Below are 71,331 nucleotides of genomic sequence, written 5' to 3'. Positions count from 1 at the left end.
TGTTCTTCGTTGTCTTAGTGACCTCTAGTGTACAAGACTATATGCTGCAATGTGTTTCTCCTCAAGGACCAAAAGACTTTTCTATGCTTCTGCCCAACAGCTGGAGACCTTTCCCAGGTTCAGTGTTGGAAATGGCAATTGCAAGGAACTGTTCTCACTGTTTGCCTCTCCTTGTGAGGAGAAAAGGCAAACACAGAAAGAACAACCTCCAGCAATATAATAGGGACTGAGTGTTGCTGCATTGATTATTGACATTGTTTGTTAGGTTTGGTTGTTTATTCATGTGCAAAGGAGGCTGGTGCATTAGGGCAAATGGACCACTGCCCCACCAAGCTCAGTCTGCCCTCACCCAGCCCCCACCTCTCTGCCTTCTTAATTACAACCAGTCCAGGGGGGCATGCCCAGCATCAGTGGGCAGCCAGGTCAAACTCTGGCCAAGGAGCCCTGAGGGGCCCTCCTTAGGCTGGGAGGGTGGAGCTTCCACGCCAGCATTAGGTCACGGGGCCCAGCAACTCGATGCTGCTAAGGGCCCAGTCATGCCTGTTGTCAGCCCTGAGGGGGACACTGGCTGTCAGCCTTGGTCTCAGTGTTGCCTTTGTAGAATTCAGCAGGAAGGAACACGGGAACAAAACTAGAAATGGTTAGCTCCATCATTGGTTCGAGCTCAACATGCCGTTGGCTCTGGCTCCACCTACTGTTGGCCTCTCTGCCTTCCGCCCCACCAGTCCCGATGGCCACCAGCCAGCACTGTCCATGTGTGTGATGAACTCAGCTGATTGTTATGGGAGACTGTTGTATTTATATCTCGCTGTGCACTCCACTCTGAGTGTATTATTTGCAGAAAAGGGATATGTAAATAAGCCTGACTTGATTTGGCCTCACCATCAGGCCAAAGGTCCAGCCAAATTCCTCTAGCCCCTCACAATAGACTATTATTATTCCTCAACATCTGGTTATTAGCAATACACTACTTCTGAATATAGAGGCTCCATTTAGCCATTGTATATTATTGTTATTGTTGTTGTTGTTATTTAATGCTCAAACACGCTTCTAAAACAACATCATCCATAGACAAGTGAGAATTATCAGCAGGCTCAGAGGAATTTTGATGAATTTTGACTTTTTGCTTTAAAATGGGCTACTTCAGGAGGAAGGGTGGGATAGTAGTAGTAGTAGTAGTAGTAGTATTCAGAAAGCAACCTTAGAAAGAGATTTATATTTTTAAAAGTGGCCTAGATGTCTATTGAATAAGTAAATAATCCTCCAAAGTTTGCAAAAGTACAAAAAAAACTTTAGGGAAAAAATTGAGTACTAAACATGCTGAGTGCCCACAGAATGCTGACTGCCTGTTGGTCAAGGAGCAGGAAAACCACTCCACACTGCAACATTTTGTTACAGATCCTAATTGTTATGGCTAACTGTCATTGATAGATGCTGTCCTCCAAGAATTTATGTAATCCTTCCTTAAAGCCATCTAAACTTGCAGGCATCAATCCTTTCTTGTGCCAATGAAGCCCATAAGTTGATTACACATTGTGCAAAGAAACCACACTTGCTTGCTACATGCCACTGTAAGTTGGCAGGAAGGCTTGGCTGGACAGGGTAGAGAGCTAGGGCTGGCTCTACCATTAGGCATGGGGAACTTTTGGCCCTCCAGATGTTGTTGAACTCCAATTCCTATCATCCCTGACCATTGGCCTTGCTGAATGGGGTTGGTGAATGCTGGAATCCCACAACATCTGGAGAGGCATGTTTCCCCATCCTTGCCTTAGGCAGAGCGAGGCAGCTGCCTCAGGAGGCAAATGCTGTGGAGTGGCCCTCAGGTGCAGTAAAGATGCTGTCCCATTGGCAGACAATTCAAACCCCCTTTGCTGGATTTTTTTTATTACATGAAGATGTTCCTCCACCCAGACCTTCCAGCCGTCTGCGCAGTGACACCAACATCACTCCAGTGGCATAGAGCTCCCCCTTTTACCTGCCAAATGTCTTTGGCAGCCAGCAATAAACCCTAAAAGGGGTTTTTCCAAAGGGTGTGGCTGAGTTGGTCCAGGTTCTCATGTATCCTGATGGCCTAGAGCTTGAGATGGGTCTGTTTAATGCACGAGTTCCAGGCTAGCACAGCAAACTGCCTGTCCCTTCACAGAGTTACAGATCCCAGAATTCTCTGGGATGAGGGATTGACTGTTAAACCACTCTGGGAATTGTAGCTCTGTGAAGAGAATAGGGATCTCCCAACAACTCACAGCACCCGTAACAAACTACAGTTCCCAGGATTCTTTGGAGGAAGCCATGATTGTTTAAAGCACTATAATACTGCATTAAATGTATAGTGTGGATTAAAGGTGCCAGGTTCAATTCCTGGCATCATTCCCATTTTTTTCCTGATGTTCAGGATGCAGGTGCCATTACTTATGCAGCCAAAGCAGTTACTCCCACTCACCTGACAGAGGTATCGGAAGGCTTGGGGGAACCCTACGGTTTGGAGAAATGCAAAAAAAAAAAAATTAGGACAACAACCTGACTGTGCCTGGTAGCAGCAGAATCCAGCCTGACTGGGTGGTGTTGTGTTTTGTTTTGTTTTAGAGGGATGGGAGGGGGAATAGAATAGAGTATCTTGGGACAGAGCATGGCTGGCTTGCTGGAATCTTGGCCATCAGGGTATTTTCTTGCTGGCCCCATTTGCCTCTGCCTACAAAAGGATCTCAGGTAAGAAGGCTTGGAAAGGAACCCAAGAGCCTGCTGATCATCAAAGTAGAGGTATGCTATGTTGGGTATCCCTGGAGAAGACAACATGGAGCTAGATGACTCAATGGTCTGACTCAACTGATGGCCATTGGCCTTGACTGCATTGAAAGTCTTTCCCAACCCTACCCGTAGATGCCAGGGATTGAATTTGGGACCTTCTGTAATGAAAGCAGGTGCTCTACCCACTGAGATACAGATTCATTTAACTTAGTGTGGAGAACCTGTGACTCTCCAGATGTGGCTGGACTACAACTCCCATCATCCCTGGCCATTGACCATGCTGTATTAGGTTGATGGGAGTTGGAATCCAACAAAATCTGGGAGGTTCCCCTTCACTGTTTTTAAAATGGAGATCCCAAATTGAAGAGGGCCACTCCAGACTGTTCAGAAGATTGAAGCTACAGAATCTATTTTAAACAAAACCATCACAGGCTTTCCTTCTGACCAAACTTCCACAATGATCAATAGCCCGAACGGACGCTAATCCTATTACAGCAAAGAGGAACGAAAGCCGGTGATGAGAAAATGATTAGACCATCCAGTTCAATCAGCTAATCTGTTTGTCTTCCTCAACCCTGCCCTTGATTATGTTTCTGAAACAAGGTTCCAACGGAGCCGGCAAAGGCAAAGCCACGTATCTCCCACAGCTCCTTGTAATGAAGACTCTTTCTGTGCGCGGGATCACATCCGTCTTGCTGTGAAATATTTCAGAGGACTCGAGCGAGGGGAAGCAATTCCCTTGGCAGAAGATCAAACTAATTTTAAAGTGTGGGGAATGAAATGCATAGAGAGCATCCAGAGTGGAAGAGCAACTAATCCCTGGCATGTGGAGAGAGTCTCACCAAGAAATCAGCAATGTTGCCACATTCCACACTTGCGCATCAGTCCAGTATGTCTGCAATCTTGCTTTGCGCTCACATATCAGCAAAAAACACCCATGGTGATGATGGTGGGACAAAGAAGGGCTCCCAGAGAGGGCTTCTGGAGTTATTTACCTATTTGAAAGAAAGTGTATTCTGCCTTTGGAGAAGCTCTGCAACTCAGTTATATTAATTGTAAAGATATTTGTTGTAAAGCAATCGATTAAAAATTGCAGAATGAGCACGAGGATCCACAAAGTGCAACAGTCAGGGGACACTATGGCCCCAACATTAGTGGGGCAGTGAATCTGCTTTCAGCACATTTGATAGCTCTTTGAAAGTTCAGACTAAAACACAGAGTGGATTCACTGCCCCACTGATGTTGGAGTCACCAGCCTCCACTGGAGAGGTCTGGCACGCCACATTTGAAGTAAGGAAAGTAATACACATCACCTTCTAAAGGCCTGGTTTGCACATGCAGTAGCCAGTTTACTAGCCAGAGTTATATTAAAACAGCTACGTTGGCTGCCGTTTCATTTCTAAGCCCAGTTCAAGGTGCTCACATTAGTGTTTAAAGCCCTAAACGACTTAGGCCCCAAATATCTGAAAGACCGCCTCCTTCCCTACAGACCCTTTTGGGTGTTAAGACTGGGCAACAATTGTCCCAAGTCAAAGGTAACCTAACTGCAGTGCAGGGCCGGATTATCCATTAGGCTTAGTAGGCTGAAGCCTAGGGGCCCGGAGCTCTTGGGGGCCCATGGGGCACTGGCCTGAGGGCCCCTGGAGCTACAGGGGGCCGTTTGCTCTCCTTCTGTGATCCGCGGAAGCATCAGCAGACCGCACGCGCATTGCCATCAACAAAGATGGTGGCAGAGGCTTCAGCTCCTTAGGGAAACCTCGGCCACCATCTTGATTGATGGCAAACCTGCACGCTCCGCAAAAAACAACGGAAAGGTAGGTGAAGCGTGGGTATAGGGGGCCCCAAACACCAATCAGCCTAGGGGCCCTCCTCAGCTTAATCCGGCCCTGCTGCAGTGCTGAAGAGGAAGCCTGCACAAGGGTTGACCAAACAAATCAAACAGCAGAGCAGTGTATAGCGGCCCACCAGGACACCAACACATCACACCTGGCTTTGCTGACTTTCTGAGACTGCCAAAAAAAAAAAAAGTAGGGAGGTGTGACCAAGACCCACATGTTGTGCTGAGCTACACAATGAATGCAAGAGAATATTGGAAGGCCAGACGTATTGAGAGCCAGTGTGGCATTCTAGTTAAAGTGTCAGACTAGGACCAGGGAGATTGGAGAAGGACCATCGTTCAGTGGCAGAGCATCCGCTTTGCATTCAGAAGGTCCCAGGTTCAGCTCCCAGCATCTCCAAGTAGGACTGGGAATATTCCCTGTCCGGAACCCTGGAGAGCCACTGCCAAACCACACTAAGCTAGATAGACCGATGGTCTGACTCCATATAAGGAGCTTCCTGTGTCCCTATGATTGAGATTGAAATCTCTGCTCAGCCATGAAGCTCACTAAGTGACCTTCGCCCACTTTTTCAGTCTAACCTACGTCACAGGAGTGTTGTGACTACTAGCCGTGATGGCTACATTCCACCTTCACTGTCAGAGACAGCATGCCTCTGAATGCCGGTTTGTTGGAATCACAAGTGGGAAAGTGCTGTTGCAGTCGGTTCCTGCATTTAGGCTTCCCATGGGCATCTGGTTGGCCACTGCGAGAGCAGGAGTATGGGCTACATGGACCATTGGCCTGAGCCAGCAGGGCTCTTCAAACGTTCTTGCTGTTCTCCTGAGCTTTTCAAAAGCATACTGCCTCTGACCAGAGAGGCAGAACATAGCCATTGCAGGTAGTAACCTGACAGCTTTATCCTCCCTGAATTAGTCTAATCCTCTTCCAGAGCTTGGAAATGTTACTTTTTTGAACTACAACTCCCATCAGCCCAATCCAGTGGCCATGCTGGCTGGGGCTAATGGGAGTTATAGTTTTAAAAAGTAACTTTTCCAAGCTCTGTCCTCTTCTCGAGCCATCATCCAAGTTGGTGGCCAGCACTGGGAGGCATCGCTTTGGAGAGACGACGGGATTAAAACATAATAAATAAATGTTGGAAAGTAGCTTTTATGGAGAAGACAGTGGTTGAATAATGGAGACCGTTCACCGAAATGTGCTCCAAGTCATTTCCACAGGGTTTTATCGAAGAATGTCCCCCACGGATGGTACGCTGCCCATTGTCTTTTCCTAGATTGTATATTTATCCATTTCATATTCTTTCGCTGCCGTGTCTCTCTCCTGTAAGGCGAGAAGGACAGCCCGCAGAGATCAAAATAAACCTTGCGGGCAGCATGATTAAATACTCCCATTTTAATTAGCCAATTTGCTGGGGAGAAAAAGCGCTGTCCAGAATTGGCCGCTGCTCCCGCAGCTGAGACCATCAAGAGGAAAAGTGTCTTTTGCTCAGTTAGAGGATGCAGAGAAGAGATTGCCCTGCTTGACAGTGGTTGAAGAAAAAGCACCATCATAACGAGGGCAGCATCAGAGGCAAGCCCAGAGGGCAAAGCAGCCAAATATGAAACAAGATGAAGAGGAAAGAAAGAAAGACCCTGACTCTTTTCAAAGGGCTCATAGCAAGCTTTGTTTCAAACTGGGCTTTGCTCTCAGGGACGGGTGAGAGAGAGACCACACTATAAGGCCGAGGCCTTATTAAAGACCTTTCCGAGGTTCATCCTGTGGGGAAGGGAGGGAGATCTCAGTCTGGAAGGCTACGGTGGGCAAATTTAGCTCAGCTTGCAAGACAGCTGGTATAGCACAGTGGGGAGGAGAGCCTGGCTGGGAGTCCAGAGTCTGTGAGTTCAAATCCCTGCTCGTGTCTCCTGGGTGTCAAGGGCCAGCTAAAGATCACCCCCACAATGGCTCAGGGGTTACGTGCCCTGCAACCTGTGCAGCCGTGGGCAAGCTGCATAGTCCCAAGGAGCCCAGTTGCCCCCCAGCTGGCAGTTGTAGACAAGGAAAGGGCTGGCTTGTGCAGCCGTGGCAAACTGAGCAGGCCCTTGCCAGCTGGGGAGGACTAGCCTTAGAGGGAGGTAATGGGAAACCCCCTCTAAACACCACTTACCATGAACACCCTATTCATAGGGTCACCATAAGTCGGGATCGACTTGAAGGTAGTCCATTTCCATTTCATTTTGCCTTGTGCAGACTCTCCCAACTCAAGGCTGAGTGAACCAGTCTTGAGAATCAGAAGGTGCATTTGCTGGGCAAACTCTTGGGGAAGATACTTTTAATCAGACCCTTGGCCCATCTAGCTCAGCACTGCTGAGACTGTGTGGCAGTTTTGGGCAGGAATCTCTCCCAGCCCTATCTGGAGATGTCGAAGATTGAACTTGGAACCTTCTGCATGCAAAGCAGATCCTCCACCACTGAGCTATGGTCCTTCCTGTAGCTCAGCGGTAGAGCATATGCTTTGCATGCAGAAGGCACCAGGTTCCTGGCATCTCTAGGTAGGTCTGAAAAAGATCCCTCTTTCAACCCTTGGAGTGCTGTGCAGGCCAGGGATGAGGAACTTGAGGTCCTCCAGATGATGCTGGCCATGATCATTGGCCATGCTAGCTGAGGCTAATGGGAGTTGAAGTCCAACAACATCTAGACGGCCAAACTTGTTCTCCATCACTGGTGTGGACAAAACCAAGCTAGATGGACCAGCGGCCTGACTTGGTACAAGGCAGCCTCCTATGTATCACTGAAGAGAGGTGGGGAACCTGTGGCCTTCCAGATGTTGTTGGACTCCAACTTCAACCATCCTGGGCAGCGGTCAAGGATGATGGGAGTTGTAGTCCAACAATATCTGGTTTCCCATTCCTGCACTACAGGGGTCTTGCTGGATCAGCTGTAATTCAGTATAAAGTAAGCAGTTGTTTCCTGCCATTACCCATAAGAAATCACAGAAAGAATAGCATGAACACTTCAGGAGTATAACCAGTTGTGGGTTCCTGAGCAGAAACAGATGGGTGGAATGCTCTTCTTGAAGGGATGATGGGATGGCCACAAATTTTCTCAGTAAGCAGTCATGGCTTCCCCACAAGAATCCTGAGAACTGTAGCTTGGGAAGGATGCTGAGACTGTTAGGAAAGCTCTATTCTTCTCCAATAGCTACAATTCCCGAGTTCCCTGGGAAGAGGAATTGATTGTTAAACCAGTCTGATCAGGCAGGAACATATAGGACCAGGTGGCCCCTCAACTAAATGGTCCCAACTTTCTTGGGGTTTTATTATACACCAGACACAGCACCTTACACTGGCCCAGTAGCATACTGGTAGCCAGTGCAATTCTCTCGGTGAAGGTGTCACATGTTATCAGTAACCTGTACCTATCAGCAGATGAGTTGCTACAGTTTGCACTAGCTACAGCTTCCAGGACAATCTTAAGGGCAGTCCCACATAGAGCACATTGCAGCAATCCAATCTCAAGGTTACTAATGCCTGGACCACTATGGCAAAGCTATCCCAGCCCAGGGATGGCAGCAGTTATCATACCAGTCTAAGCTGGTAAAAGGTGTCCCTCCCCTTGAAGACACCTGAGCCTCGAGGAGCACCCCAAACTATGTACCTGCTCCTTCAGAGGAAGTACAACCCTGACACAAAAGAGACAATTGGCCTGTCTTCTGGACACAGGAACCACTTGCCCATAAAGCCCCCATCTTGCCAGCATTCAAACTCAGTTTATTGGCCCTCATCCAGCCCATGAACAAGTCATTTGGAAACACCTTCAACATTAGGAAGAACATTCTAATGATGTGAGCTGTGTGATGTGGAAGAGACCGCTTCAGAAGGTTGGGGATTCTTCTTTGTTAGAGGTTATGAAGCAGAGGCTGGATGGCCAGCCACCAGGGATCCTGGTTGTAGATTTCTTGCATTGGCAGGGGGTTGGACTAGATAACCTTTGAAATCCCTTCCAACCCTATGATTCCAAGTATAGAATTGCACTCTTGGTCTGATCCAGCAGAATTCTCCTTATGTCCTTTAACAAAGTGCAATTTGAAAAAGTAGATGCGTGGATGCTGTTCACCCATGGAATCCCAGTTTGACTAAATCTCAACTCAGGCCCTCCCCCTCCCTACATTTCAACTGCTTTGTGAATTTGCACCGCAAGTCCCATGAACAAACCCTACTAATTCAAAATGTTCTCTGTTCATTCCACATGGAAAGAAATTGCAGCTGCATTTTCATGTAAGTCGTGCCAGTGTGAACAGCAGGCATATAATAAAGCTCTCAGTGCAGCTTGCAAGCTGTAAAATGTCCCAGAACTCTAAAGCTGCATTATTTTCTGCCTCTTCCAAGATCCCTCTGTTAGAGAAACATTTTTTTATTTTTTAAAACATGTCTGTCCAAAGGGGGAATTCAGTCTTGGACATGTTACATCTTTTACACAGGAAAGAATGGAATCGCTGCTGTAATTCAGGAGAACAGGATTGGAGCTCATCTCGTTTGCACGCTGGTTTTATTAACTGAAGCCTGTTTGTTGACTCTGCTTTTTTCCCTGTGCTTCCTGCTTATCTCAAGAGTCTCCCGCGTAGCTGTAACTTGCCAGACAGGTAGCAAATAGTGCTGATGCAGATATATGCCTTGTGTTCCAGCTGTTGCAAAGCCATCATGTAGGAGAGGGTCAGCAGTGGCATCTCATTTATTTTATGGCATTTGCTTTGCATTTCTCTCTCCCTCCTGCCCTCTCCAAGCCGTCTGTTTTTATTGCTCTCACTGTGCTGTCTTGTTTTGTTATTGCAGACCATCTTGACCATGGTGTTCTATGCGCAAAGGCAGACCTGGAATGCTGCCATGCTCTAATTCTTCTCTTCCTAACCACACTTTTTAATTATTCCTTCCTAGGAAAACAAAATAAGAAGTCCAAATTAATGAACATGCTATAGCAGTGGTGCTCCAGAAATCAAGATCCCTGTGCTCCTGGTAAAGTGGCTATGGACACATCCCAAAATGTGAAAAACCAAACAAAGAGTTGTATCCAATTCTAGTGTACTCAGAGAAGACCCATTGAAATGAATGGACCTAAGTTAGTTTAGCATTGGATACGACACAAAATATGCATAGGAGTGTGCATTGGATCTGTGTGGAGGTAGAAAAATGAGCTGAATCAGTGTGAAGTGGGGGGTCTCTCTCCTCCAGAGTCAAAGCATGATGTCAGTAAGTACATTTATGCCAAGTCAGACCAGGACCCCCACAAAGCCTTGTGTCACTCTGTTTCTGTGCTGTATTTCCTATATATTTCTATATTTCTGTCTGTGAAAGAAATTTTATTTATTTATTTATTTGTTTGTTTGTTTGTTTCATTTTTAAACCGCCCATAGCGAGTGGCTCTCTGGGCGGTGTACAAAAGATTAAAATACAGAATATCACAATAAAATCAACCTACCAACAGTAAACATAAACAGCAAACAAAAAAAGATTTAAAATTATAACATTAAACGCTTAAAATGCCTGGGAGCATAGCCAGGTCTTAACCTGGCGCCGAAAAGATAGAAGCGTCGGCGCCAGGCGTACTTCTTCGGGGAGGCTGTTCCACAGTTCGGGGGCCACTACAGAAAAGGCCCTAGATCGAGTAACTGTCCTCCGGGCTTCCTGATGGGTTGGTACCCGGAGGAGGGCCTTAGATGCTGAGCGAAGTGACCGGGTCGGTTCATAGCGGGAGAGGCATTCCACAAGATACTGCGGTCTCACGCCGTGTAAGGCTTTATAGGTCAAAACCAGCACCTTGAATCTGGCTCGGAAACAAATGGGTAGCCAGTGCAAACGGGCCAGAACAGGTGTTATATGCGCTGACCGGCTGGTCCTCGTCAGCAGTCTGGCTGCTGCGTTTTGCACTAGCTGAAGCTTCCGAACTGTCTTCAAGGGCAGCCCTACGTAGAGCGCATTACAGTAATCCAACCTAGAAGTTACCAGAGCATGAACAACTGAGGCGAGGTCATCCCTGTCCAGATAGGGGCGTAGCTGGGCTACCAACCGAAGGTGGTAGAACGCATTCCTTGCCACCGAGGCCACTTGCGCCTCAAGAGACAAGGAAGGATCGAAAAGAACCCCAAGACTACGAACCTGTTCCTTCAAGGGGAGTGTAACCCCATCTAAAACAGGGTAAACATCCACCATCTGGGCAGGGAAGGCATTCACCAACAATGTCTCAGTCTTGTCTGGATTGAGTCTCAGTTTATTAGCTCTCATCCAGTCGATTATCACGGTCAGGCAGTGATTCAGCACATCCACAGACTCACCTGTAGAAGATGAAAAGGAGAAATAGAGCTGCGTGTCATCAGCGTACTGGTGGCAACGCACTCCAAAACTCCTGATGACGGCACCCAGAGGCTGCATGTAGATGTTAAAAAGCATGGGGGACAAAACCGACCCCTGAGGGACTCCACAATGGAGAGCCCAAGGTGTCGAGCAATGTTCCCCAAGTACTACCTTCTGGCGACGATCCGCCAAGTAGGAGCAGAACCACTGCCAAGCAGTGCCTCCAACTCCCAACTCTGCGAGTCTCCCCAGAAGGATACCATGGTCGATGGTATCAAACGCCGCTGAGAGATCAAGGAGAATCAACAGAGTCACACTCCCTCTGTCCCTCTCCCGACAGAGGTCATCATACAGGGTGACCAAGGCTGTTTCAGTGCCAAAACCAGGCCTAAAACCGGATTGAAACGGATCCAGATAATCGGTCTCATCCAAGAGCACCTGGAGTTGACCGGCGACCACCCGCTCCAGAACCTTGCCCAAAAAGGGGACATTCGCCACCGGTCTATAATTGTTCAAGTTATCTGGGTCTAAGGAAGGTTTCTTTAAAAGAGGTCTCACTACTGCCTCCTTGAGACTACTAGGGACTACTCCCTCACTCAAGGAGGCATTTATCACTTCCTTGGCCCAGCCGGTGGTACTAGTCCTGCTAGCCTTCACTAGCCAAGATGGACAAGGATCTAGAGCAGACGTGGTCGCCCGCACCAATCCAAGCACCTTGTTCACTTCCTCAAGCTGCACCAGCTGAAACTCATCCAATAATGAAAGACAAGACCGTGTTCTGGACACTTCAATGGATTCATATGTCATAACATTGGAGTCTAGGTCCCTACGGATGCATGCGATTTTATTTTGGAAGTGCCCTGCGATGTCGTTACAGCGAGCTTCAGATGTTTCAATGGTATCTCGAGGACCAGAATGTAAGAGTCCTCGTACAACCCTAAAAAGCTCTGCAGAGCGGCAGAGAGATGTCCTGATAGAGGCAGCGAAGTGGGACTGCTTCGCCGCCCTTACCGCTTTTATATACGACTTAGTGGAGGCACTTACCAAACCATAACTGCATCCGTCTGGAGTTCGTCTCCATCTGCACTCCAGCCTCCTTCTCTCTTGCTTCATCACTCTCAGCATTGGGGTATACCACGGAGCTGTATGAGGCTATCCAAAATGTTGCCTGCAGAGTACTGAAGAGCTTTGGATTGTTTTTCATTACTCTACATCCATGGGCTTTGCAAGAAGTGAGGCTGCCCCAAATGTTGCCTGTGGAGCACTGAAGAGCTTGGAATTGTTTTTCATTCAGGCATAGCAATGGAGGATTCTTTTGAAAAAAAGGTAAAAGCTTCATTTATGTGTGTTTTTTTTAAAAAAAAATCCTATCCTGCTCTGCTTTAACACCCCCCTGCAGAACACATGCCTCTTCAGAACTCTGCAGGCAGATTTTAGAGAGCCTCAGATTATACTGCCTGCAGGAGACCTGTAAAGGCCTGTCAGAGGACACAACCACCAGAAAGGAAGGCCAGTGAGAAGCGCCAAAGATTTTTAAAATGTACAAACAAGAATGCACACCACTTGGCCACCTCTTGGGTTGCATTCAGAAATGGTGTTTGTCGCATTATTTGTCCTGATTATAATGCTCGCACTTCTGTCCCAATTTTGAACGTTCCCGTCACACTGCAGTGCCTGTTGCATTATGGAACTGTGTTTTTTTCACCAGTATACCAACATGTTATTGCTAAATGTCATTCACACCAGTGGGCATGGTGTGACACAACAGCGGATGTCATTGGACATGTCCCTCACTTTATATACATGCATGCTTCTGTATGCCAGAATACCATCCCCAATTCGTTATGTGAGTGGCGGTGGCGTGATCCCAAGAAAACCGCAGGAAAAATAAAATGCCAAAAACCTGGAAGCAACACAGAAATGAGCACTAAACTTCCACTTGATTCTGATAGATTTCCAGAAGTGGCTTTTATGTCATGTGAAAGATCACATAAAATGTGAAAATGAACAGGTAAGGAAATATCAGGAAAATCGAATACAGTGCTGTCCAAATGTAGCCTTAATTATTTTAAAGTATAAAAGAGGGACAAGCCCCCGTTGTACCCATAAGGGATTATGGCGGAAAGTAAATCCCTGTTACTTCCTTCAGAAGAAGCTTCTGCACCTATTTAGCTGCAATATGTCAGGCTTAATTCACTCTGGAGGGATTTCTGTTTCTATAAATTCCATCCACTTTGGCCAAAGGGGAAAAAATTATTACAGTTTTTGATTCCCTGTTATAGTGAATTGGTGAGCACAGAGGTTCATTTTATACAGAGCAGCTCAGCACCCAAAACACAGGTCAAAGCAGCAAATGACTCAGAAACAGACTGAAATTTTTAAAAATACAGAGATAAAAGAAGAATCTTGGGGCCGCTCCCTTTTTTTTGTAAGGGGAGGACTTTGTGTAGTTCTTTTTTTCACTAGTTGGCTTTGGTATCTCACTCTGACTTTGAGATTCCTCCTGCAAAAGTCTGCTGCATAAACTACCAGGGGGAATTAGCAGAAATCAGCACAGTTGCCCTGCAGCTTGTGGCAAACATAGGAGACCTGAAATCAAGCTAGAGCCAACAGCACTAGACATGGAGGTAGACATGGGTTCAAATCCACACATGAAATTCACTGGGTGACCCAGGATCAGATAATATCTCTTAGCCTAACGCAATCAATCAGATTTTTATTGATTGTAGCCAATGGCTATTACAATATAAATCACACACAAAAAAAGACAAGAGTAAGTTGAACAAACACATTTTCTGAACTGCAAATTATTAAAACTTAACATTGTAAATTTCCCCAAATTATTTAGTTTTTTAAAAATCCCTTGGCAATCAATACTGTTGTAGGTCAAAAAAGCAGACTGCTAACTTTCTCTCTGCTTAGCACATATAAAGCTACCCTACATACATCTTACACAGCTGGTATAGCAAAGTGGGAAGGAGAGCCTAGCTGGAAGTCCAGAGCCTGTGAGTTCAAATCCGCGCTCGTGTCTCCTGGGGGTCAAGGGCCAGCTAAAGATCACCCCCACAGTTAGTGGCTCAGGAGTTACGTGCCCCGCCACCTGTGCAGCCGTGGGCAAGCTGCATAGGCCCAAGCAGCCCAGTTGCCCCCCAGCTGGCAGTTGCGGACAAGGAAGGGGCTGGCTTGTGCAGCTGTGGCAAGCTGAGCAGGCCCTAGCCAGCTGGGGAGGACTAGCCTCAGAGGGAGGCAATGGTAAACCCCCTCTGAATTCCGCTTACCATGAACACCTATTCATAGGGTCGCCATAAGTCGGGATTGACTTGAAGGCAGTCCATTGCATTGTACATAGATCTTATCCTAACTCACCTCACAGTATGGGTTATGAGGATAAAATGAGACACACCCTGGCTTCACTCCTTTAGATGGAGAGCTGGTTCATTAGCTGGGAAGTTTGCAGCAGAAAGAGCTATGGCACCTAGAAAAAAGGCAACTCTCTGTACAAAGAAGGACAATGCAGCAGCAACCTCTGAACAGTCTCTACCCCAAAGCACTCTGTCAAAAGGCTGGAAATGCAGACAAGCTATTTAGAGGGTTACTCTGGCTCTGTGGAGGAAACAGGAGATAGAACAGTGATGACACTGCATGTACTTGAATTATACCATTTCTTTTATTGTAAGTTGCCATGAGACTTTCTGTATAAGGTGATAAATAAGGGAGTGATAATATCTGCCACAGATGGAAGAAGAGAGGTCTCCAGGCCATGCGGAGTATCCTGCAGTAGCTAAACATTTGACAGAGTTGGATTAGAATCAGTAGTGGGATTTTGCATTTGCCTCCCATTGTTTCCTGCCAACACCAGCATATCCAGGAACCATCTATTTAATGAGCGTGACCACAGTTCAGTGGCTGCCCATTAGCTACCAGGCCAAGTTCAAGGTTCTGGTTTGGATGTACAAAGCCTTATGCAGCTTAGGACCAGGATACCTGAAAGATCATCTTACGCCTTATAAATCCAGTCGATCACTGCACTCTGCAGATGAGGACCTCTTGCAAATACCATTTTATCAGGAGGTCCATTCTGCACAACTCAGGAAGTGGACTTTTAGTGTTGTGGCACTGACACTTTGGAATTCCTTCCCCTTGAATATTAGACAAGTATTATCTCTGTTACCTTTTTGGCACGTACTGAAGACCTTCCTCTTTCAACAAGCCTTTTAAGTAGAGACTGTGACATTCCTGAGTCCCCAGGATTACCATCTCCTGATTCCCAAACGCTTGGTTCAGGAAATCCCCAGGAAGTCCACCTCAGCCTGGGTCAGATATGTCCTCTGAACCACAAGCTTTAGCCCAACCACCTTTTCCCCAAAAGGTGACCACTGGTGTAATCAGTCTGTAAAATTGATATAGGTATAGGCACAGAATAGGACCTTAGTATGGTAGCACTCTTGACCAAGCTGACATGTGGGATTGTGAATCAAACACATAAACTTTATTATATACAAGATGTTAAATGTGATAGTAAATGAATAAGTTGTTATTGTCCCTATCCTCCCTAACTGTCCTACCTCACTAATCCCAATGAAATTCTACCCCCAAACCCCAGCCCTTCTAAACTGATGTTCTCTTCTTGATCCCTAATCCTATCCAACTCTGTCAAACCCCGTTTTTCTCTTTAAAACTCCCCTCAGAATTCTCACTCACACTCCCTCCCACCTGTCAGTCATACCTCATCCGCACCTCCTAACATTCTATTAACACTTTCTCATCTGAACACAATTTCAAAAGTTTTAAACATATAAATAATTCTGATTTCATCACAGAGATCTTATTCCAGTCTGCGTCTGTGTTGGAATTGCTTAAGATATTTTAAAAGCTGTTTTTTAAAAATATGTTTTAATATGTGTTTCAGTCTTTTGTTGTTAAGATGTCTTAGAGTGCTTCTAGGGCTTCTTTTGGGAGGAAAGGTGGGATACAAATTTTAATAACTAACAATAAATAGATTGAATCCCATCTGCATATCCAGGGACCATCTATTTCAGACAGGATGCATTAAGGGGCAGGTCTCAGTGGTCGATTGAGACCCACCTGCATAATCTTAAGGTAGGCTGCATTAAGGGGCAAGACCACAGCTCAGCAGTAGATCGACTCCCAGACTCAAAGTTTGGCATATCCACGTGAAAAGAGCAAGGAGTAGGTGAACAAAAATATCTCTCCTTGGACCCTGGGGAGCTGCTGTCAGAGCAGGCAACTTCCTACATTCTCCCGAAAGCCCCTTTCTATACATTGAAAACGATAGCAGCTTCCATCTAACCAGTAAATCCCACACCCATTGGGAATTGCTGGTGTCGCTTATGAAGCAGGTTATCCTACATAGCAAAGGATGTAATCATGATTACCTTAAGTCAGCCTTGCAAATAAGCCCATAAAATTTAAAGTTACTAGACCACAGGGACTTTTTCCCCACTAGTGCCCCTTTCCCACATATTTACAGCAGGCATCTGCAGTATATTAATGACCTGAAAGGACAAGCTCTCTCCCACTTTATGAACACTTCCTTGTATGTTCACCTGGATATTTTTTTTTACTTGTTACAGTAAGCTGGTGGATGTGTAGCCCTCCAGACATTGTTGGACTCCATTCAGCCTCAGTCAGTTTGGCCAGTGGTCTGGGATGATAATTGTAGTCCAACATCACAGGTTCCTCATCTCTGTGCTACAATCGACTAGGCTTGAGCTTATATATCAGCCTTCTTTAACTTGGTACAATCCAGATGTTCTAGATTCCATCTCTCATCAGTTCCAGCCAGCAAGGCTAATGTCCAGGAATGATGGAATTTGCAGTCCAAAACAGCTGGAAGGCACCAGATGGGGGAAGGTTGTTATATGTAAACCTGCCTTAAGTAAAGAGAGGGTTGCACTTGAGAAAAAATGCTTTTTGCTAACTGTATTAAAGGCAGGGGAAATTATCATCTGAATTGTGTGCTGAGTGGCTGCTGTCCTCTGGTGGAGAATCACATTCCTTCATGTTCTTTTCTGAATCAATTGCAGTTTTGGAAATACAAATGATGCAACATTTCGACAAAACTAAGCCAAAGGGTGTCAGCTTTGGGACTCCGATATGATTAGACTCCTGCAAGGAAGGAAAACTCACACCCTTGCCGAAATTACAGGTAGCCCCAGGGAAATCTGGTTAGACCTCACCTTCTGGTCTGGTTAGACCTCTTACAATAACCATATCCTTCATGAATTTGAAATGCAAGATTGGGATGGTTCTTTCGGTTTAAGATAAGAATAAAGGAAGAGCCTTCCTGAACAGGCCAGTGTGGCCCATCTGATCCAGCATCCTGTGCTCACAGAGGCCAACCAGAATGCTTCTGGGACGCCTGAAAGCAAGATCTGAGCGCTTCAGCGCTGTTCCAACCTGTGATTCCCTGCAAGTGGTATTCACAGGCCTACTGCCTCCAACTGTGGTCACCTGTGTTCTAGACCCTCTCTCCCATCAGCCAGTGTGGCCAATGGTCAGGGATGATGGAAGCTGTAGTCCAGCATCAACTGCAGGACAACCCCTCACTGTGCCTGCTCCGTACCTTCCACAGAATGTAAGAAGTGCCCTGCTAGAACAGACCAAAGGCCCAATTAGTCCAGTATCCTCTTCTCACACAGTGGCCAACCAGATGCTTATCGGAAGCCTATAAGCAGGACCTGAGGGCAACAGCACTCTCCCCACTCGTGTTCTCCAGAAACTGGCATTCAGGTCAATCCAAGGAAACCGACTGGCAGGAGATTCAAGGGAAATAAAACTAGGTTTGTGTGTGTGTTTTATTTAGCTTTTCAGCAAATCCTCCCTGCAGCAGCACCACCAAATCAGCACTTCTTCACACGTGGCATGTAATGAACCATATCCTGGATGGGAAAGCTCTCCAAGGCGTTTATAGAAGGATGGGGCACAGCTGTTTGAAATAAAGAAGGCATTGTTAACTTAAAGAATTCACTGCCACGAGACGTAAATGGTGGCCGCTAGCTTAGATGCCTTTAAAAAGAGATCAGACAAGTTCAGAGATGTTGGTCAATGGTCAAAGAAAAGGAGGGCATGTTTATTAAGAAATAATGAATACATTTTTTAAAAAAAAAAAGCCAAGAACACAGCATGTCTGAAACTATTTGGTACAAAGACAAATATCCCTCAAGAGACCACTTTGTGTATAACACAAAGCACTCTATATAAATAACATGCCTATCACTGAGTAGTGAGCCAGTGTGGTTAGTGGTTAAGAGTGTTGGACTATAACCTGGGAAACCAGGGTTTGAATCCCCCCACAGACATGAAGCTCACTGGGTGACCTTGGGCCAGTCACTGCCTCTCAGCCTCAGAGGAAGGCAATGGGAAACCCCCTCTGAATACCGCTTACCATGAAAACCCTATTCATAGGGTCACCATAAGTCAGGATCAACTTGAAGGCAGTCTATTTTCCATTTCCATCACTGAGTAGCAAAGTCTTACAGACAGGAAACTAATCCCAAATTCAGTGCTCCAAGGGCTTGCAAAGCTTTGCGGCAAGGGGGCTGTGCGTGATGCTTTCGTACTTATTATGATCTTGATGTGGGTCACTCTTTGCAAAATACAGCTCCCCTCCATGGATGTCTTTTAAATTGACTGTAAAGTTGCTGGGATTGAACCCAAGCCACAGAGTACACCTGTAGTCGTCAGTACGTACGGAATAGCCCATTATGCGTATATCTTTAAGTGCTGGCAAATCAGAGTTCCACTCAGGTGTGTCTCCCGGACGGGGATACTGGCTGAAAGCAACAGGTGGATCAGAGCCCTTTCCTTCACCAGTGTTGTTTTCTTGCTCTCCATTGATGGATGGGAAGTAACGAACCATACTCTGCCCCTCGGTACAGAGCGAGACGTGAAATGAAGGCTGGGGACATTCCGGGGGGACTTTTAATCCAGCAAGTTCAGCAACCGTTGGGAAGAGAGACACCAACTCAACAATTTCTTTGGGTTTGCCTAGATTGGGGGATGGGGGGAATTAAGGAGAACGTTAGGGGCTGTCCGAATTGTTCAGCAGATCAAAATTAAATACTACAAAAAAGAAATGCAAGCACCTCCTGTTGTCTAAGACGTAACCTTATTCTAGAAAAATTGATATTTATATGACTAAGCCTTTTAAAAAATCAATTGGATCTCTGAGCTCAGAAACAGCTTTATGCCAATAAAAACCTGGGGATCCTAGCTATAGATGTCAAGTAAGCTTCCTGTTCTAACTCCATGATTATGTCAATCCTGGGTCTTTGCAATTATGGGCAAGTTAACTGAACGGATCATAGCTGGGCGAGAGGCAAAAGAGAGAAGAATGCCCACGCTCTAGAAATTTGGCTACCCTTCGTTTCAAATATTGATGTGAACAACCAGCTATTTCCCAGGTCAGAAACGTACAACGATAATTGTTTATCGTAAATATTGTCACATTTATGGTTTATGGGTGTATTTAGGGATAGGAGATTGCATGGGACAAAGATTTTAGAAGCTAACAGCGTGGGGGGGGGATTGTCCATACATTTGACTGGCACTTTCTTTTCTATATGCTGCGTTCTGTTTATATCCTAGTGTTATGCCTTTGTAGAATTTGAAGAAGTTCAACAGCACTTGAGTAAACAAAACCTGGGTACTTAGCGTACTTGGGGAAGGGCAAGTGTAGGTCAGAAGATTGGATTTTCACCTCTCTATGTGTTCGCTGCATTTTCAATTCACTGTACATGCTGCTAGAATGCCACCAGGCAGTGGTGTCTAAAGTAATCAGACCAATCCGTTGTGTCAATCCTGAAATTTTGGATTTGCACGGATGCAAGTGTCAAGGACTAAAGAAGAATCTCCATAATAGACCATATATTTAAAATATTTTTTAAAACCCAACAATGCAGACATATTTTTTAAAACCCAACGCATGCCCATCTACGCAGGGCATTCACGGAACTGAGGTTCCAAATGATGCCCTCGGCCTATCTTGATGGGAGGTAGAAAGAGCGGAGATGCGTCTTTGGGTGCAACCAGACAGAGGATATTGTTCATTATCTTTTATACTGCCCCTTGCACGAGGACCCCAGAAGGAAATTTTTGGCCCACTACATTCGCTCATATTGGGGGAAATGCCCCAGGGAATTGATAGTAGATCTTTTAGCTGACAACTATAAGCAAGTAACAGTTTCAGTGGCCAACTTTGCCCAAGCTGCTAGGAAGCTGAGGGCGAGTTACATCAAGACCTTATTAGTCACGTTCCTGCTGTAAGCTGTACCCTTGTTATCCTCTATGGAGTCCATTTGTCTATTTATGTAATCTCTTTTGTATCTTGCAAAGGCCTATGGCTACATGCAATAAAGTTGATTTGATTTGATTTGACAGAGTATACGTATGTGGTTTTTTTCCAATGAGGGTCCAGATGTATAACTCCAGATGTCTTCAAAGCTATTTTTTTAAATGTTTTTAAAGTTGTTTTGTTTTAATGTATTTAAAAGTCTGTTTTTATGATGTTTTCAAGTGTTTTTAGTGCTTTTGTTTGCCGCCCTGGGCTCCTGCTGGGAGGAAGGGCTGGACATAAATCAAATAATAAATAAATGAGCTATAGCTCAATAGAAGAGTATCTGCTTTACATGCAGAAGGTCCCAAACTTGCTATCTCTAAACTGGGCTGGGAGAGACTCCAGTCTGAAATCCTGACTGCCAGCCAGTACAGTCAATTCTGAGCTAAATGGACCAATGGTTTGACATGGTATGAGGCAGTTTCCTATGTTCTTTCACTATTTGAACTTTATTGCTGTTATTGTTACTGGGTTGTAATTATGGGGTTGTATGTGAGTTTTATGGCTATGTTCCTCTAGGTTTTAATACCAGGTCTCCATCTCTCTTTTTTTACTGTGATATTGTTCTAAATAGTTGCACAACACCTTGAGAACGAGAATCAAAAAGTGAGGGAGACATATTTAAAATAACATATACAACACAATAGGTAGCAAATCACATTTTATTTAGGACTGTCACCCAGTGACTCTTAGGCTGCAATCCTGTACTTGCTTACCTGAGAGTTAAGTCCAATTAGACTGAGTGGGGCTTACTTCTGAGTAGACATGCATAGGGTTGTGCTGTCAGTGAGTCAATCAATTAATCAATCAAATATGCATAAATAAGTAATAATAATTTTGAAACCAAGCACAAAGCTTTCTTTGTTTTTCATTGGTGCACTTATGTCATTGTCTTGGAAGAGAGATACCTTCCTCTGCAAGAGAGAAAGTGGAATGCCCCTGAAAACAGCACTCACCATCTGCAGTGTTAATATAAAAGTACTAGTATTTTTAAAATAATAAAAATAAAAACCTGCGGCTTAATTAACTGGGGCAACTTTTTAGCAGAACAAAGTATTGTTTTAAAAGAATCAGTTAATCTAACTGAATAATCAATTAAATGTTGCAGCCCTAATTTTTACGCTATTAATAAATGCAAAAAAAAAAATTACCTTGGGGCACAGAGCTTGAAACTTGGGTGAAGGGATCAATGAAAGGAAAGAGCTTCTCTTCTAGGTAAGAGGTGGGAGCAGTCATTCCCGGCACATAGAACATCAGTGGTACGCGGGTCGCAATATCGAAGTTGCTGTATTTTGCCCATTCACCATGCTCGCCCAGTGACCAGCCTAGACAAGATCAAGAATCATTGGTTGATGAGCATTATCTCCATCTTGGGAATTAATGATCAATAATAAAGCAGAAGCCATTGTTTTTTAATGAACTGCCACCCTGGGCTCCTGCCAGGAGGAAGGGTGGGATATAAATAAATAAATCAATAAATAAACTGTCTCAGATCTCACTAAAACAGGCTTGTAAACAGCCACTCAACTGGTCGCGGTGAACTCTTGCCAAACTCCAGCATTTTTTTTCCTTTCAAGCCACAAATGATTTGTTAATTTTATCATCTACTAATTCTGTTTATTAGTTGCCTAATAAAAAAAAATTCTCTAGGTGATATAGGAACACAGGAAGCTACCTTATATTTATTTATTTTAATACATTTATATCTCACCTTTCCTCCACGGAGCTCAAAATTGTGTACATGGCTCTTCCCCTCTCCATTTCATCCTCACAACAACCCTGTGAGGTAGGTTAGGCTGAGGGTCAGCGACTGGTCCAAGGTCACCCATTGAGCTTCATGGCTAAGTGGGGGTTTGAACGCTGATCTCCCAGGTCCCAGTTCAGCACTCGAACCACTACATCACACTGGCTCTCAAGTTATACACGTTATAAACAAAACTATTATCAGAGTTATACACCTGGGTAGAGAACCTGTGGCCCCCCAGGTGTTGATGGACTCCAAACCCCATGAACTGCCAGCTAGCATGGCAAATGACCAGGAATTATGGGAGTTGTAGTCCAGTAACATTTGGAGGGCCACCCACCCCTGGGTTAGACAGGCAAACAGTCTGACCTGGTAAAAGGAAGCTATGCTATTTAAGAAGATACCTATTCACCTTAAGAACATAATACCACCCCTGCTGGATTAGGCCAGTGGCCCATCTAGTCCATATCCTGTTCTCACAGTGGGCAGATGCCTCTGGGAAGCTCACAAACAGGATCTTAGTGTAATAGCCCTCTCCCAACACGATTCCCAGCAACTGGTATTCAGAGGTATACAGCCTTAATGACTACTAGCCACTGATACCCATGGATTTGTCTGTAAGAACAGAGATGACTTACCATGGTCAGCAGTGAACACTACAACTGTGTTATGAGAGAGCCCTGTGTCATCAAGTGCATTCAACAGCCTCCCAACCAGCACATCCAGGTAAGAGATGGATGCAAAGTAGCTCTGACGAATTTGCCGCTACAAAAATGCATCAGAAGACAAGAAGTGATTTCCAACCGCTAAGCAGTCTGCTAAACAGCTTTTGTAAGAACTCATGCTATTTTTCATACTGAAGATTTGCTTACAACTTACTTGCCCACCTTATTAAACTAGGTTTGGGGAAGCTATGGCCCTCTAGATGTTGTTGGTCTACAACTCCCAACATCATTAACCACTGGCCATGTTGGATGAGGTTGATGGGAACTGGAGTCCAGGGACAGGGCCACAGGTTCCCCATGCCTGCATTAAGCAGAACAAAGGAGTCACTTTCTGTAGGGTTCTTAAGCAATTAAAAAAATAGACAGCCCTTTGACTGAATTGCAATTGGTGACTTGTCTACAAGGTTACACATTAGAAATTAGCCATTTTATAACTTTAACGGAAGTGAAGGCATGGAGTAATAGAACATTGCAACCATTTTAGAAACTCATCCTAGATTGCTATAAAGGGTTGGCCTCCAAGTTATATTTTCTGTTGTTAAAAGGTGCTGTTTTCTCCTTTTGGAGGTCTTCGACAAATTTAGAGTCGGATTGTGGATTGGATATTGATCCATTCCAATGGAATAAGATTTGGTCATTGTATCCCTTCCGCTCAGTCTTGAGAGAACTCTTTGAAGGTAGCTCACCAGTGGCATTTAACCCTGGTTTGTATGTCTTATGTGACTGAGTTCTCCCCTTTGTTGGCGGAGTTGCGGGGAATAGGGCCACTTATTTCCATATGCTCTGAGACTATAAATATACTGAAGAGTTTTGGGATTTGGTTGTTAAAGAGATAAGTTTCATTATTGGTCGGGAGGTGTTTTTAGAGGGTTATGTCTGCTCTCCGTATTTGATGATTGAAATATGGACATATCTTGCAGAACATTAATTGTTCAGTTGCTGGCAGCTGCAAGATTGGTGGTGACCCAGGGTTGGAAAGATGCCTCGACATCTCAACTGGATAACTGGTTTAGAAAGTCTTTTTTTATAGCTATTTCTGAGAAAATGACTCACCAGGTGCAGGTGATGAAATAAGCATATCCAATGGATTTTGCAAATGTTTGGTGGCCTTTGAGGACTTATATGACTAGACAAGCACATGGATGGACTATTTCCAACTGCCATCATCCTCAGCCAGCATGGCCAATGGTCAGTGATGATGGGAGTGGTAGCCCCAACAACATCTGGAGGGCCACAGGCTCCTCCATGCCTGTTGTAGATTCCAGACTTATTTGTTACTTAAAAAAAAACACCCTAGAGGTAAAGGTTGGCTTCCCACACTAATGCTGTACGCAAACCACATGTTGACTTTCCCCAAGTGCCAGCTATAGATGCACTCCAAAACTCATTCCCCCACCCTCACATCACAGGCAGATCCAGGACCAGCATCAAGCGTCAGCATCTTCACGCATCGGCCGAAGAGCCCCCCTGGACTTGCTCCTCTTCTTCACCATTGCAGCCAGCTTGTTCACCTGCTGAGGAAGGGCATCAACCACCTACCTGGAAGTCTTCTGGAACCGGCCCATAAGGGAAACTGATGTTCAGTGCTTCAACATCCTCTCTACGCCTGATGTCTGTCCAGGGATTGTATGCCACAGAAGGGAGTCCTTTAGGAACATCAGGATCTGGGGCCAGTGTGATGTTTTCCAAGGGGTATAATTTGAGAAATGCCTTGAGCAAAGATTTCAAAAGAACAATTTCAAGGCTTGCAAACAGCAAGTGTTGGAACGGGCGGCAGATTGCAGGTTTTCCCACTGCATTTCGGCAATGCTTCTTACAGGTAGGCTACACATTACATCTAGCATGTGACAGCAGCTGAGTTCTCCTTATTGAGAAGTTGGAAGAATCCCTACCCTCTGGCAAGATGGCAATTGCACAGACAGGAAAGGAGGAGCTACTGACTGCCTTTCCCCATATCGTAGGTGCATAGGAAGCCACCTTATACAGAGTCAAATCATTCATCCATGAAATATTGTCCACACTTATGGTCAGTGGCTCTCCAGAGTTTCAGAGCAGAAGCCTTTCGCAGACCTACCAGGAGAAGCCAGGCACTGAACTCAGGACCTTTTTCACACAAAGTAGATGCTCTATCACTGAGCTATGACCTTAGAGTGTGCCCGATTGTTCTTCTATAGCCCTGGCTCGCATTCAATTCTATTTAAATTTGGCTCCCAATGAAAGCACTGCTGCAACTGGGCAGATCATAGACACCTGACATCAGGAGACTGACATCTGGGCAAACCTGCCCACTTGTCAAGTGTGCTCCACAGAGGATGGGCCACTTTTTTATCTGTCCTGCCAGATGAAAGCGGTTCCCCACTCCTGTTTTAAAAATTCTGAATAAAAACTGATCTTTGTTGTTGCTTTAATAAATTTAATGTTTTAAAAATAATTGACCGTTATTTAACTTAGTGGTGGGGAATCTGCCAGTTTAATTTCAAATGCTGCAGGTGAAAACAGGTTACCTGATGACATTGTGACATCAGGTGATTGACAGGTGGGTGCCCCACCCACCTGTGAAAATTGATCAACAGGATTGGGGGAGATAAGTATCTGGCCACCAACTAGATCTAGTTCCCCAATCCCAATTTTTCTGGTCAAGCAACCAAACCATTTCTGACCAATCAAATGATCTACTGTCTAGAACTGTATCCTTCTTTCAGATGGGCTCTTTTATTCAAACATCCTCACCTGAGGGTACCTGAACGGAATATGAGGTTTGTGATACCCAACAGCGAGGAAGAATTTGCTGCTGCTTTCTTTCACAATTTTCAATAAACGAATCGCTTCCTCGGTGCTCTGGATATCTGGCAAGGTCCCCTCGGGCATCTCGGCAACATCCACTGGGCAAATAAGGTTGGCATGAAGTTCTCCATCCTTTCCTTTGCAAACCTTTAAAGGAAAAAAAGCCATTGAGACGAGTACCATAATCATAAACAAATCACAAGGAAGTAAAGTCCCACTGGGATCAATGCAAGCCCGTTCCATTAATTTACAAGACTCTTAACATCTGGGGTCTAGGATACCTTACGAGCCACCTGATTCCTTATATCCCTGCCCGATCATTGGGGTCTTCGGGGGAGCCACTTGTAGTGGTCTCCCATGGTTCAGATTCATGGTTCATATCCACCAAGAGCCATAATATTCAATATTGTGAGCCCACACCTGAGGAACTCTCTCCCAGCTGAGATCAGACAGGCACCCTCCCCTGATGACATTATTATATATTTATTATATTTATACCCCACCTTTTTTTCATCATAGAACCTGAGGCTGATACATATTGTTCCCCAGGTGGGTCTCCCATCCAGGCACTGACCAAATTTGCCCAGACCTGCTTAGCTTCAGCACGATGGTAGCCTGTTATGCCTTCAGACCATAGCCTGGGACCTTCTGACACTTGGTGAATACCTTGTTATTTCAACAGGCATTTTAAGTTAGTTTTCTGATGTTACAGTTAATTTTAAGTGATTTTATCTTGTCTGGATACACCTTTGGGGGAAGAGCACATGCTTTGCATGCAGAAGGTCCCAGATTCAATCCACAGCATTTCCAGGTAGGACTGAGGAGACCCAGGAGAGCTGAGGAGACCCAGGAGAGCTGCTGCCAATCAGTGTTGCTATACTGGGCTAGATAGACAATAATACCTTCCTATGTCCCTTTCTCTTGCAACACTGCAAGGATGCCTCCAAGATTGCTTGCTTTTCGTTTCTTAAAGCACTGCCAACCACAAAGTGGATTGCTTAAAGGTTATTTGGGCAACTGGGAGGGCCTTCTGTACCTTCATCTCCCCACCACCACCATTCTGATTGCTGCTGTAAAATACACCCCTATACCCTACCAAAGTCCTCTTCCTATGCATCTCATCTCCCCGCTTTCTTCAAAGCCCTCCTCAATATCCATCTTTCCCCCACTTGAATTTGTATGCTGCTTTGAACATAAATTTATGTTTTGGAGACATCACCATTAAAAATCTTCTTATTTATTCATTCATTCATTTGTTTTTTATATCACCCATATACTCTAGTTCTGTGGGTCGTTTACAAACTATTTAAAAAAACACAATACACAGTACAAAGTTTAAATGCTAAACCAACTATAATCAATGTACTATATATTTTCAAAAGTTGTTTGCCTGTTCATTATGCTTTTGGACACTAGTTAAGACACTGTAAACAAATTTTGCATGATGGTTCCCGAGATCAAGGAGCGGATTTTCATCTATGTTTGGATACAATTGGGTGCCATTTTGAATCAAGATGGTGAACTGAACCTTTCAAAACTGCAATGATTTGGGAGGTGGGTGTCTTAGAATTCTGACTTCCAATAGCATCTATCGTTAACCACCCTGTTCAGATCTTGTAAGTTCAGGTCTGTGGCTTCCTTTATGGAATCAATCCATCTCTTGTTTGGTCTTCCTCTGTTTCTGCTCCCTTCTGTCTTTCCTAGCATTATTGTCTTTTCTAGTGAATATCTAGTTATAAATAAATCAAAAGCTAAAACCAACACTTATTAAACTCCAAAGTAATTAAATTTAAAATGCCCACTGTTGGCATTAGAGTGTAAGGTCCTTGGGAGTAGAGAGCTGTCCAAGAATGCAATCCTATATATGCTGACTTAGACGGAGGTCTCACTGAGGTCAGTGAGGCTTACTCTTAGGTTAAATGTTAAAGGGATTGTTTTTGGTTCTGTTTTTATGGTATAATGTATTTAGTTGTGTTTTTGACAGTGTTGTATTTATTTATTTATTTATTCGACTTATTAGTCGCTTATCTGGCTGAACTGTCAGCCATTCTAAGCGACGTACAAAGCAGACCATGTAAACATCAAAACATTAAGAGACTAACAATAAAAACTAAACACTTGTAAATCACTTGGAGACCTTCAGGTAACTGACTAACAAATCTAATCAATAATAGCAGCAGCAGCAGCAAGTAGGCATAACACTGCAGCTTTTGTTGCTTATGTATCTCTGTGAACTAACCCATGTATACCAATCCATCTAATAATAGTAATCAGCCACAGAGTCCATTCACCTTTGTATTTTCATATTTTTCAGAAGAGGGATGAAAAGCCGGGATGGACCAGCTGTATGGATAGTCATCATTATGGTTTGATGAAATCCCTGAAAGTAGCAGAAGAAACACAGGTTTCAGTCACCAAACTCTTAATGGCTGTTTGGCTTGCAGAAAAGCTAGTTCTCAAGAGATCTGGTACTTTCATACTCTGATTCAGAGCTTACCCGGGTGAAACACTTTCCCTACAGACATGGTGATGTAGCCATTTTCCTGGAAGTATTGTGGCAACGTGGAATAATTTCCCGCATGCGCTCTCCAATAGGAATTAAAATCGTAGAGCCTGGTGGTATCGGGTCTCCGGCCAGTGAGGAATGATACTCTGCTTGGGGCACAGACAGCTTGCTGAAGAGGACAGGAGAGGAAAGAGAGACCGTAGCTCGGTGGCTGAGCACATGCCTTGTATGCAGGTTCAGTCCCCAACAACTCCAGTAAAAAGACCAGATTGCAGTTTATGAGAAAGATCTATCTCTGCCGGAGAGATCAGCGGTGCAGAATCTATTTTCTGTCAAGGGCCAAATTCCGTTGGGATAATCTGCCGGGGAGCACAAGGGCTACAGTCAGCAGTTGATGTGGCACCCCTTTTCTCTCTCTCCCTCTCTGCACCACCCTTTTTCCTCCCAGTTTTCCCTTCCTTACCACCAGCATGAAATTAGGCCAAGGGTTGCAACAACTGCTGCCAGTCTGAAAAGATAGCAAAACAGCTGCTAGGCGAGTCTCCCTGGGGAGAGATTTCCATATACAAGGTGCCATCACTGAGGAGGACCTGTCCCCAATGCCACCTGATGGTGAGGACCCCTGAAGGAGTCCTTCTGATGGCAACCTCAGAGCACTGGCAAGCGGATGTAGGGTTCCTTCAGGTTCCCAGTTCTCAGCTCTGCATGCAGAGCTTTAAAAAGGTCGCATCAGCATCTTGAATTTTGCATGGAAACAAACTAGCAACTGCAGCAAAATGTTGTGGTGTAGTGATCCCTATTCAGGATTCCAGCTCCACTTCTCCATTTATTTTCCCCAATAGTCAGACAGCATTCAATAGCCACTAAGCATGTGTAGTTCTCATTAGGCTGTTGGGCTTCCTAAACACACTTAGGATATTTTTTTTTCTAAATATGTTTGTACTGCTACAAACCATGGCATTCCTCCCACCCCCGAGCTGCTGATACCTGCCTCTTGTAAGTAAGTGGTGTCATTTTGCCTACATAATCTGACAAACTCACAAACTGAACATCGGAAACAGAAGGAATGATAAAAGTTTAGTAATCCCTAAATTTTTGCAGTGGGTTATGTTGCTTACTTGTGCAAAAGCATTTTGGAACACAACACTGTGTGAAGCCAGCTGATCGATGTTTGGAGACTTCACAAGTGTGTCGCCATAAGAGCCCAGTGAGGGACGCAGGTCATCAACAATGATGAAGAGAACATTCATGCCATCTTGAAAGCCAAAGAGTTAAAAGGGGGGGGGGGAGAAATAGCACCATTAGTCAATGCCTAAGTGGGAAACAATGACCAGAGTGGAACTTCTCTCTGGCTAATTTTAACTCCTTAATCCTATTAAAAACAAGCAGCAGATCAGCATGCCATGTAGAATAATACCATTTTAAAGGATTAACATCATGAAACTTACTTAAGAGATATTTAGACGCTCTTACAAAATGATTGCAGAAAAAAATTGCACTTTTCAAACATAACGTGCTGAGCTTAAAGAATACAATTTCAGGATTATTATAACCTTATCTGATTTTGCTGACCAAGTATATTTAGGCATAGTTCCCTGATTATAATTGGCAAAAAGGCTGCTGAATACATTAGTCAAGAAAGCTCACTTTACCCTGTCTGTATTTGCTTTTGGGTTTCACGTAAGGTAGTTTAATCTAGCAACATTATAGCAGTTTTGTTTCATTTCCTGGTTAGAAGTATTTATACTGTATTTTTAACCACATATTTTGCTAACCACCTACAGCACTGCTGTTGGAAGGTGGGGAAGAAATGTAGTAAATCAACCCATAAGAATTTGATCGTATTTACTAATAGTGATTTTGTAAAATTCTACTGGTAAACTGCTTTGAGCCTGGGGTGCAGATGGAAGAGACTCTAAAAATTAAAGAAAGTAATAAGGCTTTGGTTTTCCATCATTGTTGGCACGCAGATCAGTCTAATCAGAACATGAAGCAAACATTGGCTATTTGGTACAGCCTTGAAACAGAGGGAGCCTTCAAACGATCATTCTCTCCCTGATCTGCCCTTATCCTCAAACACTATATAAGGAATCTTCCAGTCTAAATTTGGTTCTTAGTTCATCCCAGTTCCTTATTCTTAAGGGTTGGTCTCATGTTTTAAGAAAAGTGCCATGAAAACAGCACCTGCTAAGGGAGAATGCTAACACGTCACCAAGGAGAAAGTTGCTTGATCTTGAAGGAGCATGATACAGGATAGCCGAAAGCCTCTTTGAGGATTTGGGAGTCTCAGTTGCCCATGCAAGCTAGTTATACAACTCCATGCAAATGAGGAATTAAGAACTAGTTAAAAGGAACTGGGAACAGGAAACCATATCCTAGTATGGGAACTGAGCCTTGATCTTTTGGTGCTCGCTCTTCACCCAGTCAAGATGCATAGAAGCCATTGGTGTAAAGTTACTGTAAACTGCCCAGAGAGCTTCTGCTATGGGGCAGTATACAAATACAATAAATAAATGGGTGGTCAGAGTAATTTTGGCAACCCACCGGCAGGTCTCCCCCTCCCTTGCAAATCAAAAGAATAATTAATTCCATATATGACCATTTGCTGCCCTCTCATGACACCCAAAATCAACTGCCTGGGGTGGTCGCCTCACCCCAGCTGACCAGAGTGACCTCCAGGTACTCTAGCTTCTGCATGCAGTAGGTCTTTATCAGCTTCAAGACACCTGAATCTTGTTACCAGCTTTTGTTGTCTTAACTTTCCTTGCAGGCACCAAAACTTCGTGCGTCCTAAAGCGATTCCCCGCCCCAGCAGCCTTCTCCAACCTGGTGCCCTCCAAAAGTTCTTGGACCACAACAGCCATCAATGCCAGCCAGCACGGCCGACGGTCAGGGATGATGGGAGTTGTAGTCCAAAACATCCGGTGGGCACCAGGTCGGGGAACACAGTCAGCGTCCTGAGCACCAAACACGCCTCACTGCCCAACTCTTTGCAAGCGACAGGTTGTGGCCCTGCGCATCCCCCAGTCGCCTCGCGGCGCCTCAGATCGCCCTCCCCATTATTACGCAGGCAACCCCCCCTAAACCTCTTCTTCTGGCCGCCCGCCCCCTGAGAGGAGCACCTGAGGGCCGACGGGGGCGTCCTCCAGCCGCTCCGGAGCCCAAGAAGACCCCAACAGCGCAAAGGAGCCAGAACGCAGCGGCAGCAACTCGCGCCTGCCGCTCCGGGCCCATTGCCTGGGAGCCTCTCCGCCGGGATCAGCGACGCTCCCTTCCAAGGCAAAATCAGGGGGACTACGGGCATTCCCGTGATCCTCCCTCTTCGGCCCAGGAGGAGGAAACGAGCGCGGGGAGGTGCTACGGGGCGCCACCCCTCCAGAGGCTGAGCCGGAGGTGGCCGCTGAGATTTGGGCCAGCCGCGGCGGGTTAGAGGAGGGCACCGTGGAGAGTCTTCAGCAGTTCGGCACATCCGGATCACATAGAGAATGAGCAAGATGGCAAAGAGGAAAAGAGCCACGAAGACCGCCTTGGCCACCGGGGAGACAAACGTCTGCGTTTCCTCCTTTTTCCTCCCCTGCCTCCTCTCTCCGAGAAATGAGATGCGGGGGACCACGCCGCCGGAACCATCGCCGCCGGGACTGGACCTCGAGAGAGGCAGGAGCACATGCGTGCTGCCCATCCTCGGCTTGCGAGTGGGCTGGGGGCTCTTCTGCAGTGATCTGCGAGAAGATGGGGTCTGGACGGGTAGGCACTCTCTGCACCCCGGACGCGCGTCGTGCGCGCTAGTCGGCGAGCCTGCGCTTGCGACGCCTCCTCCGCTGCTTTCGGGACAACCCTAAACTCCGCGGAAGAAGCGCGCACGCGCGCTCTGTCTCCTCGCCCTGGGCTGAACTAAGGCCGAGGTGAATTGTTGCACGGGCGGACCCGGCGCCCTTTCAAAAGAGGCGGCGGCGGCGGCGGCAGCTGCTGCAGGATTTGCCCAGACGTTGTTCTGCAACCTGTTGCGCTCCACTTTATTTTAAAGTGCCCCCCCTTTGGGATACAGCCAGCCACCAAATTGCATGTAACATTTTTGCTTCTGACTTTCAAAGCGCTGGGGGCGGAGTGAACCAACACATCAGTCACTTATCCCCCGTAGTGTAGTGGCAAATTCACAAGTGCAGGGCTGCTTTTTCCACTTTCCCTAGTCTCCCTTGTTGTCCTCTATCATTTCAAGAGTCCACACTCCACAACAACAGATATCCCTAGGAGTCAACAAGTATGAAAGGGGAGGCTGTGTGTTAACTACTGAGAAGAGTCTTCTCAGGGCTGACTAACCTGCTTTCACTCTGACTGGCTCCAATCAGCATGAAAGAACAAGGACGCTTCTCAGTGGCTAACACACTCTCCTTTTCATGTTGATTGGTTCATACATAGGGACCTGGCTGGGACACTGACCCCCCAAAAGTAACGGGTCTACAACCCCCTGCGACCCTGGATGCCTACACCTTTACTTACGCCTTTTTAGTCTCCAGTGTTTAATTTCTGTAACAGGAATGGGAACCTGTGCTCCTATAATAATAATAAATGGAATTTATAACCTGCTCTCTCATCCCTGAGTAGCCCAGGGCAGCAAACAGCCCAGGCTGTGTTCTTAAGGCACATAAGACTAGCTCCCTGCTGAAGCTAAACGGTCAGGTCTCGTCAGTGCCTGGATGGGATACTGTTTGGGTAAGGAGTTGCCTTAGGTTTCTATCAGGAAGAAAGGCAGGGTATAAATGTAATAAATAATATACAAAAACAATTTAATAAGGAAAAAACCATACTAAAACAATCCAAAACACAATTGCAATTAAAAAAATTATAAAACATAGTTAAAAATATTGTGAAGCGTAGCTAAAAATGTTCTGAAATACAGTTAATAACATTCTTTCATCAGCGATCTTCAGGTTGCCCTTCAGCCATCAAATGCCTGGCTAAACAAGAATGGCTAAGTGGTATTGTTGGGCTCCAATTGCCATTGTTCATGTTGACTGGGGCTGATGGAAACTGGAGTCTCAGTAACACTGGGGGGCTATAGGGTCTCTCCACCCTTCTTCTAGAAGATCAGGATAGGGATCCAGGGGCCAAATGTGGCCCTCCAGGCCTCTCTATTTGGTCCTCAGGAGTGTTCTTGCCCTCTGAGATGTGCCTTGAACTGAGAATAATCCTTGCTTGTCTGGCTAGAGGACAGAGGGAGTAGATAACAAATCGAACAAATACATAAATAAAATAAGCGTCCTTCCAATCACTCAATAGGACTTCGAAGGTGCCGACAAAGCAGTCGCCTGACTGTCACGCATGCTCGCTGCTACTCCTTTATCCTACGGCGGCGGCAGTGGGCGGGACTCGAAGCTTTCGGTGGGCGTGGAAGGAGAAGAAGAAGAACTCTGTGGACGGAGCCAGGCTTGCCTCCGTTGAGTGTGCGCATGCGTGGTTTTGGATCGCAGCGCACGCGCAATGCAGCCCAGCCGCTGTGAGGGGATGCCGCGGATGGTCGGCTTAGGCGGCGGTTTGTCTGTGGTGTGGGCCGCGTGATGTGTCCCCTGTGAAAGAGCGGCGGCGGCGGCGGCGGCGGCGAGGGAAGGGGAAGCGCCATGAACCTGAGGGGCTTGTTTCAAGATTTCAATCCTAGGTAAGGGAAGGCCGAAAGGGGCCTGGAAGCGGCAACTGGGTGGGTGGGTGTTAGAGGGCCTTGAAAGGAACTGGGAACAAGGCGCCTCTGGGCGCAAAGGAAGTATCTGAGACGCCGTCTTAAGTGGGGGGCGGGGTCCCATTAAACGTGTGTATGGGCGGGCATAAAACTGCGAGGAGCCTGGTCTCTTTCTCTTCTGTCAGATAGATAGATAGATAGATATGCCTTCCTCCTAGGAGCACAGGACAGAGTATTTGGGTAGGTATCTGCTATTCAAAGGTATGCTGCCCCTGGAGCTGGAGGCTCTATGGGGCTTTTAGAAGTAGTAGCTGTTGGTGCTGGGCGGAGCCTATGGGAGGTGGATTAGAAGGATAGGGGAAGGAGCATATCTAGACTCGAAGGAAGCATTTGGAGAACACAAGGGCCAGTGTGGTGTAGTGGTTAGGGTGGCGGTGTGTGACCTGAGAGACCAGGATTCGAATCCTCACTCAGCCATGATGCCCGCTGGGTAACCTTGGGCCAGTCACGGTCTCTCAGCCTAACTTCCTTAACCGGGCTGTTGTGAGGGTAGAATGGGACGGGGAGAACCACGTACACCATCTTGAGCTCCTTGGAGGAAAAGTGGGATATTAATGTAAGAAACAAACAATAACAAACAAACAAGAGGAAGTATTACTTCATGCATTGCATACCTAAATTGCTGAATTCGCTGCTGCAAGATGTGGCAATGGCCATCAGTTTGAGACAGATTTTAATGGGACAAATTCATGGAGAATAAGGCTTTCAGTGGCTAATAGTCACATTAGCTGTTTACTACTTCTGAATACCAATTGCTGGGAGAGTTGAAAAAGCTATTGTTCTTCTGTCCTGCTTGTGGGCTTTCCATAGGCGTCTGGTTGCCCATTGTGGAGAACAGGATGCTGGACTACATAAGCCTTTGGTGTGATCCAGCAAGGCTCATGTTTTTATGTTACTAATGTGAGTTCCTTTTAAGCATGGATGGGATGACATGAAGGAGTGTCTCCCTTGGTTATAACCAATGGTAGTATTTTGCTAGTAGGTAATACTTACACATGTGTAAGGCTTGGCACTCGGTTTTTTACCAGTTCTCTTACCTACTTCAGTCCCCTAAAAAACCACACTTGAGTGTTGGGAGACTCCATGGGATATGGCATGGAGGGTTATAGTCGGTACAGTGGGGTTGGAGAAAGTTGGGTTCCCAGACCTGTGTGAGTGAAAGAGCTTTCCACTACTGGTACAAGGGATCAGTGTCTATCTTTTACCTATCTATATAATCACATTTGTATCTTCCTCCTAAGAGTTCACACCAAGTTACTCCATGTAGTCATCTGATGTTCAAAGTTGTACTGTTGCTGGAGTTTCTTTAGAGCTCTCTGGGTTAGTAGTTGTTGAGCACGGAGTTCCAATTTTGCCCTCCCAAAGTGCAAATGTTTGAGGAAGAGTGAGGCTGGGAGGTTGATACCAGGGCTGTGGAGGCGGAGGCGGAAGCAATTTTGGGTGGAGTCGGAGTCTGTGTTGGAGTCGGTAGAAATGTACCGACTCCGGCTTCAAAATAAATTTTGATTGACAAATTTTTTAAAATATAAATTCAAAACGTCAAAGAAGCTTCCCATGAAGTCAGCTGTAGTTGAGCATTTTACCATAACTCAAGATGGAAAACATTTTATGTGTCGGTGTATGACACAGGACCCAGATGAAGACAAATGCTGTGATGCCAAGATCAGCGCATATTCAGGCAGCGATAAAAATGCTCCTATGAGAGCTTCCAATTTAAAAAGACATTTACAGCCCTTTCCAGGGCTGTGGAGTTGGAAGCAATTTTGGTCGGAGTCTCAGTCGGACAGTAGCAAAATAGAGGAGTCGGAGTCAAAGGTTGTACCGACTCCACGGCCCTGGTTGAGACCCAGGCAAGCCTGATCCAAGGCCATGCTTGTCTGCTACACTGGCAGAGAAGGAACAGAGTTCCATTCTTCCTCCAACATCTGCTGCATTTCTGTACTGAGTACAGAGAAGAGGCAGCCTGCTTGGTTTCTGTACTGTTCACAGCAGATGAAGTGCTCCATTCTTCCTCTGCCAGTCTGCTCATTCACTTGCATGGAATGTCTTATTTATTTCATAGCTGCCAGGCTAGAGCTTAAATCAAAGCTGTGCTATGCCTTATAGGGTGAATGAGTAGGTGTAGCTACTGCCATTTAGTGATTTTTACTGTATAGCTTTTTCAAGTAGTTCACTGTTGTTTACCTTGATACTCTTTACAATAGCCCTGCTATGTGAGCCAGAATTCTGATTCCCCCATAATGTCGATATGAGTGAGGCAGCTGAAAGAGAGACTTGACTAAGGCTGCAATCCAGTACATGTCTATTCAGAAGCAAGCTCCATTGGGTTCAAGGGGACTTACTCCCAGGTAAGTGTGTATTGGATTGCAGCCTAAGACAACTTAATGAGGTGAGATCTGAGGCTGGGACTTCTTGGGTAATCCTGTGTCCATCAGTGGCTAGATGTCTCCAGGAATGCCACAAGCACAATTTGAAGGCAGTAGCCCTCCCTTGTCTGTTTCTGACAACTAATATTCAATCTCCGTATATAGAAGATCCATGTGGCTGCTATGGCTAAGATATGTTGATAGATCTGTCACTTAGCTTGCACATCACACCATATCTCTTATTTCTGGGACATGCCCTGGTGCAGGGCTACAATTTCTAAAGAGAAAAAAGAGAAAATAATACACCAGAAAGGTTTCTTATATGGAATAGGAGTCATGCCAGTAGTGTGAGGAAAGTTTGGAGTAGTGTGGGTAAGAGCTGGGTTTTAAAAATGTTTCTTTTACAAGGTAAAATGAAGATTTAATTCATTGCAAATAAGGTTTTATGACTCATCATTACCTGCTCAAATCCTTGGGATGGGACAGGCTGAAAAGCAAATTAATATTCCATTGGAGGTCAATTTTCAAAAACAGAAGTGGGATGGCGATCATTTGGGACACTCCTGCTAGGAAAGGTCTCCTCCTGCTCCTGTAGAGGGGAAGAAGATCCTGCTAATTGGCAATCTTTTATTTATTTTATTTATTTATTATTTGATTTATATCCCACCCTTCCTCCCAGCAGGAGGAAGGGGTTCTCCTGAAGGAGTTTCCTGCTTGCATTTGTTTTTTTTTACAAAAGTCAAGGAACTCTCATTCATGTCACCATATGCACCATAAATAATCCCCTCTCATTTTCACTATTTGTAAGAGAATTGTGTCTAGCCTGATTGGCTCTGCAGCCCTATGGCAAGTAGCTTTGTTTGTAGCAAGAGTTTTGATAGATCAACTAATTGGTTTAAGTTTTAAGAACATGCCTGGGCATTTTAAGAGTAATGTGCGAAGCTTCCCAAGTATGTCTTTATTGTGCTAGACATAGACTGCCAGATAGCTGCGGTGTGTTGTTGGAACCAAACAGAACAGGGATAGTTCCTCAGCCTGTCATTACAAAATGTCTAAATTGTGTACTACTTGCACATGGAGTCATTGCCCTTGCACCTGAAGGCTCATTCTTTTGTGAGTTCCCTTTATATCTTTTTGAAGTTTTTTGTGCTTTTGGAAGTGCAGGCAGACTAACACTGCATATTTGGAACCCTGTTTGTTTTCTTTAGATACCTAGAAGAGCAAAAATTCATGCCCTAAAAATAGAAGTGCCTTGAGACAAGGTCTCCTTTTGCTTATATTACTTGTAAATGCTATATATGCTGAAACAGCAAAGCAAAATACTACAGCTACACAAATATGTTTGAACTGGCCACAGCCAATGTGGAACATATTTTGCTATGCTATGTTGCTGTACTGGACATATTTGACTTACAGATTTGTGAAAGTATGTGAGGCTCTTTTTGTGGCCAGAATGTCTTTAGGATGTTCTATTGAGTGTGTGTCCTGGACATTGTCTTGCTACAATCACTTTCCATCTACTTTTATGCCACTTCAGCATGGTGACACATAAGATTATGATGGCCTCTCCCAGTTGGTCGATGTCCACCTAACTGCACCAGCATAGTATCCCAGGCCCACTCACCATGACAACCGCTCAACTAAATCCAAGGATAAGTTGCAATATTATGCTGGTATTCCCCCCCCCCGCAAACTTTAAACACTTATTTACAATTGCAACTCTTCAGAAGATCAAGCCTTCATTATCTATAAAGCTGTAAAGCTGTAAGCATCTGCTTCCTAACTAATAATCTCTTTTCCTTTGATCATGTTGACTGAATGATTAGAGTTTGAAGGCAGCTGTTTGGTCTTAAGTGAGCTTCCAGTGGGAGCAGTTGGAGAGAGACGACTGTGCTCTTTGCTAATAAGCTTTTTTACTGAGAAAAGTACAAACACTACATTAAAGGCAATGTAGAACTTTTCTTATGTAAGTGATTGGCCACTTCAGGAAAGAAACAGAGAAAGGGGTGTGTTCAGTTGTGGAGCTAAAAGGTATGCTGTAGCGTGTAATGAAACAGCTGCTGTGCTTAATGTGTTGTAGTATTTAGTTGTGCCATAAGAGTCTGGAAAGTTTCTTGCATAGATAAAACTTGAAGTTGATGTTTAGAAGCAGTTCATCAGTTAGGTGTAATAGCTCAGTATTATGCCAATCACTAAGGAAAACATACCTAATTTGAGGAGAAGAAACTGCTTTGGATAGATGTTACACAAATTTCTGTGATGCTGAATTACAAGTAGCTTTTGATCATGGCTCCTGATCTTTTTCACCAGTCCTATAAAGGTGGAATTATCTACATCATTAAGGTGGTGCTTAAATTGTGGTTTTAGTGTTTTTTTTACCTCAGAAGTAGCACATGCTTTATATGGAGAAGGTACATGGAATCTCCATTCTAAAGGATTTCTGTCAGTAGGACTAGGAAAGATCTCTACCTGGGATTTGGAACCAGATTTAAAGGTCCATCTGTCCTGATTCCTACAGTAAGCAACCTTCTGCAAAACTCATAACCGGAGTGTGAAGGAAACAGACCAGTTGCTTCCTAGAAAATACTGTTTAGATCCTGTAGCCACCATGACTAATAGCTGTTGTTAGACCTAATATCCACAATTTAGTATGTTAGCTGTGTTCATATAAATGTGTTTGATACCTTTTTTCTGAAATGTGAATATTGTGTGTGTCTTTCTAACCTACATTTCTCAAAACAGTGTACCTCTCATTTTCCCTTTTTTTAACAGCAAATTTCTTATCTACGCCTGTCTGCTGCTGTTCTCCGTTCTGCTTTCTCTTCGTTTGGACGACAAGATTCAGTGGAGCTACTGGGCAGTGTTTGCTCCAATATGGCTGTGGAAGTTAATGGTTATTGTTGGTGCCTCAGTGGGAACTGGAGTGTGGGCACGAAATCCACAATATCGGTAAGGGTAATAAGCTCTGTGTGTGTGTAAATTTCTGGGATAATTCATGTGGTAATTCAAGTTCTGTGGTGTAGCCACTGAGAGTGCCTTTGTAGACACTGTTGCTTCGTCCTCTCATAATTCTTTCAAGGAGTCATGTAGCTCAATAAATGACTGTAATCAAAGATGAGTCCTTTATGCAGTTAGTTTCACTAGGGGGGGGGCGTTTAAGCAATCATCCCTTGGTAACTTGTCTGTATTCACTCCATGAACACAATGGAAATATGTTTTCTTCCCCTGAGGGGTATAGAATCTTCACGTCAAATATGAGTAACATGTAGACACCAGGCTAAGTCAAATGCCTATGAATGTTTGGATGAAGTTGTATTGTCCAACTAACATAATGTGTTATATGCTTTTTTGCCCCTCTTTAGAGCAGAAGGCGAAACATGTGTGGAGTTCAAAGCCATGTTAATTGCAGTAGGCATCCACTTGTTACTGCTGATGTTTGAAGTGCTAGTCTGTGATGGGATCGAGAGAGGAACCCGATTCTGGCTTCTAGTCTTCATGCCTTTGTTCTTTGTGTCTCCAGTGTCAGTTGCAGCTTGCGTATGGGGCTTTCGGCATGACAGATCTTTGGAGGTAAGACTGTCATCATGCATCTGATAATCATACTATAAGTGTGAAGGCTGCTGGGGGAGGTTGATTATTTCAGTTTATAAATTGATTTTCCCCCCATTTCTATCTTGCAAAGAAGTTTTCTTTCAAATGTTGTAAAGCTATTTTCGGAAAATGGATATTATGAGTTGTATGTGTCTCTCACTGTGCTGTTAGTATGAAATGCTAAGCCAAAGCATGGCTAAGTGAATGAGCAAATGTGTAGGCTCCCATGGAGATTACTGTGGTTGCTTTCTCCATTGTCCAGTTCTGCTGCTGTGAGCTAAGCCACAGTGTGTCTTAGCGTTACATCCAAGCCTGGGCTCATGGTTTATCTGCCCCAGACAAACCATGAACATAAAGCCATAGAACAAACCTTGAGTACAGCTCATGGCTTGTCGGGAACGAGATAATCTCACAGCAGCAAGACCAGAGGAGGAGCCTCAATCTTCTTTCAGGAACCTGCTCATTTGCTCATTCTTGGTTTGGCTTAGCATGATGTGCAAACCATGTCTGTGTGACAGTGGTTATATGCTAGAGTAGCTGAAGACCATCTGTTTATATTTTTATTTGTGGTGGTCCACTAATTATATTATCCAATCACACATGAAGGGCCAAATATTGTTCAGCTGAAAAATTATAGATACAGTTGCAAGGTATTATATGGGATATCATTGCCTGCTTTAGCATTCTTTAGAGAAAAATCTATTTGATTCTGATATGCCTGCTTTTATTCTTCTCTAGCTGGAAATCCTGTGTTCTGTCAATATTCTACAGTTCATATTTATTGCACTTCGACTGGATGAAATTATCAAGTGGCCGTGGCTTGTATGTAAACTGTGCTAGTTTTTAATGCTATTTTCAAAGCTTTAAGATCTTTATGCAAATACTAATTATGATGGCTATCTGAGGAAAATGGGTTTTTTAATTGTGCCTTACATGGAAAGCTGAGCAATAATCCACAAAGCAAATTGGCCACTTGCTCTAACAGACCTTAAGATACATCATAAATGGTAGGTGAGCCTTCTGTATTTATTGTTTTGTCAGTTTATAAGCCACCCTTCCTTAACAGGATTCTCAGGGTGATATACAACCTAAAAACAAATACAGTAAAATAAAAAAAAAACATGAAAATACAGAAGCTGCAGCAAAACCCACTAAAGCTATATAGCACCCTATAACTAGCAATTAAAAACATACAGGAATCCCCTGGCAAATTAAAAGCAAACCGTCTTTGCCTATTGCCCAAAATAAATAGAAGTGACCCCCAAGCACGTTTCTTTGGGGAGGGCATTCTATATCCACGATGCTGTGACTCTTTCTGGTTGCCAGGTGGTGGTGAGGATTCAGAGGAGAACCTCTGATGAACCAAAAAGGATTCAGACATGCTTCATCCAGAAGATAGTCTTGGGGAATATATTGGTGTGAACTGAATAAAAATAACTGAGGTTTAGACTGCCATGTTGCTTATTAGTAAGATCCTGTAAGGGTTACCATGTAGCAAGAAGGACAAATTAAAGGTCTTCTTAAATTTTCAGAAAAGTATGTGGTGTAGTTCTTGCACTTCAGAATAAGTCTTCAGAAGTAATACATGTGAAACTAGACTATACCACTTTTTTTTTTTAAAAAAAAAACACTTTTGGATTTGCTGTAACCTCTGTGAAATTGGCTTCTTTCCCAGATTCATTCATGTTTCTACAGGATATTCTCTCTGCCCCCCCCCAAACTTTCTAGTATGTGGGTACATGGAAAAATTCTTAGCTAAGTTATAAACTTGGAGGAAATAAAGTGTATCTTTTTGAATAAATCTTCTTTGAATGTAGTACTGCCAAGGCAAAGCTTCTTAAAACTGTGGTAAGCCAAGGAGGTAGTTTTATAGCCCAAGTACCATGTGTTTTGAGGTAGCCTTGTCTGCCAAATGACTACAGTTGAAGGCAAAGAATCCATTTTTATTTTAGAAGATCTTCACTCTGATGGTTGCAGATAGGATTTTAGAAAGTAATGATAAATTTCTGAAGTGATACCGGAGGGAGGTTGTGCAGCTTTTCTGAATATGTGAAAATGCCCCCCCCTTTTACTTCCAGGTTGTCTGTGTCCCTCTGTGGATCCTGATGTCCTTTCTATGTTTGGTTGTACTCTATTATATTGTCTGGTCAGTCCTATTCTTGCGCTCAATGGATGTGATTGCTGAGCAAAGGAGGACTCACATAACAATGGCCATCAGTTGGATGACAATCGTGGTTCCCTTACTCACCTTTGAAGTAGGCAAAAACTATCATTTTATGTTGTGAGGCTAGGATGCTGTTTGGGATATTGTTAGCTGTTCCTTAATTGTGTGCCTTTTTAGAAGCAGTCACACTTGCAAATGCTGTTGCTATTCTGAATCTAATCATTTTAACAGAAAACGGGAAGGTGGCTGTGTATTAGGGGCAATAGCTAAATGTCTCATTTCTAGAGCTGCATTGCTATTTATGTGAAAATATTATAAACTAAATTCTGTGGTGTGTATAAATCTCACATGCCAAACACACTTGTGCATAACTGCTTTGCATAGTTTCTTCCTCTTCTGCTAGTTGCAGAGTTTTGCAAAGCCTGAATATCCTGCTGCATTTTTTTAATTTGGAGCTCTCACCACATGTTGCCCACACACTGTCAGACTGTATTTGTAGCTGCAAGCGCTAGAAATATTACTGAGATTGTCAGAATACTTTGCCCAGTACCAACTGTGATTAAGAAGACCTCCTGGAAAACAGAAACATGACTTGGCTAAAAAGGTACCTAGCCCTAGGAGACCAGTGGGTGTCAGATTATATCTAGAATTGGGTTCCAACCAAACTTGGAAAAATCCAATGGTCATGGTTACGCTGATACCCAGGAATTTCAAATATATACTCAACTGCCTGTTAGCTTGGTGCCTAGGGCATTTAAATAATTCCTAACTTGGGTCCTAAGAGAGAGGGATATATAAAGCATGAAACTGATACTACTTAATTGTCTTGCTAGATCCTGCTTGTGCACAGATTGGATGGACACAATACATTTTCATATATACCCATATTTGTTCCTCTCTGGCTTTCACTGATAACTTTAATGGCAACAACATTTGGACAGAAAGGAGGCAATCATTGTAAGTATTCAGCAGAGAAGCTCTCTCCTTGTTCCTCTTGTATTGAAATGTCTTATGTGCAGCAGAAAGGGTTGGGTTGTTTGTTCGGTTTTTAGTCTGTTTCATTTCAGATTGAAGCTCTCAACTCTTTGTTTGTACAGGGTGGTTTGGAATTCGCAAAGACTTCTGTCAGTTTCTACTTGAAATCTTCCCATTCCTAAGGGAGTATGGCAACATTTCTTATGATTTGCATCATGAAGATAATGAGGAAACAGAAGAAACTCCTGTCCCAGAACCTCCCAAAATAGCTCCAACTTTTCGAAAAAAGACTGGAGTGGTCATTACCCAGAGTCCTGGGAAATATGTTATACCACCTCCCAAATTAAGCATTGATATGCCAGATTAAAAAAGAACTCAACCATGTGGCACATAGCCAAGACTGACTCCTCCCCATTAAACCACGACTGGGAATCAGTGGCCAATGTGTTTTTTATCTCATGCCTCCATTTGTTTACAGATAGTAATTTGTGCTTTTAATGAATTGTAGATAATGAAGATCTGTTTTAGTATTTCTTTGAGCGTTTCCATATATTGCATATAAAATACCATGCCAATAAAATCAATGAGAATGCAATAGCTGCGGTAAGTTTCACAAATGGAAATCATCTTATCAGATCTACATACAGAATTTACTTTTTGCTTGGCTGTGAGCAGTGAACCAGTGTAGAGTTCATTAGTAACAAAACACAAGTTTTCCCAAAGTATCATTATGCATTTTCAATACATAAGCATCAAACCTGCTCATAGTTGCACATGGACAAGGCATGTTGAAATCAGTGGCCTTTGCACATATGTAACCGTGGACTGGATTGCAGCCACGATGTGTCAGAAGTAGAAAAGATGTCTTTATTTGTGAATCTTGCTGATTTGTTTGAACAAAGCTTTCTTCAAAGCTTTGTTTAAAGCTTACCTGTATAGTATTTATATGAACTTTTGGCAATGTAATATATTTAAAAACTGTACAGTATAAATATGTAAAAGTATTTTTTTAAAGGCTGTATGAAATGTGTAATCTATTATGAGTGACATTTTGTGTTAATCTGTACACCTGGCTTCCATTTCTGTTAAAAGTACCACAGCCACATGGTGATACATCAGAATGCTCCTTTGCCTCTTAATTTCTCTATTAAACCATGCACATTATGTTTCAGACACATTCTCAGGTAGGACTTAAAAGGTTCTTCCTCTGTTAATGGATCAAATTACCTTGATAAAGGTATGTAAATGATTGTGTAAATAACCGCAGTCTTTGTACTGTGTGTAGAGGGAAGGGGAGGGGACTGTCTTTTTGAGAAGTTGCTTTTCCACTTTTGTTAAAATGTTGCTGCTGGGTGATCTATTTCTCACTCTCCCAATTTTTGGCTGTTCAATAAAGCATTCTCCTGTATTGCTTGCTGAACTTATTTTCTGCATAGTCATATAAAAGTGACATTGTTTCATGGGCATACTTCCAAACTCCCAGATTTCCGTGGGATTTTTGGAAGTGTCTGTGATACAGTGCCATATTCTGCTTGCTAACTTTATGGTTTTAAATTAAGACAAATATTTATGTAGGCTATATTTCTAAAACGTTTTCCTTATAATATGGGAATTCCCTAGATATAGTTTCTAAATGGTGATAGTAATAAAATTCAGCTAAAAAGCCCTTTCATACTTGGTCCAAAAACTGTGAGCAGAAAGCAAAAATGTATCTGTGCTATTTCATGAACTCTTGTGGAAAACTTCTTGCAATAGAATACCACACTATATCAAGGGGGTGTTGTGTTACACTATCAGACACAAAAGCTTTGTGAAATCTTGAGCAAACGGAAGAGATTATTTGAATTTGGGGTCACTCTGCTCATGCAATATTCTTTCGCTAGCTTGGAAACAGTCCTTGACTTGAATGGTGGAATGGCACTTATTAATACAAGCCATTGTTTCTATAGTTGTGCAATAAAATTGGAAATACTAGAAGCAATCAGCATGCATCGTTTTAGGGAAAAAAGTTTGACAAATATAAGAAATTCAGTGCAAGCAAGGCCTGTACTAGAGTTTCAGGTGAAAAGCTGCTTCCTATCCACCTGTTCCTAAGTGCCACAGAAACAGAGTTCCTCTTCCCCAGGTGGTACATTTGCATCTCTCTCATGTAGTTACATATTTATCCAATGGTAAATATACATCTAGTGTTTATTTTAAGTGTATATAATAATTAAATGGTATTAGGTGAAGGGAACGGTACTTGGGAGTGAGGACCTGAAGTATTCTTTGGCCCTTTATCCCTGAATTGTGGTTCAGCTGCTGATAAACGAGGCAGTACAATTACTTTACACAGGGTAACAAATAGGACCTAGCAGTCCAAACAGGCTTCCTTCTCTCTTTTGAAGATGCAAGAAGGGTAGGTCCTTGGCTTATTCTTCCCTACTACAGAAATGCAGACTAAAGATCAGCCAAACAGAACCCCCATTTCTGGAGCTATGGCACCCAAATTTTGTTCTGAACTGTTATACACAATGCTAGTGATGACACAGTTAACTATTTTTTCAGTTTTTTATTATTCATACACTACATAAAGTAAAAGCTTTATCCAAGGGTAGTAAAAAATCCCAGCAAACTTTGTGTGTTTTTTAAAGTTGCAAAGTAATGTACTTTTCCTTGTGCCCTCATTGAAATTCAAGGGCAATATGTATGCTGTTATGATGCATATTTTAAGACAAATGTTTGGTAAGCTTTGTCCTAATTTCTCCTGTTTAGTGAAGATGTAATAAATGCTGCTCAGTTTAGTACCTTGTCCTGTCATTATGATCTCGTTTGCTAGGAAACCAGAGTTCATTTTGTGATGTCACACCTGCACAAGATAGGTCTCATTGTGATGTTCTAGAACTCCTTATTGAAGCTCTCTACAAGCTAGTATCATTTTTAATAGGCCTGCTGCTGCCTTATCAGCATGGTTTTGACTAATAGTGTAAATGGCTACAGCTGAAAAAAATTATCAGAGTGAGAAGAGAGAATTGGACATGGACCTTCCTGCTGCACAGACTCAACACTTTTCAGCTGAAGATGAAATGGTTCATTCTGCAATCTCAATTTCATCTACTCCGATGCATGATAAAACAGCAGCTGGTGACTCTACCTTGAGGTCTATGATAGAAGAGAATGCTTTTCAAGCTTTGAATGATGGACCCTGGGCAAAAAGACCACGGCTTGCTCTTTGTGATGATGGTTCTCTTGAAGACAATGATTTTCTATCCCTCACCTTCCCAAAAAAACTCTGGAAAATTGTTGAAAGTGATCAGTTCAAATCATTGTGGTGGGATGATGATGGGAATTGTGTGGTGATTGACGAAGAACTTTTTAAAAAGGAGGTCCTGGAAAGGAAAGGACCACTGCGCATTTTTGAAACTGACTGTATGAAAAGCTTCATTCGTCAGCTCAATCTCTATGGCTTTAGCAAGATGAGGCAAAATTTTCAAAGATCTGCTTCCCTTGTCGAATTTTTAGCAGAAGAAAAAGCTGCTTACGCATTTAGCAAGGTAAAATCTTGACATGGTTTTTAAATGGCAGAGATTGCTTAAAGTTCATAGACTGCTTGCCTTTAATAAAGTGCAAAATCACTAAAAGTGTAAACTGTAAACTAAAAACTAAAAGTAAAAAAATTGTAAAAGAATAAAAGCATAGGATGGAAACAGGTAGTTGAGGGAATGGCAAAAATAGGGAATATTGAGCTGCTTCAAGGCCAGGAGAGATAATGGGGGCTTTTCAGCCTTAAGCAAACACAACAGAGAAGCTCCTATGTGTAGTGTTACTAATTAGTTAAAGTAAGTAGCGATTGCTTTTTCCTTCTCCCAAATACAACATGAAGTCTACTTCAAAGCTCTTGCTAGCTATTATTTTTAAAGCTGCTAAATGAATTTAAACAAAGTGTTAATTTCATTGTCATGTGAATTAGATAAATTCATTCAAGCTGGGACTGGCAAATCCATTGAAACCTAGGATAATCGGATAATAAGCATCCTCACTGTTAAGTCATTCACAATGAACAATGCTAATAGTTTATTCTGTATCTGCCCTTATTCGCAAAAGCTTCCTACAAGGCCTCAGTGATGCTCAGCCAAGGCTACTCGTGATTCATATGGCAGCTTCTCAATGCTGACTGCAGTCTGTATAGAGGACAAATTTGAACGTAGCCTGTCAAGTATCCCTGTAGATACAGAAAACACTCAGGTGTATTCAATATAAAGAGAGAAGGGAAGCAAATCAAGATGTCTCTGTAAAGATTATTGGAGTAGGAAAGGTATGTTCAAAGTCACAAAAAGAAAACTTGTGTAGGATGTAGTCTCATAAAATTCCAGGAAGAGGTGAATGTTAATGACTAAATTAAGCAAAATAATTGACATGTCTTGATAAAGGGGGAGGTAAACTATGGGACCATATTGAGAAGAGAAAAAAAGGCATGAGAGTTATTTGAGCAAATGGAAATTGCTCAGGAATGTCACAGTAAGGTTAGTGCCTGTTCAGTGTGAGTGCTAAATTTAGAGCAAAACATACTGTGTGAGCTTAGTGATATTCACTATAACAGACTGCACAAAACTGCAGATTATTTAGACTGGATAAATGGAAGTTATACCCATGCATTTCAGAACACTTAGCTTTTTGCAGGGTGGATAATTTTATTTAGTTATTAAAATTTGTTATGCTAAAACTTTGTTGTGTATATTACAATTGGATGTGATTTTAAACCAATTTATTAAGATCTACACTTTCTCTTAAGAGTGTAGGATTCTTTCTCAAGCACATTGGAGATTATCTGTCTCAAAGTTAAGCACTTCTAAATTTCATTGATTTCAGCAGGAAGGATTTATAGTAGAATCGTATGGGTCTCCTATACCCTCCCAATAAAAGTGTGTATAAATGTATTACATACATCTCTCTCCCACTAAAACCAATGGGACATAAAAGCAATTTGGCATTTGAGTTAAAGCAGGGGCAAAAATGTAACTTCAGAGGTCAAGAATACTACATTTTGGGATGTATCAATCCTAGTCCTACAAGTAGAGTAGATCTATTGAAATTAATGAACATGACAAAACTTAGTACTATTTAGGTCAATGGGTCTTCTCTGTCTTAAAACTGAGTTGGATACAACCCATGGCATTTATTCAAACTGACAACCAAACAGCACGAACATTTACCTTTTGTATGACTGAGGAAAAAACACGCCCAGTAACTACCAGACCTTATATCAGGAATGTTCTGGGAACTTCATTTTCAAATAAATGATGCTAAGTGTCCTTACATAAAGAAAAGGTAAATGTGTCCCTGCACTTGTGCGAGTCGTTTCTGACTCTTAGGGTGATGTCTTGCGACGTTTACAAGGCAGACCACGGAGGATCCTTACATAGGCAAAGAGAAATCCCTTAGTTTCACAACTGTTCCCTTAAGCAAATATAAATTCCGGAGTACAAAAGGGATGTGGGCTACATGACCAGGTAAAGGTAAAGGTGTCCCCGCACTTAAAGTGCAAGTCGTTTCCGACTCTTAGGGTGACGTCTTGCGACGTTTACAAGGCAGACTGTATATATGGGGTGGGTTTGCCAGTTCCTTCCCTGGCCTTTCTTTATCCCCCAGTGTATGCCAGGTACTCATTTTACTGACCACGGATGGATGGAAGGCTGAGTGGACCTCGACCCCTTTTACCGGAGATTCAACTTCCTCCTTCCGTTGGAATCGAACTCCGGCCGTGAGCAGAGCTTCGGCTGCGTTACCGCCACTTACCACTCTGCGCCACGGGTTTTTAATATACTTCTGCCTATAGTATAAAAGCTCTAATGTCGTTGCAAACTAATATGGTCCAACCAATTAATATGTGTACTTTTTCAAGAAATATACAAATTAAAGCAGCGTTGGCTGGTGCCCATTAGAACTGGTGGGGTGGAAGGCATAGAAACCAATAGTAAGTGGAGCCAGGACCAATGCCAGGCAGCACCAACTAATTCTAGTTTTGTCCCCATCCTCCTCCTCGCTGAGTTCTACAAGGACAATATTAACAGCAAGGAGGAGGAAGCTGAAAAGTGGTGCCACCCCCTGGACTGGTTGTAAATAAGACAGGCAGGTGGGTGATGGCTGAGGGCAGGATGTTGGTGGGGCAATGCTCCATTCACCCTAAAGGGCCAGCCTCCACTAGCTACAGGTTGCCTATGATATTGATGCCTAATATCTTTTTGGGTAGGAACCTAATGTGAAAAACCTACATTCTCGTTTTTAAGGGTGGATTCCTCAGAACAATGCATCAGCTCCCTTTGTCCTTTCTAAGCTCTTAGCTCATTCAGCAGGATCTGTACTCAAGTTCTGAAAACATGTCCTGAAAATATCTCCCTTAGCCATGTCTGTTTTTATTAAACCATTAAAATGTGTAATGCTGACTACGTGGGCCTTTAAACCCCTTCGTCCTTTTGCAGTACAATCTATGCCAATTTCCATGAACTGTCTCAATTCATAACTATAAGATTAGGGAAATGAATAAATACACATGTAGGATTTGAAATGATCCCATATTTCTGGACCATTGCATGAAAATCAGGGTAGAATCTTTAGTTTTGCATTGCTTTGCTATCACATTTGTCTTTGAAAGCTTAAGTTAACTCCATCTCTTCTGTTTTTATTCTAGTTACAGTTCTACCATAACCCAAATTTTAAGAGAGGTTGCCCTCACCTTCTTGCAAGGTGTAAGAGAAGAGTTGGGATCAAAAATACACCACCCGTTGCTTTCTCTTTAGACGAGGACTTCAGTGAAACCTGCCTGAAGAGCAGGTCGAGAAGCCCAGAAGATCTGGGACTTGCTTCTAGGGAGAATAACTTCCTTGCAGCTTCCCCAAAGGACAAAATGCACAAATCTGGACTCCGAAAGCCTACTGTGACTAAGGGCCTTGCTGGAGCAGCAGCCCGGCTGAGAAGTGGATATGCTGCTTCCCCTCCAACCTCTTTGAGGTCCTCTGAGCAAGCGGCACCTGAGGACAATGACAACAAAATAAACCAGCTTGCTCCTTTCCATCTGCCCCAGCACACCAACCATGCCCGAGTCAACACACATGAGATAGACTCTACCACCACCACATCCGCTACCTCTTTGTATCATGTCATACCTCCTGTGCCCAACAACCCCTTTGCACCAGTGATGGGGTTGCCAGCCTTCCCAGCCATGTACCCAGACTTATCAGCCATGCAGGCTCATTGGGCCAGTTTACTCCCGTTTTGTAATCCGTGGTTCTCTATGCCTATGATAGCAGCAGCTTCTGCCATTTCCATGTCAAGATCTTCCCATCATCATCGAACTCCTTCATACCACCATTGCCCTAATTGCAACTGTACTTCAAACACAACATCTGCTTCCAAAGGAGTTGGACCCAAAGCAACAGACTACACTGGTTACCATCGATGAAGCAGAGGGCAGACTGGAACAAATCCCCCTCCCCCTTTTCAAAACATGGGAACTCACAATGACGTGGACTGAAGAATAAACCTCTTTCTTCCCTTTCTTCCTGTCTTGTCTACCTAGGTTAACTTTTTGTATTTCATCACGGATGGATTAGAAGTAATTTGTTTTATACAATGGTCTAGTTGTGAAAAGTGTAGAATTAAGGGGAACATGTAGGATAACAGTTGAATCTATATGGGTTGTCAGCTTTGTTTACCTTATTTTAGAGTTCTATGTCTGGCATCTAACGGAATATTCTGAAGTAAGTGGATTGCAATCAGAAGTTCTGAATTAGCTGGGCTATACATTCCATGTAAAATAGATACACCTCAGGCTCTCCATGGCGCAGAGTGGTAAGCGGCGGTAACGCAGCCGAAGCTCTGCTCATGGACGGAGTTCGACTCCAACGGAAGGAGGAAGTCGAATCTCTGGTAAAAGGGATCAAGGTCCACTCAACCTTCCATCCATCCGTGGTTGGTAAAATGAGTACCCAGCATACGCTGGGGGGTAAAGAAAGGCTGGGGAAGGAACTGGCAAACCCACCCCATATATATGGTCTGCCTAGTAAGCGTCGCAAGACGTCACCCTAAGAGTCGGAAACGACTCGCACTTTAAGTGCGGGGACACCTTTACCTTTTATCATGATTTATGATGGGATGAGGAAAGAAAATGTGTGGCCAACATGGCTTTGAAAACTAGCTTGAGCTAAAAAAAAATGTGAGTAGCACTACAGCCAGGGATACTTATGCATGCTTAGTTTGGGAGAGGGCACAGTTTGAACCAGACACTTGAGCTGCATCTATCATCCAATTATGTCCTTTGTCATAAGTAAGTATTGACATGTTTTGTTAGATTTGCAATCTCTGCTGTGCCGGGTGACTCTCTGTATCCCAAGCTAGTCAAGGTAACAATCCTACAAAAAAAGATGACAAGTTCATAAGTTCACAGTAAGCATCTATTATACTATACAGTACACCGAGGGCTCAGCAGAGTCAAGGATAACCGCTATAAAACCAAGAGCAAAAGAACAAGTACTGGTCTCATTCATTTTCAAGAGACAGTAGACAACTTGTTAAATTAAATAATATGATAAAGGATGGGGTTGGGAGAAGAGGAAGAGTGAGTTAGCTCTTGTTCACAATCTCCAGAAGAGGGCAAACAATGGGATACTGCTACTATTTAACCTTGTGAAGTTTAAGGCAATGTCAGTGCATGTGGCTAAAGAACCCAGTTTGAGTTTGGTAAGTAAAGTCTTCTAAACTTAATCTTCTATTTATTATTACCCTCTACTGCATTTATAGTCATATTTATTGCTTGCTGAGCTCAGTTTACCAGATTAGTTTTGTAATTAAACAGGTCAGTACTTGCTGTGCTGAGCCTCTATTGTGAAGGGATCAAAGATAGGATGGTTAGAATCTCTGCTAAAGGTTTGGGTTTAGTTTGCTGGCCCTGTAGCTTGCTGGTACTACAAGGAGTTTAAAAAAAATCTTTTACTAAAATATGCTTGACAAAAAAACCCAAAACTCCAAGAAAATAGTAAACTAATGAATAGTATACAGCCTCTCCCCAACAATGTCTCTCACCCATAACTCTAGGCAAATACTTAGTACGACTTAGTATGACTGAGAAGCCAGCTCTGTCACTTAATAAAAAAAACTAGTGGCTTTTTGGAGCCAAGGAAGTTGTGGCATTCTCTGTTGTGCACTTGACATGTTAAAGTCACTTTATAAAGTCATCTGAGAAACTAGCTTGGTAGTTTTCAAAAGTTGCATTTTGCTTTACAGTAACAGCCTCATTCTTAATTCCTTTATCTGTTTAGTTTACACGACTGTTAACACATGCTCCTCTTTTTTACCTAGGATTGTGTACAGATGCTCAGTGATACAGAATTTACCAAAAACAGGTCCTAATGTGATGTAATAATATATTGTGTGTTCACTGTGAGGTGTAAAATACGTCTATAAGCTGCTGCACGGTTCTGTCATGGGACACAATTTCTATTCTAGATTCTAGATAACTGGGCAAATGTATGTGGACGATGAACAACAAATGTTTTGAAATAAAAACCAGTGCTTCTAATTAACCTACTTTCAGCAATATACTGTCTTGACATTTAGTTACTCCTTTTGTTTTGGAATATTTCAGAAATGCACTGGATACCACATTATATAAAAATTACAGTAATAGGGAATAAATTACGTAGTATTACTTGAGCCATAGATAATAATTTGTCATCTTAAAGGAAGAACAGTTGGTCTATTAAACCCTAACAACCATAGAATAACAAGCTTTAAAGATGCTTAGTATTACTCAGCATGAAGAGAAGGATGAAGATAATCACTTTTGAAATGCTTTATTTGCCAAGGATCACTTCATGAAGTTCTCTGAATTGGGAGCTGCAGAATGATGTAGCTCATTTTGCAGAGGAAAAAATGCATTGGGGGGCAGGGTAGTTCTAAAGCGGTACAATTCAAATGAATCTTAACTTTCTGTCCAGAGTTCTAAAACTCTCTCAGTACTGCCAACATTTTTAACAGTTTTCACACTGCATTTTTAGTATGCACATATAAAAACATAAATGTGAAATAGCCCAAAGAATATTTATCTAAAATGTTTATATCTTGCTTTATAGCCCTGAGAGGCTCTGAAAGCATCTTACAAAACATTCTCAGAATAAAAATCACATTCAAGTCTGATATCAGGAACAGAAATAACCTCCTGTGGTGCCAGGATCATTCAGGTGGCATTTCCTGTCCTCATCTTTGGATCAACCTTTGGGTTTTGCAGCAGAGCCCACTGCTGACCTCTGGGAAAAGGAAATAGGGCTGAGCAGCATAATTTAAACCAGGGATGGGGAACCTGTGGCCCTCCAGGTGTTGCTCCACTGCCAGCAGTCCCAGACAAGATGGCCAATGGTCGGGGGTAATGGAAGTTGTACTCCAGCAACATCTGGAGCTTCTTTTTGTAGAAGCATTGGGTGCAGAGCTTGGCAAAGTTACTTTTTTGAACTCAACTCCCATCAACCCAATCCAGTGGCCATGCTGGCTGGGGCTGATGGGAGTTGTAGTTCAAAAAAGTAACTTTTCCAAGCTCTGATTGGGTGGTATTCAATGCTAGTCCTACTCAGTGTAGACCCATTTAAGTTAACAAATATAACTAAGGGTCATTAATTTCATTTACTCTGCGTAGGACTTAGTTGAATACAACCCCTAGTACTATGTATGCCATTTCTCCCATGGATGGCAAGAAAAGGGCATGGGAAGCCAAATGTTAAAGGGACAATTATACTTATCAAGCAATGAATATTAGTCAAGTGCTTGGAGTGGAACAGAGTCTGAGTGGAGCCCTGAAATTAGTTTACTAAAAGCAGTGGAGAGAAAACCATGGTTCGAAGTCTTATAAAGGGTAGATCAGGGAAGGATTCAAGCAGAGGCAAAACTGATTGCCAGACCTGCTGCGAGTATACTGAGATATATGAAAGGGTGTCCATCACTGGAGACGGATATGAACAGGGTTGGGAAAACTTACTGCTTTTGTCAGCAAAGCCAATGGGATATGCCTGAATAGCCATTGCCCTCCCACCCTCAGTGTGCTCATTTCACATACAAGACTAGTAGGAATTCAACAAGTGCAGACTGGCCATTGATGAATCGCCACAATTAGGAAAGCAGCGACTAAACTGAATTGCTCTGTGTCCCTTGGCAAGGAGTTCTGGAGAAAAAGTGGGCAAAACCTACTCCTGAAGCTCCTGCTCACAGATTTTGGAGTGCAGCTGCCTTAAGGCTTACCAGGACTTCTTCTTTTTGCATTCTATGCCTAGGGGCATTTATTTGAAGGATTTTTACCCTGCCCTTCAGCCAAAAAAGGGTGGCTTGCAAAGATAATTAATAGATGGCCCTTGCCCTCAGGCTTATAATCTAAAATCTTACAAGAAATTTCTCTGGCTAAGAGTAAGCATTTGTTACTACACCAAGCACGTAGCAGGCGCAGAGTAACTGGAGTGAAAACTTTGGAGAGAGGGAGAGGATTAACTGAAGATCTGTTTCCTTCATTTGGTTAAAAAAACCCACCTTGTTTAATATGCAATTATGTGCTTGTAATAATTCACAATTATCTACACATGAAAAGCTTCAACAAAGCAGACACCTTACTAGTGGCCCCAACTATCCCATTAATGATCCCCATCTGCAACCATGATCCCACCCAGATATCAGCTATCTGCTCACAAGTCTTTCTAACAGACATCTACATGTTTGGCTATTAAGGGTGGCAGTGTTGGCAGCAGCAGTAAATTGTTCCAGCTCAGAAGTGGGCTGTATTTGGAAAATGCAGGGTCAAGGGATCATAAAGAAAACATAATCAAGAATATGCCACAAAAGGAATCAGTTCCTCTGAGATATCCACCTGCCAGATATCTTTGTGTCCCTGTTCAGGAATGGGCTCCAGCAACCATCCGGGGTTTGAAATAGCAGTCAAGTATTTCTGCTCCAGTCCTGAGAGGATGGCTTTGTTTTCCAGGACCATCATGTCTTCAGGAGCTAAGTGTTCTGGGCACCATGATGTTTCACCAATGTAAATTAGTCCTGTGTTTAAAACAGAAATAATGCTGCAATTTTCTTTTTGCAAACAAAATATATGATGACCTATTAATTTACTCTTATTTAAAGGACTTATATTGCTCTTCAGTTTGAATTGTTCAGAGTGGTTTACAAAAAGTAATAAAGTACAATAATAAAACCAAGAGGAACACAATGATTAATGGCAGCATCAAATGTTTAAAGCAATCAGCAAAGATAAAAACATCAGTGATTTAAAAGTCAGGATGGGTGAGGGAGAGGAAAAAAGTATTCTCCTGGAACCAAGCAGATGACAGTCAGGCACCATGCGAACTGCATGCGAGAAGAATCTTGGGACTGTAGATCACAAGCTAAATATGAGCCAACAGGATGGTGTGGCTGCAAAAAAAGGCAAATGCTGTTTTAGTCTGCATTAACAGTAGTATCAAAATTGCTTGAAGTATTAGTTCCCCTCTATTCAGCACTGGTCAGGCATCATCTTAAGTACTGCGTCCAGTTCTGGACACCACATTTTAAGAAGGATATGGACAAACTGGAACAGGTTCAGAGGAAGGTAACAAGGATGATCAGGGGAATGGAAATAAAGCGCTCTCAGGAGAGACTGAAAGAACTGGGCTTGTTTAGCTTTGAGAAGAGAAGACTGAGGGGAGATGTGATGGCACTCTTCAAGTACTTGAAAGGTTGCCACACAGAGGAGGGCCAGGATCTCTTCTCAATCGTCCCAGAGTGCAGGACATGGAATAATGGGCTCAAGTTGCAGGAAGCCAGATTTTGACTGAACATCAGGAAAATCTTCCTGTTAGAGAGGTATGACAATGGAACCAATGACCTAGGGTGGTGGGCTCTCCAACACTGGGGGCCTTCAAGAGGCAGCTGGACAGCCCCTGTTGGGTATTCTTTAAGTTGGATTCCTGTATTGAGCAGGGGGTTGGACTGGATGACCTTATAGGCCCCTTCTAACTCTAAGTCAGAGCTGTGATGTGAGTTGTTTGGACACCAGGCAATAGGAATCTCTGTGGTCCTAAAGAGCTGCTGTTTTGTCCTCCCTTTTAGTGCACTTTTGCTGCTTTTGTCTTCCCCCCCCCCAGTCCTTGAAATCTCCATAGTTTGCTCTTCCTTTTTCCCTAGCAACCAGGATGCATCTTTTCAGTGCTGGGTTCACCTGAAATCAAACAGTGCCTAGAAATCATTTTCTGCAAATACTGCTACACAGTAAGTGTGGGTGAATGTTAAACAACCACCCTCCCCCCAAAAGGCAAGTGTGAAAACTTTGCAAAGAGGCTAAGGATGTTTTCTGCTTTGCAGGAGCTAAACAGACTCATTAAGAATTCACTACATTGGGGAAAAACAGGGTTCTTGTGCCTTTAACAGTTGCATGGCCGGCAGAAATTCAACAGGTCAAATCTTTTCTAGCATGGAAATATAATTATGGGAAATATTTAATCATAACTACTCTAATTTTGTGTTATGCCATACCCCCAAGGCAGCCATTGCAGCTGGTGCCCCCAGCACTCTCTCAGAATTTGAGATGTGCCTTTTGGTCCTCTGGATTAGACAAATTCATGGAGAATAAGGCTATTAATGGCTACTAGCCACAATGGCTATGTTCTGTCTCCAGTGTTGGATGCAGTATGCCTCTGAAAACCAATTGCGGGGAATCACAAGTGGGTAAAGCATTGTTGCACTCAGATCCTGCTTGCGGGCTTCCCATAGGCTCTCATTGGCCACTGTGAGAATAGGATGCTGGACTAGATGGGCCACTGGCCTGATCCAGCAGGGGCTTTTTATGTTCTTCCATTCTTATGTTCTTATTCAAAGTCTACAGCAATCTGTACAAAAGCCATGTGAGATAAGTCAATATGAAGTTGTAGGAATTATGGAAAGTGCCTGTTTATTTTGTAGTTCTGAATATACACTTCATAGATTTGTGATATAGTCAGTATTTGTGTGTTTCGTAAATATTATCTGATTCTGTCAACATGTGCTGTGTTAAAAAAGAAATTGAGTTCCTGCTTCCAGAATTTGCTTCATCTTTGCATAACGCTAAAACAATGCTTGTTTAATATTTATCAAGGCTCAGTTGTGATGTGAGTAGGATGGAAAATATTGTATGTTGTTGTCAAATCTACCCAGTATTTGATATTCTCCTGAATGAATATCCAGCAGGATATGCCAAGATATTAAAAGTCAAAACCAGGTCACTCAGGCATAAGTCTGATTTCATAAGTGCTCTTGGTATGTTGCTATGTCTGAAGTTGGAAAGTGCATTTTCAATTACCGAAGGCAACAAAATAATCTTCTAAGAGTCGCTGCTTATTTGTCGCCTTCAGTTTAATTTTGAATCTATTCATCAATATAATAAGGCTGATTGGAAGTGAATTTTAAGACCAGGGTTGCAGTTACAAACATTATATCGCCGTAAAAGCTCCTGAGTAGATCAGAAGCGCTGTGGGCTGGTGACACCTTTCTCTTCTTCTTTTTATCTTTTTCTCTCTTAAAATTCCTTTGAGAGGCTTCTTTAACACTACTGATATTTAACTAAAAGCAGGGTTCTGTCTCTCTTGGCTTGATTAGCAAAAGTCTTAGCTTGTGCTCTTGGTGTCACTGGGAATGAAAATAAAGACATGAATATTTGCCATTTGTCTTTTAAATTGAATTCATTTGGGAATTTTGCTTATTTCAGCAGTGTAGGGCAGAGTAGACTTTTTATTGTTACACGGTCACAGACCCAATAAACAGGGAAGGCAAAATGCTGTCCTCCAGATGTTGTGGACTACAATTCCCATAAGTTCCAGCCAAAACAGCTGGAGGGTACCATCTTGCCTACTTGTAGTGCTGCAATCCAAACTACTGAAAGGAAGGGCTTGCCTTAGTATAACACTGCAGGTTGCTTTTAAAGATTTATAGCTCAGATATGTTCATAATTGCCCTTCTACTTTTGGAAGGATGCAGGAAAGTCAAAAGGTTCTGCGCATTTGGGCAGCTGATTGAGAAACAAAAATAGCGTTCAGTGTCACTTTTTCTTTTGTACATGGCTTCACGCTGAGGTAATCTGCACAGGAAGAAGAGCTCATTACCTTGAGTTCTCCTTCGTGTTCCTTATTATGTCCACTTCCAGAGGCAACTGGGAATGCACTGTGCAGCTGCCCGCTGAAGGTATTTTTTTAAAGATAAGGTAGGATAAGGATTAAGTCTTCTGCCTCCACAGCCAGAGATAATGACCTCAAAAGTACTGAACAAATCTCCTCATTTTTTAAAGACTATTTCTTGGATACCTGCTGTGAAGGGAGTATTTATTCTGCATCTAAGTTATTTTTATCCTTGCACAGCAAGTTAGTACTGGGAGTAAAGCTACACACATATGTAACTATTTCCACACTTCCCATTACTTTTATACAAAAGGCACAACTTATCAGCTGTGTATATCCCTGATAAACCCCCCTTCCTTTAAAGCTCATTGCTATTAGATGTTTCCCCACTATTGGCTTCAAGACTAATCACTATCTTGTGAGTCAGACTCCAAAATGTATAGCTAATGAGGAGGGAATGTTTGCATTCAAATTGGAAACTAGGTGCGCAAAGGCACTGGATAATTTGGGAGGATAAAGGGGGAGAGGTAGCCATAGATTCTGGCTACAAATTTCATCACAATGTTTGCTAACAAAACTGTAAGCAGTTTATGTAGGTTTTTGGATGCATTGAATAGCTCCAGGCCTGTTTTCCTACGTGTTGCCAGGATTTAACCTGCCCATCCATATTTTTTTCCTCCTCTGTGGAAAGTCAGGACATCCTTAAAGAGCATTCTAGGGGCCATAAACTAAGACCAAGATCTTTGAATGTGGACAGCTGTAAAGTTTTTAAACCTGTTTTAAGCTGGTTTACAGTTTGTGTGTGGTATAAGTTTACCCAGAAAGAAAGTGGCAGCTGAAGGTGGGAGAGAAAGAGTAGTGGTCTGGTTGTGTGTTGGAGGGTGAGCTTATTAGAGGGGAGCGAAGAGTGAAGAAGAGATAGCTGTGAGGTGGAGGATTTACTGTAGTCATAGAGAAGAAATGGAGGTGACTGGATTTTGGGGAAGGGAGCAGCCACAGGGCTCCGATAGCTAATGTAAAACTTCCATGTTCATGGACCCCGGAATGGGGGGGCAGGGGGGCTCAAGCCCCCCCCAAGACTAAGCTTGGGTGGGCTGAGCCCCCCTGAAATGACCAGGCAAAATTGATAGTGGTACAGCAGTGTTCTTAAGTTCTGGCAAAAAATGGTTTCTTGCACTGCCACTACAAAGAGGTCTTCAGAGCATGAGAATCCCTTCTGTAATCTACGGAGAGCACACTAGGAATGCTAACAGATTACTGTGTTTATTTTGTTCTGTTTTCATCAAGATCTTTGCCTGGCAGCCATTTTAGAAACAGTTCCAGCCAGCAAACTGGAGCATGCTCAGTCTCCCTTTGCTATGGTGATACATCTGCCCTTTGGCCAGTAGGTGGCAACATACTTAAACTACTCAGAATACTACACCTTGCCGCAGGCGCCTAGAGATCTGTGCTGAGATATTTGCGTTTCTTCCCCCCAGGTTTCTGTCCCATTATTTTGGGTGTATTTTGTTCATAAAAGGGGCTTACACACCTTAGAAAGGAGCACTTTCTCTTTAAAAGTACTTTAATTGCGCTAACAGAGGGACTGCTTCTTGGAGCTGGGAGAACTCAGGGAGGAGAGCTTTGCAGCAGCCATTTTTAATCTGTATGTTGGAGCCCTACTGAAGATTAAGAACAAAGGCTTGCAACACAGTGACTCAAAATCGTTCTTGAGTGAGTATAATGTTTTACAAATATCAGTTTGAACTAAATGCTACTCATATACTACAGCTGAAATTGTGATAAAGAATCAAATACACAGGATTTTGAAATTTTCAAACAGTTTAACGTAAGCAGGTTCACTGACTTAATGCAATTAGTTTCATAAGTAGAGATTGTACTTTATACTACAGTTACATTGACAAGGGTAGAGACATGTCATTGTTATTTTTTTTTGTTCTCAACTCAGACATTGTGTGAACCCCTAAGTAGTTTAGCTGACCTGCATAGAAAACAAATCTTGTTTAGTATCAAAATAGATTTTAGGTTATAGTTGTGGCATGAATAAATAAGGGATGCAAAAATAAGCTACGTAGCCCAATTTGTATGTGTGTTTACACAGAAGTCCATCAACTTATGAGATTTACTCCCAAGGTAAATGTACATAGGAAGCAGCTGTTTAAGCCACAATTCCCAACACAGAGTTCCTACTGGGGAGAAATTTCCCCAGTATGTTCAGGAATTCTGTTTAAAAAAAATAATTTTTTGTTGTAGAGCTACAGTGACAGCATGGCTTCTTTGCAGCATGCACTGATTTTTCAATACACACACAAATAGAAAGAAGAAATGGTTCCTTTTTCTGATTACTTGCAGGACAATGTCCAAAAAAAGGCCATTGCTTGATGCCTGGCGGCTACTGCCATCGACAAAAACAGCTTCTGCCTCAAAGGAATTGCCTAAAGACACATATCAATTCAGCAAGCTGATGAAGATGATCAACACCTTGAGGTTGAACCTCAAGAGATGGACCGCCATATTCGTCCACCAGATTTGTGCCAACAATATCCTATAAATTTCCAAAAAGTAAGGGTAATAGGTCTTGTCAGCTGAAATGGTTTGAGAAGTTCACTTGGCTTCATTATGATGTGGATCGTGATGTAGTTCTTTGCCATGATTGCAGCAGAGCATTTATTGAGAAGAAGGATTCTTCAAATGTAGAAGTGAGTTTTATTCTAAAAGGTTTCTCAAAGTGGAAACATGCTGTTGAAAAATTCCAGTCTCATGAAAAGAGCTTTTACCACATGGATTCTGTGAGATACCATCTAACAAAAGAGAAAAATATGAATATTGTTACGCTCCTTACAAAGCATTCAAGTAAGCAGCAGCAAGAGGCTCGAGAAGCACTACGTGCCATCGTTAGTTCTGTGTGCTACCTCTGCCGCGCAGGTCAAGCATTGCAGGGGTGCACCAAAGAAGATGGTAACTTGATTGACCTTTCGGAGGAAAGCTCAGACGATGTACCTGCCCTTAAAAGATGACTGACGAGAAGAGACAAATGGCTGAGTAGTGATATCCAAAATGAGCTACTTGAAATTATGGCTCAAAGACTGCAACGTGATATCATTAAAAAAGTAAAATCAAGCCATTTTTTTTTAATAATTGCGGATGGGACAACAGATGTGACTGGAAACAAGCAGTTTACATTGTGTCTGCGTTGGGTAGAGCGTGAATCATTGAACATACGAGAAGAATACCTTGGTGTTTATAACCCTCCTGACTCTACAGCTTGTACTCTCTTTACTGCTGTGAAAGACATGATCATTCGTCTGGGGCTTGATTTCCATGTTTTTCATGGACACTGGTTTGATGGTGCAGCTAATAGGTCTGGGTGTTTCTCTGGTGTTCAAAAAAAGATCACTCATATTCAACCCAAGTCAGTTTACATACACTGCGGCAACCACTCACTAGATTTGGCTCTGCAACAGGTTGCCCGCAGCTGTGACATGGTTGGTGATGCACTAAGTACTGTTAAGGATGTAACAAACATGATCTTGATATCAGTAAAACGGAAGAGCATATATTCCAACATTGTTCTTCCTGAAGCCATCGAAAATGCTGAAGGGATATATAAACCAAACAGTCTCCTTCCTTTGTGTCCAACACTTTGGGCTGTCAGAGTGAAGTCCATACAGAGCTTCCTTGAGAACTATGAAAGAATTCAAGCAACACTCCATGAAATCCTGGAACATCCAGGGTCCTTCCAAGATGACAGAAGGGCAACAATGAAAGGCTACTACAAAATCCTTGGTAAATTTGAAACAGCATTTGGGCTAAATACATCCATTGCAGTGTTTGGGCCATGCAAAGAGCTTGCAAGAACCCTACAAGGCACCAAATAGAGTGCAGCAGGGGCAAAGCAAGCAGCAGAAATGCTTATTTGTACCCTGTCAAACCTAAGATCAGAGAGTGCATTTGAAACAATTTGGCAAGACACAAAAATTGCTGCTGGGAAACTAGGCTTGAAGATGCCTGAAATTTCAAAAGGTAGAAAATCACCAGCACATTTTGAGCATACAAAGACACCACCACCACCAGTGGTCCTGGATGCAAAGAAAACTCTCCAGAAGGATTTCTTTGATGTAATTGATCACATAACATCTGAAATCAAACGTCAGCCTGGAATGGACCAACTAGTGAAACTGGAAAATGCTTTAGTAACTGCTGCATGTGGAAGGCATTTCAGCAGCACAGAAGAGCTCAGAGAGGCCCTTGGAGTTCACAGCTGTGACTTTGATTTGAACAGGCTTCTGGCACAACTGTTACTCCTCCCAACAGTCATTCCAACTGCTGAAGTAAAGACTATTGAAGGTATCTCACAATCATTGAGACAACAGCCTCAGGCAGTCCGAAATCTCTTAGACCAAGTCGTCATGCTGGTACAGCTCTTACACACCATACCTGCATCAGCAGCATCAGGAGAACGTTCTTTCAGTGCTCTGAGGAGGGTAAAGACATACTTGCGTAATCGCATGACACAGAAGGGCCTTACACATCTGCTCCTTCTTCATGTGCACAAGCAAAAAACTGGCCAAATTCCTTTGGAAAATATTATGAATGAATTCATCACAAGAACTGCTGAACACCAAGCCACCTTTGGCTTAAGTGTGCCACAGTAATGTTTAAGGTTTATTAAAACACAAACAAGGCATCTACGGCACCTTAAAGACTCACAAATTTATTTAAGATGCAACAGACTCCTTGTTTGTGTTTTCATATCTCAGACAAACATGACCACCCCTTCTGAAACTATCCTTAGGGTTTGTTATTATGTATAATATATGCCTGTTATGATATCCATGTTATAAATAATAGAATACAAGAAACACAACTATACTGTTTATTTTAAAATCTTTAATTTATTTATTACATATTTTAAGATCTTTTTATTTTATTCTTTAATTTAAAATTTATTCTAAGATCTATTTATTTATTTATTTTAATTTATTGTACTTTTAATTTATTTTAAGATCTTTATACATCTTTATTTTAAAGATGTCATGTGAAGTTCCAGTAATAAATGGAAAGTTCCTAACATACAAAAGACCTTGCTTTCTTCTTTTCCATCTCTGAAGCATAAACAGGTTAGTTGGAACTTAAAAAAGGTATTCCATTATCCATAAGAATTCTGTAATTTTTACTTTGAGCAATTACTACTTATTTATTATTTATTTTATTTATTATTTAATTTGTATCCCGCCCTTCCTCTCAGCAGGAGCCCAGGGCGGCAAACAAAGCACTAAAAACACTTTAAAACTTCATAAAAACAGATCTTAAAATACATTAAAACAAAACAGCGTTAAAAACATTTTAAAAAAACAACTTTAAAAAAAGGTTAAACATTAAAAAACATATTAAACTTACGTTTTTCTTTTTTATTCAAGTGTATTTATGATTGTGACAGTGCTAGAATATGACAGATTTATTGTTTACTTAACCCATTAAATAAGCAGATGTAAAATGCACCTGCAAGTAGGCCATCATGACATAACCTGCCTGCCAGTCTTGAGCCCCCCCACCTTGAAAACAGTTCCGGGGTCCCTGTCTATGTTCAGAGATGGTGTACCTCTGAATATAAGATTCTGGAGTCAATCACAGAAGCATAGAATAGTAGAGTTGGAAGGGGCCTATAAGGCCATCAAGTCCAACCCCCTCTTTCTATAAGACCCTAGGACTCTTTCTATAAGACTCTAGTAGTAAGCTTCCCTAGGATCTCTGGTAGAAGCCACCACTTCATTAGATAGTCCTTTTAACTGATTCATTCCTTGAGTATATGAAGACTTTGGTTGTGGTTCTGGTCTTGTTTCTCCTTAACTCTTGGCATTTGTTTTTGCTTCAGTCAGGGAGAAACCTCTTTTACTGACCAAGTGAGCAAGGAGGTCTCTTCCCACCAGGTCTCTAGCTGGAGGCTGCACAGTAGCAGGAAAAGAAAACGGAAAAGCTAATCCAGCAAGCCCTGAAGCAAGCAAGGAAGAAAAAAGCTCCTGTGCCATCCAGGCTGGAAGTGGCATGGAATTTTGGGGAAGAACTGTGTGGAAGATCCTGAATAAGGACACATTCCCCTCATATATACAAGGCCAGCTCTTCGGACAGTTTTCTACTAAGAGGGCAAGGGGCTGTGAGAGATTTGCCATCATTGGCTGAAGCTGCTGGAGTGATGGGCAAAGAAGCATAACCTGGAAATGGTGATCCTGTAACTGTTCCTGGCTGTCCTGCCTTGGAGACAGTAAATGGGTCAGTAAATGCAGTCCCACTGAGCTGGTGTAAGGAAAATAAGTAGGGAGGACTTGAGAGAAATCATCATCCCTACGGTTCCAAGGGGACGAGGATGTGAGTAAAGATACCCCACTTGATCCTAAAGCTTGTCATCCTTGGGCCATTTATTTCAGTAGAGAATTTCTGACTATTCTGCTCAGAGACTTTGTTACCTCCTCTGGATAATTTACCAGGGTAGGATGGAAACTTTAAAACCCCAGATCAATAAAGATAACCTTTTAAAGGTTTGGGGATGTTTTGCCTTTGCAGATATTGATTTGAAGGAGAATGTCTGGCTAATGCTGATGCAACCATATTAAATAGTTTCTTACTCCTTCCTGTCCTTCCCCTAGGTGGCTCCAGAACACACATAATAGAGTTTCCAGCTTCTGAGTGATTAAAAACATGTTCCCGTCACTTCCTGCCCTCTGTGTTCCTGATCTGAACTTTCAGACAGCCCTTCTCATGTTGTTTCTTTATGAAAGAAAGGTTTTTAAGAAATCTTAACTAGGTCAGTAACAACCTAGGTCATCCAAACTAGATATGACAGTGGTAGACCCATATGCAAAACTGGGCCTGCCACTAAATTCTTATAATACCACAGGATGGGGTGCATGTTATTTTAAAGTGCCAGAAAGAAAAGGAGAAAGCACCGAAACAGAAACTTCTAAAAGAAAGGTCCTCTTAGGTGCACTGAAAAAAGTTAGTTATTCATTAGGTCACTGTTTCTCAACTAGAGGACTTGAGGCCCAAAGTCTGGCCAGTGCCTCCTTGGTTATCCTTGACTGTACCACCAGCAGCAATTCCGCACATATTAGGGTTGCCAGGTTCTTGGCCTGAGACTGATCCTGTATCTTCAGGAGAAGAGAAAGTCAGCCAAGTGCAGGTGTTCTTGCAACACTGTAATGAGAAAAACCACAAGCTGGAATTCTCCCTTCCCCTTGCACAACTTTTAAAGATACAGAAGACCTCTTGGTTGCCAGGCCCGGCCTCCAAGACATCTTCTGTATCTTTAAAAGTTGTGCAGGGGGAAGGGAGTACACCTGCACTTGGCTGACTTTCTCTTCTCCTAAAGATACAGGATCAGTCTCAGGCCATGGACCTGGCAACCCTACAGCACACAGATTGTGTGGGAACAGGAGCTGGTTAGAGGGCAAGTCTTGTATGAAAAGTTGGAGAGGAGGAACAAAAGAGAGAAAACAGACCATGGACAGAGTGGCTGGCTAAGCATGAGGGAAGGACAAGAAATAACAGGAAGGTGAAAGAGAGTCAGACAGAGGAGATGAAAAGGAGAAGCACCCAGGAGTGCTGCTGTATCTTCTGCCCCATCCCTTTGTTACACACACCATCTTTCTGTCCTGTTCTCACCAGGTTCCTTAAAGAAGCAAAAGACCCCCAGTAGAAACATACATGGGGGAAGCACAATCCAGGGTCAGTCCAAAGTCAGAGTCAACCTTAAAACCAAGAGGATCAGGCAAGAATCAGGATCAGAAGCCAAGTCGTCTGTAATGAAAGCAGGTAAGGGACAGGGCAAGAGACAGTTCTAGGATCCAAGGCCATCTATGGACAGGTCAGAATCAAGCTAGCATCTAGACCTTGTTCCAGTAGCCCTGCCATCCTAGTACTGAGGGTATTATGCTGGAACTGCTGAACCACATCCTAAACCTCAGCTGACTCCCATTCATTACCTGCACTCAGACCTTTACTCCCGAGGAGTCCTTTACTCCTGAGGAGTCCAGGCCTGTTGTTGGGTACTCCTCCGGATGGGCTGGGACTCCATCTGGTGTCAGAGGCAGCGCCTCTGCTTTGGGCTTGGGAGCTGTTCACCTGATGTCAGAGGCTAAACTTGCCCTGGGTGCAGAGCGGAGCCTCCAGGTCTTCCTCTGATGAGGGCTCCCCTGGGTGGGATGACTGATTGGGCTGGTTTCATAACCCCACCTCCCAGTCCTCCTTTTGAGCCAGGAACTCTCTCCTGACTGACTCTAAGGCAACAATTGGTCCTCCACTTCAGAAGGAATAATCTGGCATTGGGCAGCCAGGAACTGTATGGCTGGGGAATGTGTGTATACACACTCATGCCTGTGTGGGGGAGATGGAACTCAATAAAGGTGGCCAGGAGGTGGAGACGTTTGGGGAGAGTAAGGAAAGGGAGAATCTACCTTTTCTGGTGGGAAAGAGCCAGGGGGTGCATAGAAGGAGATTAGAAAGAGAAAGAAAAGGTTAATACTTTTAAAACTGACAACAAACTGGGAATAAAAAGAAAGGAGATAAGAGAGGGAAACTGTTATAGGAAAACGTGACTGTAAAAGAAGCAGGGATGAGGGCTGGAAGAACTTGTATCCTATCACCCACACACACACACAAAAAGGCAGTGTGAAAGGAGAAGAAATGACACAAGATAAGTAAAAATATTTCCCCCCTATAAAATAAAATCCTTCACCGTTTAGAGCATCTGGATCAGCAAATTTGGTCTAAAATGAGGGGACAGTCATGAAATCTCCAGGACCAGTGTCTGTGCTTAACTTGAGGAAAACGGAAGTATAGAGCTCTCTGCCACAAGGGGGTTGCTATGGCAAAGAATTTAGCAATTTTCAAAGAGGGATTAGATAGCACTAGAAAATTATGTCAGTAATTCCCAGTTCATTATGCCAAATCCATGCTTAAACATATTTTCAGTGCATCTTAGAAATCATATCTCCTATTTGGGTAAGTAGAGGGAGATGAACCCTCCTCTCCTGTTTGAAAGACACGGAAGGTGCATATGGATTAGGAAAAGTACAAAGGTAGTTTTAAAAAGTTTGTGACTTTTTCAGAATAAGAAAGTATCCCAAGTAAGAAGGGGTTTCTGCTCTTCAGTTTAACATTTAACTGATATCTGCCTTAAAGCCCAGAGGATAGAATTGTAACATGACTATTAGAAATACCCCCTTCCTCAGTAGATATTATATTCTCAGTGTCGTATGGGCTGAGTTCAAGGTTGAAGGGCTTAGATAAGCTACCCAGAAAAAACTCCATGATGCTGTGAAGCCACGCTGTGTCCTCTGTAAGGAGAATGCTGACATTATTGTTGAGTTTGACAAAGGGTCTGCCTTGCCAACCCAGTAAAGCAGAAATGCATACAGTGTGTGTATTTCCATGTTATAATGGAAGGATGTTGTAACCCTAGCATATTCCATTTTACCAGGCTCATGAGGAACCCTGTCACTCCAGAACCAGCCTAGCTGCACTTGTCAGAGGTCCATTATCAGTGCTGCCTATCTAATGAATTGAATGTCCAGCCCTGACTTTTTGCTGTTTTAAGTCCAGCTCTATATGGGCTGCCTTCTTGCTGAAATATTTGACACAGGACATCACCTTGTACACACTATTTCCAGAACAGGAATTAATATCTTTACTGAGGAAAGTACATATAATTTAATATGAGCATGGCTGAAGACCTATCAATTTCTTTTTTTTAAAAAAATAAGTATTTTGCAGCACTATTATAGGCTATACCCACACTTAATGGGAGAAAGGCAGTCATTCACCCGGTCCTGCTTTGCCCTTTACTCATTTATTCCATCAAATATTAATAAGGATGAATGAATCTGTCTATTTCTGGTCTGTGTTGCTTTCATACGCTTGTACCTCTAGTTCCATTCCAGTTCTACATTAATCTGCTATTTTTTAAAATAAAAAACGTGTTCCAAAATGCATTTTCATATGTAAATATGGCGCCTTTTATATGGGTCCTTTATCCCAGTCTATATCTATATTGGAATTATTTTTAAGATGCTTTTTTATTTTATTATTTGTTGACTGCCCTGGGTTCCTTTGGGAGGAAGGGTGGGATATACATTTAATAATTAACAATAATTAATAATGTAGATATTTAAATACATATTTTCTATCAAAACACATACATAAATGCTTTTTCTTAAAATGTGTATTTTGATGTGTTAAATTGTCACAATATCTAGATATGTTATTTTCTTACCTAATCCACATCTCTCATACCAACCGCACATCTCTAAATGTTGTGACAATTAATGTATTTTTTTTTTTTAAAAAACTATTATTCAGAGAGCCAGTGTGGTGTAGTGGTTAGAGTGTTGGATTGTGACCTGGGAGACCAGGGTTCGAATCCCTATACAGCCATGAAGCTCACTGGGTGACCTTGGGCCAGTCACTGCCTCTCAGCCTCAGAGGAAGGCAATGGGAAACCCCCTCTGAATACCGCTTACCATGAAAACCCTATTCACAGGGTCGCCATAAGTCGGAATCAACTTGAAGGCAGTCAATTTCCATTCCCATTACTCAAACATTCCTAGTTCATGATGTTTGTTCTGTAAAAAGTACTGAAAAGTGGCTTTAAGCTTCATGTTACTTAGTGGCGTTGCCTTTGTATTACAATCTGATAGAAAATCAGCAATTCACTATAAGCAAATCATATTTTGCCACTTAAACAATTCTTGTTCCTCCCAGCTGCCTTTGAATCCAAAACTGATATAGGATGAAAGAAGTCTCTGTGTCCGTGGCACAGGAATAAAGTCCATTGGTTGCAACTGACTTACTTTCTTTTTCTTTCTTTCTTTCTTTCTTTCTTTCTTTCTTTCTTTCTTTCTTTCTTTCTTTCTTTCTTTCTTTCCCCTGTATTTTCTGCTTAGGTGTGGTAACGTCACGAGCCTCAGGGGAAAATGCATTTTCTCCTTCCTGAAAGCAGTAAGTGTAAATACAGTCATTCTGTTCCTAACCCTTATGATGAAATATGCATCAGTTTCCTGGAGAAAATTGAACTGAATGTAGTCAGCCACCTGTTACTTAGCTTTAAGTATTACTTGTGCTCTTTTATATATATATAATATAAGGAAACAACAGAGCAGTAGTAGCAGGGGGAAAACGAGAGACTCCTTGGCAGTACTGAACTTCAGCGCTGTCCCTGTCTGGATTAGTTAAATTGCATGGATGGTTATTAATGTAGCCACTATAGAATGAGAGGAGTATAATACTGTGAGTAAATTTAGATCAAATGCCACAGTCTTTGTAATCCCAAGAGGTGGCATAGCTGTTTTTCAGGGTCTGGGACAGGAAATCTGTTTATCTGGAGCAGCTACCGCACTTCAACAGTTCCTAAGGGAAGCTCTTACTTCAAATGCAGGACCACACTCACATGTTTTCAAGATACCTCTCATTTTAAACAACAGCAGATGTTTTGTGTATGGATAGAGGGCTGTATTACAATGACATCAATCTTTTCTGGTTGGGGTTTGTATTGGCTGGGAGGGCCTGTGCACAAAAGGCGGCCTAACACTGCTGCTATGGAAAGGCTGTTCTCTTAAGAAGTACATTCATATTGCACAACAGGTAAGAACCAGGCTATGGTCTGAAGACACATGAGGCCAGCACTTTGCTGAAGCTAAGCAGGGTCAGGTCTGGTCAGTGCCTGGATGGGAGACCGCCTGGGAACCATATGTAAGCCACCTTGGGTTTCTATCATAGAAAGAAAGATGGGGTATCAATGCAATAAATAAACTTTTCAGGAAACAAATGTGATCTATAAAGTAGATAAAGTATGTTTACATTCCTTGCATGGGATGGGCTCCACTTGTATCATCTCTGCTCTACGCTTGTAAAGAGAGAATTTTGGGGACACTTTGGTTGTAGCATGCAATGTGTAAAAGATGCACTGCCAAGCTTTGAGGGAGGGAAAGGTGATATGCCTTACTCCCTTCTCCAATCTTATCGCATGTACTTACACGTGTACGTGGTTACACACATTTACCCAAGGAACATGTGTTGGGACCTTAAACCAAGGCTGTGTACACATGTAGCCTTTGAAACTCACAGGGGGCTTTTTTCCAGGGAGTGCTTTTGTACATAGCAGTTTGTAGTTCTACACACCTTCATGTAATAACATCATCTAAAGCGGCAGCTACTGTCCATGTTGTCTGTACACACAGATGGGTATGTTTTCAAACTGCCCTCTCTTCATTTAGTGTTTCCACAGACCTTTTTTAATCTATTTTTTGCAGTCTTTTGAAAAAGAGGGGCTGGAAACTGGTGTGTAGATATTCTAATATACATATATATATATATAGATATATATTGGTATACAGATGCAGTTAAGTTAGTGTACTGTTTCCTGTTTTGCCTATTTCATTCATAGATCAGTTAAACATGGTGAGGGGGAGTGGCAGAGCCCTGCAATGTCAGTAGGTCTGCCGCAATAGGAGGTGACTTGAGAAAGCTCTCTCTCTGGGTACACATGTGTTATGGGTTTGGAGTTGAGATGGATAATTTCTCTGAGTCCCCTTCCAGCCTCTGATTTGGAATCCTGTGCCTGGGGGTGAGAAACTCTCTCTGCTGGTCAGATGAGTTTCTTTTGTTAATCTAATAGAGTGGCCAGATGGGTTAATGGGTCTATCAGGTGCCCATCAGCTGGTGAATGGGCCAGGGAGACCCTTTTGTTATTGAAACTCTTCAGGAGAGCCTCCCCCCCTTCCTGGGGCTGAGGGAGAGGCTTGTGTAGTTAGTTGTGTCTGAGAAAGGCTGGGAACTGGAGGCAGACAGAGAGGCTCTGCACCATGGCTTTGGGGTGCCTCCTGTAACCCTGATGGAAAAGCTGGATAATGGACTGCTGATGCCTTGAACCCCTCCATCCTAATCTCAGGTTGGAATGTGTGTAAATAAATAAACAGACTGTATTTCATAAAGACACCACAGCCTCCACTGACCTTCTTTCCAAGGAAACAAAACCTGGGTGAGCGCAGGGACCCCTGGAAATCTCACCGCTCAGAGATTGGGGTGGCGCGCAACACATGTACGCACCAAGCGCTTGAGAAGAGCATTCTCGGCACAAAATGGATTATAATTGTTCCAGCAGACCGCTTTAGATCAACAGAAATGTGGAACAGGGACGACATGAGGATAATGCTGTAAGTACAGCACCCCGAAAAAGCGATTGCATAAAGTACTGGATGCACATTATCACACAGTGTGAACGTACTCCAGGAGCAGAGTGGGGAATATTTTTCAGTCCAAAAGCCGCTTTCCCTCATGGGAAACCACTGG

The 71,331-nt window shown here is 43.0% G+C and overlaps 3 protein-coding genes across 4 annotated transcripts; 2 read left to right on the top strand and 1 right to left on the bottom strand.

The window, feature by feature from the left end:
• Positions 1–17,974: 17,974 nt before the first annotated feature.
• On the bottom strand, positions 17,975–31,889 carry IDS (iduronate 2-sulfatase). Its single transcript, XM_061598805.1, has 9 exons — positions 31,146–31,889; positions 29,142–29,278; positions 28,015–28,192; positions 27,809–27,897; positions 25,464–25,664; positions 24,273–24,443; positions 22,647–22,773; positions 21,416–21,589; positions 17,975–18,916 (listed from the first exon to the last, which is right to left on the bottom strand). The coding sequence occupies exons 1-9, from the start codon at positions 31,255–31,257 to the stop codon at positions 18,429–18,431; spliced, it is 1,677 nt and encodes a 558-aa protein (XP_061454789.1). The 5' UTR covers positions 31,258–31,889; the 3' UTR covers positions 17,975–18,428.
• Positions 31,890–33,427: 1,538 nt separating this feature from the next.
• TMEM185A (transmembrane protein 185A) lies at positions 33,428–44,258 on the top strand. 2 transcript variants are annotated; one of them, XM_061598780.1, is made up of 8 exons: positions 33,428–33,676; positions 35,959–36,102; positions 38,893–39,069; positions 39,483–39,690; positions 40,450–40,533; positions 41,790–41,966; positions 42,709–42,832; positions 42,973–44,258. In XM_061598780.1, exons 2-8 carry the CDS (start codon positions 36,053–36,055, stop codon positions 43,215–43,217), a joined length of 1,065 nt encoding a protein of 354 aa, XP_061454764.1. In that variant the 5' UTR covers positions 33,428–33,676; positions 35,959–36,052; the 3' UTR covers positions 43,218–44,258. The 2 variants fall into 2 exon arrangements, with proteins under 2 accessions (XP_061454764.1, XP_061454765.1); XM_061598781.1 differs by lacking the exon at positions 35,959–36,102 and having other exon boundaries at positions 33,430–33,676.
• Positions 44,259–45,819: 1,561 nt separating this feature from the next.
• Positions 45,820–50,288, top strand: LOC133371419 (heat shock transcription factor, Y-linked-like). Its single transcript, XM_061598833.1, has 2 exons — positions 45,820–46,383; positions 49,518–50,288. Exons 1-2 carry the CDS (start codon positions 45,820–45,822, stop codon positions 50,286–50,288), a joined length of 1,335 nt encoding a protein of 444 aa, XP_061454817.1.
• The last annotated feature ends 21,043 nt before the right edge of the window (positions 50,289–71,331 follow it).

Source organism: Rhineura floridana, chromosome 16 (assembly GCF_030035675.1).
Source record: "Rhineura floridana isolate rRhiFlo1 chromosome 16, rRhiFlo1.hap2, whole genome shotgun sequence".
In the NCBI taxonomy this organism is placed as follows: domain Eukaryota; kingdom Metazoa; phylum Chordata; class Lepidosauria; order Squamata; family Rhineuridae; genus Rhineura; species Rhineura floridana.
Note: the sequence above shows the minus strand (reverse complement) of the source record. Positions and strands in the feature narration are given on the sequence as shown.

Coding starts and splice junctions, on each gene's coding strand:
- LOC133371419 (XM_061598833.1), top strand. CDS start 45,820: ATGGCTACAGCTGAAAAAAATTATCAGAGTGAGAAGAGAGAATTGGAC. Junction 46,384..49,517: donor CTGCTTACGCATTTAGCAAG/GTAAAATCTTGA, acceptor TTTTTATTCTAG/TTACAGTTCTACCATAACCC.
- TMEM185A (XM_061598780.1), top strand. CDS start 36,053: ATGTCTATTCAGAAGCAAGCTCCATTGGGTTCAAGGGGACTTACTCCC. Junction 36,103..38,892: donor TCAAGGGGACTTACTCCCAG/GTAAGTGTGTAT, acceptor TTTTTTTAACAG/CAAATTTCTTATCTACGCCT. Junction 40,534..41,789: donor TTATCAAGTGGCCGTGGCTT/GTATGTAAACTG, acceptor TTTTACTTCCAG/GTTGTCTGTGTCCCTCTGTG.
- IDS (XM_061598805.1), bottom strand. CDS start 31,257: ATGGGCCCGGAGCGGCAGGCGCGAGTTGCTGCCGCTGCGTTCTGGCTC. Junction 29,279..31,145: donor ACGCCCCCGTCGGCCCTCAG/GTGCTCCTCTCA, acceptor TTGGCTTTCAAG/ATGGCATGAATGTTCTCTTC. Junction 28,193..29,141: donor TCCAAAATGCTTTTGCACAA/GTAAGCAACATA, acceptor TGTCCTCTTCAG/CAAGCTGTCTGTGCCCCAAG.